This window comes from Oreochromis aureus, linkage group 3 (genome assembly GCF_013358895.1).
Source record: "Oreochromis aureus strain Israel breed Guangdong linkage group 3, ZZ_aureus, whole genome shotgun sequence".
NCBI classification, from domain to species: Eukaryota; Metazoa; Chordata; class Actinopteri; order Cichliformes; family Cichlidae; genus Oreochromis; species Oreochromis aureus.
The window spans coordinates 130,273,624-130,345,712 of NC_052944.1; the positions used below are offsets into that span (position 1 = coordinate 130,273,624).

Consider the following 72,089-nt stretch of genomic DNA (forward strand, 5'->3'; position numbering starts at 1 on the left):
ACGGTGTGCCAGATCACCCCCCAGGCAGCGACGGCCATTTGGGACTGTCTAGTGGGCGACTTCATGGCTGTGCCTTCACCTGGAGACTGGCGGTCCATCACAGAGGGATTCCAGGAGCGCTGGAACTTCCCTCTCTGCTGTGGAGCTCTGGATGGGAAGCACGTCCAGACAAAGGCACCCCATATATCATATAGGAGACACACACATTGATATACACGAAATATTTATTCCATTTCTTTTTTGTGGTGCCCAAATTTATGCACCTGCTTGATTTATCACATTTAACACAAATATCACTGTGTGTGTCTCCTGTATGATATATTTAACTGACATTTTTATTGTAACAACCAACGATTTATACAGGAAAATAATGGCTATTAACAAGGTTGCCCAAACTTTTGCATCCCACTGTATTAGTATATTCTGTCATTAGTATAATATGAAATAAATTCTACATGTGTCAAGTCGTGTGCCAACATTTGCTGTGTAGTAGAACTGAGACATTAGTCATTATAAAAATTTATTTGAAATAATATTAAAATTCTCAAACAGAAAAACATTAAACATAAATATATAAAATATAAGTATTTAAAGAGAGACAGGAATAAAAAGGACCCAGCAGCTCTCCAGAGCAGGAACAAGGCTGAGGAGGAAATGCTCCATTGGAGACTGGCATGGCCTCTTCAGGGACACCAGGATGGCCAGCTCCACCGCCGATGGACCGTCCTGGGACCAGTCCCTCATCTGCCTCGGAGCTGTCCTCCTCTCTGGGCCTGTAAAACAGCACAAAACACAAAGAAATGAGAAGGCTGCTACTAGATTTTCATTTCAACATTGAGAAAAAAAACAAAACAACAGGATATAATCAGATTAGTTGTAGATATTTAGTAAAGGTGATCACAAGGGAATCCCACAGAGTAAAAAGCTATCAGTGCTGCTGTACATCTGATGCTACAATTGCATACCTGTGGGTGCAGCAGCAGGAGCTCAGGGACTGGGAAGCAAGGAGAAGCAACAGGGGATGCTCTGCTGCAGAGTCAGTTGGTTCTATCAAGACAATATTAAATGTTAACAGGTTGAATACAATAATCATAGAGAAAGTATATACAGTGGTCCCTCATTTATTGCAGCAGGGGTTCTCAGAATAACTAGCCCCTCGCCATGCACTTTATACACTTTTTCCCCACACACATGAACATTAGTCACAGTTCTCACAAGTTGATTCTTAAAGTGCAAACCTTTGTAGATTGCAAAACGTAAAAGTATTATGCCGTGTTTTGTCTTCATCTGCCTGCCACTTTCGTGCGCCTTTTTCCCTCGCGGTGCAGGTGTCTATTTCCGAATGAGGGTCATAGTTATGGGTGTTTTTGTGCTGTTTTATCTATTGGATGTGATGGTTATCAAAACACAACATGATAAATTTGACAAGCGCAGGAGACACCACACGGAGGAGATTTGTCAATCAGGCTGCAGAATGCAATGCTGTACTGTGCAAAAAAAAAAAAAAAAAGAAATCAAGAAATCAGAAAAGCGAGGCAGTGACGGATGAGCGGGACCACTGTGTGCTGTTTATTAATAAACAAAATATATTCCTATATGACAACATGCATAAAAGCAGAACGGTATTTGTACATCAGTGGGAAAATAGCGGTGGCTTGCTAGCTTTTGTGCGGCTTCCTCGGGTCAGTGAAAAATGTAAAAAGAGAAATTAATGAACTTACCAGGTTGCCCGAGCTCTTCACATATCTTCCTCCAAGCTCGGTCCTTTATATTCCTGTCTCGGTACAGAACGCAGCTGGTGTCGTACAGCTCCGGGTTGTTTGCTACGGCGTTGATTAGCCTTCCCTCCATTGAAGAATGAAGGGCTTTGGCTGGATCTGCCCCTTTGACCTAGGTCACAGCCACGTCACCAGGCTCCTGATTGGTTGTCGCGGCGCGATTTGACACTGGAGTTCAGATTTTCCAACTCGAGCGGCAGAGGCGAAACACGCGTATGCACAAAATGCAACACAAAAATTCACGCGCGTGGTTTTTTTCGCGAGTCAAACGCGCCCCACGCGCTACACTGACGCGCGTTTCAGGCGTTTTCGCGTTTTCGCGACGCAAATCTGCCTCCGAATTTTCGCTTGACGCGCAATCGCGTGTCATCGCGCTCTTTCCATTGACTTTACATGTAAACCTGACGCTCTGGCCGCCTCTATCGCGTTCGGTGTGAACACACCGTTAGTCTTATTGACACACTCCCTCAGACTCTTCACACACACTGATTTGTTGACATAAACACACTCCTGTGTGCTTTCTTGGCTTCTTTCACACACTGAGGAGCATCTGCAGACTGTGTGCTCAGCCTTCTTTGTCTTTGGAGCAGAACTCTGACAAAGTTAGGAACAAAACTTTCTCCAGCGTGTGAACCTTCGTCTTAGACTCAGTCTGAGCAGTCAGACCACATAATTCTAAAGCTCTCTCTCTCTCTCACACACACGCACACACACAGACACACACACACACACACGGGTGAAGGAAACAGCTGCAGTACTAAAAACCGCTTCACTGTCTACAAATATATGAACTGAATGTTTCTTTCAGGCTGTAAAAACTCTATTTATACTCCATTACAGTCCTGCATTCAGAGTATTACTTCTGTTATATTAGTACACGTATTTTATTCTGATGAACACAGGAAACTCTGAGCTGGATTGAATCCATTGAATCAGAGTCCAGGACTCAGACTAAACACACTGAATGTGTCCTGAGCTCGGCCGCTGTTCCACAGTAACTGCTGTCAGAGTCACTGTTACGGAGTTAGCTTAGCTAGCAGAGCAGCTAGCAGTTAGCTAGCAGTTAACTGTCTGTAAGCATTCAGCTTGGTCCTGGACATTGTTGCTGACATAAAGCTGCTCTCTGCAGCCATGTTTGACCTGCTCCTTTGTAGGACTACAGTAATGGAGGATTTGGAGGCTGAACTCGGCTCTGTGACACTTTTTGTAGTGAACTGATGAAAGCTGTGTCTCAGATGAATGTTAGTCCAATGCATCAGACACGACCTCTGCAGCTCTCAGTTGATGTGCACATGAATGATTTGTGTTTCCTCTGCAGGTGAAGGTAGAAAGTGTGTGTGAGCTGAATTGAGCAGCATGGATCAGTGTGAGGACAGAGAGGAGGGAGTCCCTCCCTCTAAAAGCACTCTGTGTGGGGAACATGAGAGCCAGACCAAAGCTCAGAGGTGAGATGACCATCTCTAACTGTCCATGACTCTTCTCCATGTCACAGCTCAGCACTCATATCACTATTCCATCATTATTCACAGGAATCCACCTGGACCTCCACCCAGGTGGGTGTTTGCAAACAGTCACTGGCCTACTGGATGCTTCCCATTATTTAAGGGAAACATGATCTATTGGAGACCTACTGGACCTGAACCTGAACCCAGCTGTGTGTCCTTAAAGAGTGGCCAGTCTAAAGATGTCCACATTGATTTTAAAGTCTCTGCTGCAGAGAGGTGAGCTGTTAGTAAGATGGACTCTGATTTAAATGATTTTGATGTTTCCTGGTTTCTAAAATGCATCTCTGTAGCAGAGCAGTGTCTCAAAGGACACACAGGCTCAGGTGTAACTGTCGGTTTATTTGGACAGAATTGGCTGTTTTTAACTATTTATTTTAATCACAGGTGGAAATTTAGACCTCACACATCTGGATCCTAAACTATCATAGAAACAGCTGCTAGCAGTGGGTAGTTTGACTTTAGCCTGGTGGCTAAGCTAACAGAAACAAGCGTGCCAGCTGTGCTCTGTGAGGATGATACGCTGCTCTAAAAAGCAAACAAAGGTTTGTGCAGCTCCTCTTCAGAAAAGTGTTCAGAAAGCAGCTGCTTTATTAGACAAAGGCTCATCGTGTGAGCCCAGATGTGTGTGTAACAGCTGGATGAAGGAGAACCATCACAGTCAGGTCTCCATCCCGCCTTTATTCATGAACTTCCTGTTGCTTGCAGATAACAGGAACACAAAGTGTTTGTGCCACATGATGCTTCAAGATTTTTTAACGTTTCCATGAAGGTAACATCTCCTTGTCTAACTGCAAACTCATGAATGCTCCTAACAGCAGCTATCACAGCCACACAGGCAGACTGTTTCTCACTGTTGCATTCAGGGACATTTGTTTTCCTGTAAAAAGCTGAACTGTAATCTAAGAGGACTGTTACTGATAGGAAACAGCTGCATTATCTGCAGTCTGTGTGATCACAGCTGCTTCAATCACTTTATCAGAAAATTTATCATTGAATAACACATGTTTTTGTCTGCAGAGGTCAGAGGTCACAGTCTGCAGGATCCAGCTGTCCGTCTGTGAGGAGTGACCAGTCCAAAGGTCTACCTCCACTCTTCAGTGCTGAACCTGGACCAACGAGGTCAGAGACCTGTGATGACTCCTTTACAAGTTTGTGTTTTCCTGGATAAATCTGACCTGAAAAACCCTCAGATTTTTACAAAGACTCATTAAAAAGAAAACAATGAAAGAGAAAAGATCAAAATGTTAGACTTGGTCATTTGCTGTTTGAGGACAGTGATGCTCATATCTGCGGGGAAAGTGTGTACTACAGGGGTGTCCAAACTTTTTTTTTCACTGAGGGCCACATACATAAAAATATGTATGTGGCCCTTAGCTTTCCATAAATGGATCTTTATTGATTTATTCAGAAAAAGCTTTGGTAGCTCATTCTCAGAACAGCAGCCTCGGATTTACAGTACAGAGAAAAAACAATAAAGGGGAAAATAGGACGGGTAAATTTCAAGTTTGTTATTTAAGTTATTAGGCTTAGCAACACACCTATTAATGTTCGTTTGAAACCGTTATCAACATTAACAGACTGAACTGGACTTAATAACATGAGTCCATATAATTTTAGTAATTTATTCTGGTGAGTATCAGCTGCGCTGTGTATGTAAATCGGGCCATCCAGCTGCGGTGCTGATCCGATGCCACTCGTGCCAAAAATCCAGACAAATGTCACTTGATCAAGGAGCAGGTCTGCATCAGATGAGATCAGCTGACTTTGTGTGTGCGTGCGGGCGCTGTGCACAGCGGTGTGTACTCTGTGTGTTAACAAGAAAAATGCATGTAAGAAAGTGGTGCGCAAAAGCAGGGCAGTGCAGTAGATGCGCATTATTGATATTTGAAGCATGTGTACCTGCACATGCATGCTTATTAACACACGGGTACTGTGGAATATATTTTTTACTCACCTAAAGTGCTCGTGCTCTCGTCTACTCCCCGCAAAAAAATTAGCAGCTGTGCGGTGTCTGTGGCATCGGTGCTCTCATCGCATGGAGTAAAAATCAAAAGCACAGCTTTATCAGACAGTTGCAGTTATATGTTGGCTGACAAGTCCTCAATGCGTTGCACAACTGTATTTCTGGACATGCTGACGTTGTTGAAGTCCTGCACTTTTTCCAGGCACATTATTTCGGTGACTTTAACGAGGCCGTGCTTTATGAGGTCTCCATCTGAAAAAGGCTTGCCATGTCTTGCGATGAGTTGGGCGACCTCATAGCTGCTATTGGAGCCTTTTCCTGGAACTTTTGAGCACGAAAAAAATACTGTTGCTGACCCCGCAGGAGAGCTACCATTTGCTTTAATTTCTGCTCTCGCTCAGCACCAGTGTAGGATGCACAGGCCTGATGTTTGGTTTCATAATGATGTTGTACGTTATACTCTTTCATAACTGCCACAGTTTCAGCGCAGATCAAACAGACACTTCCCCTTGAATTCTTTGAAGAAATATTCACTCTCCCACCTTGTCTGAAATTTTCTGCATTCACTTTCTGCCTTTCGCTTCTTTGGTTCTGCCATGTGTAGTAACTTCTGTGATTGTCCTTTTTGGTGGAGCAACTGCCTTGATCAACAGTAGCTCCCCCTGGTGTTAAAACTGAGAAGTGCAATACACTCCAGCAAAAGTTGAAGTGCGGGCCATATTCTGTTCTATTTATAAAATTACTGGCGGGCAAATTAAAAATGGACCGCGGGGCGGAGTTTGGACACCCCCGGTGTACTGAGTGGGTTCATGTTTGTATTTAAAGAACAGAGCTGCTCTGTCTCTGATTCTCATGTCTTTGTGTCTGATCTGTTAAAGAGTCTGAGAGGTCACAAAGAGACCTAGCAGCTAAAGCCTGGATCATACTGGCTGCTGTTAACGAGACCTCCATCAGGACAACACTGAATCACAGTGGCTTTCATGCTGGCTCAGCTCCAGGCTGCCTATCATAGGGTTGTGTCAAGATGGCACCTGTGTTTGTGGCTGCTGTCAGCTGTTACCTGTTCTGTTCATGGTCGCTTTGTTTCTTCTACTCTTCTGGTTTATGACTTCCAATCACTCCTAAATATCTGAGCCACTGTTGAGCAGTCCTGACTGGCCTCAGGATGTAATGATGTTAAACGATCAGAAGGCTGTAAGAGCAGCTGAAACAAAGTTTTTCTCCATGATCATGTCTAGTAACTGTCACAGACCTCATATTTTATTTAGCGTTATTAACTGAGCTCTAAATCCTCCTACTGCTGCTACTCTTGTAGCATCACTGAGTCTCAGGAGAAAGTCAGACTGTGACACAAAGCAAACAAGTCGTTCTTCGAAAGGACGGCCCGAGAATAATATTAATAGTTTTAGAAGCACCAAACAAACTCAAACTCTGGATCCTAATCCAGCAGAAACATAGTAGAAGTGCCTGAAGTGAAAATCCACCAAATCCAAAGACAGAGTAACTTAAATTTACCATATAACTCCCACAAGTGCATACGATTCGACACAACTATGCAAGCATTGTTTTAACCTTTTAAACCGAACTTCAACGTTACTCTGTCAACAGCCTGTTGTCTAAATGACTGAGCTAAAAGAGCTACGTAAACAGAGCGAACATGAGAGACCCGACTGCAGAAATCAATAAAGCAGCGTAATGAAATCTCCCGATCTTTGCGAAAGTTAAAAACTGCCTCTGGAACCCAGTTAAGGTACAAAACAATCTATTCAACAAAAATAGTGATGCTGTTCATTCTTTTATTGCTCTGCTGAGCCTTCTCTGTTGCTGTGGAAAGCACCCTGTGTCAATCACCTTTCACACATCACTCATTCATCCGGTCATGCACTGCGGTCTCATAAGGAAAGTTGTTCTTGTTCCCGAATACAAATATTTTTTAAAGTGTTTGTTCAAAATAAGTATTCGTAAAAAACACATTATTTGTGCCTTTCCGAATACCGTATTTGGGTTCAGCTCCACCCCTACTCTGCACACACATAGCTACACTGACTGTGAGCATATGAATGTGTAGACTATCACCATTACAACGTGTTGTTTGAGGTCAGTCCCAAAGTTGGATCTGTGAGCGTTTAAACTCCAGAAACATCTCCTGCTGTTGTTGTAGATTCACTGCAGCTGACAAACCTTTACAGGACAGAAGCTGCTAGAAAGAGTGAAGAGCAGGAACAGCACACATCTAAAAGTCCAACACTAATGCACACACTTGGGATTATTGTTCATGTGCTTCAAAGATTTTTTTCCCAGATTAATGAAATCTCAACTTTGTTTTGAGCTTCTGCAACATCATCCATCACCACTGAAAGGGAGTCCATAAAAAATGACTGAAAATGCCCAATATTTTCACAATTTGAGAGTTTAAAACTTGAAAACGTTGATTCAGATAAAGTTATTTGAGCAGAAATCTACTGGATCTTTATCCCGTGCTTGAACTAATTCTTCATGATTCCTCCACAGAGTGGACCAGCAGAGCTCAGAGGTTCCCAGTGTTCAGTCTGCCCAGCAGCATCAAACACACCTGGACTCCTTATTTATGGTCTGTACATGTACAACAACTACTTTTACACCTATTCTCTTCACAATCATCCCCATGCTGCTCTTTGTAGACAAGTGAATTGTCAATGTGTCCAACATGGATCTGATGTTTGGCTCCATGATTTCAGTCTGATTGGCTCATTCATAAATATTCTGTTCCAGCTGCTGGAGGACAACATCATCACGTTTGTGAAGAACGAGCTGAAGAAGATCCAGAAGGTTCTGAGTCCAGATTACCCAGAATGCTTAGAGAGTCAGAGGGAGGATGATGAGCAGAGGAGCAGCAGGGAGGCATTTATGAAGATCACAGTGGACTTCTTGAAGAGAATGAAGCAGGAGGAGTTGGCTGACCATCTGCAGAGCAGTAAGAGGATTTATCTAAAGATTTAAGTTGCTGGATACATGAACAGTTACTAATGTCTCAAGAGATGGAGCAACATGTGTCAAGAGATGGAGCGCCTCTTGTGGACTCTGTTGTCCTACTGGGAGACTTCAATGCTCACGTGGACAATGACAACGAGACCCGGAGAGGCATGATTGGGAGGAATGGCCTCCCGGATCTGAACCTAAGTAGTGTTTTGTTATTAGACTTCTGTGCAAACCACAGTTTGGCCATTATGAACACTATGTTCGAAAATAAGAGTGTCCATAAGGGCACGTGGCACCAGAACACTGTAGGCTGCAAGTCAATGATCGATTTTGTAATCGTATCATCAGACCTAAGGCCATATGTTTTGGACACCCTGGTAAAGAGAGGGGCTGAGGTATCAACTGATCACCACCTGGTGGTGAGTTGGATCAGGTGGTGGGGGAGGACACTGGACAGACCTGGCAGGCCTAAACGTACAGTGAGGGTGTGCTGGAAATGCCTAGCAGAGGCCCCGGTCCGCAAGATCTCCAACTCACACCTCTAGCAGAGCTTCAACAGCATTCCGAAGGAGACTGGGGACATTGAGTCCAAATGGACCATGTTCAGCATCTCCATTGCCGAACCTGCTGCTCTGAGCTGTGGTTGCAAGGTAGTTGGTGACTGTCGTGGGGGTAATCCCCGAACTAAATGGTGGACACCAGAGGTGAGCGGAGCCCCCACTGAAGGAGTACTACCGGGCTTGGTTGGCAGGAGGCAGCTGATAGGTACCAACAGGCCAAACGGAACGTGGCTTGGGCAGTGGCTGAACCAAAAACCCGGATGTGGGAGGAGTTTGTATAGGCCATGGAAAAAGACTTTCAGACTGCCTTGAAGAGACTCTGGCAAACCGTCAGGCAACTCAGGAGAGGAAAGCCGTGTTCTACCTGCACTGTGTATAAGGCGGGTGGAGTGCTGCTGACTTGGACTGAGAAAATTGTCGGGCGGTGCAAGGAATACTTCGAGGACCTCCTTAATCCCACTGGCATGTCTTCTGTGGAGGAAGCACAGTCTGGGGACGAAGGGGATGACCCGCCAGTCTCTGCGGGTGAGGTCACTGAGGCAGCTAAACAACTGCTTGGTGGCAGAGCGCCTGGGGTGGATGAGGTCCTGGATGTTGTAGGGCTGTCTTGGTTGACACAACCAACTTGGCAGACCGCGGTGGTGGTTCCCATCTTTAAGAAAGGGGAGCGGAGGGTGTGTTCCAACTACAGGGGAACCACACTCCTCATAGAGGAGAGTCTGTGCGTTAGTCGAACCTCGGATACAGGAGGAACAATGCGGTTTTCGTCCTGGGTGTGGAACACTGGATCAGCTCTTCATCCACTCAAGGATAGTTAAGGGTGCATGGGAGTTTGCCCAACCAGTCTACATGTGTTTTGTGGACTTGGAGAAGTGCATTCAACCGTTTCCCTTGGGGGGTCCTGTGGGGGGTGCTCCGGGAGTATGGGGTGGCTGGCCCATTGCTACGGCCCATTCAGTCCTTATACAACCGTTGCAAGAGCTTGGTCTGCATAGTCGGCAATAAGTCAGACTGGTTCCTGGTGGGTGATGGGCTCCACCAGGGCTGCCCTTTGTCACCGATTCTGTTTATAATTTTCATGGACAGAATTTCTAGGCATAGCCAAGTCACAGAAGGTTTTCACTTGGGTGGTCTCAGGATCTCATCTCTGCTTTTTGCGGATGATGTGGTTCCGTGGGCTTCATCGGGTGATGGCCTCCAGCTCGCCTTGGAACGGTTTGCAGCCGAGTGTGAAGTGGTGGGAATGAGGATCAGCACCTCCAAATCTGAGGCCATGGTCCTCAGCCGGAAAAGGGTGGAGTGCCCACTTCGGGTTAGAGACGATTTCTTGCCCCAAGTGAAGGAGTTTAAGTATCTCGGAATCTTGTATCTTGTTTACGACTGATGGGAGAAGGGAGCAGGAGATCGACAGACAGATTGGTGTATTGGCTGCAGTTATGCGGACGCTATACAGGTCTGTTGTGGTGAAGAGAGAGCTGAGTCTAAAAGCGAAGCTCTCAATTTACCGGTCGATCTACGTCTTTGTCCCTACGGGGGTGATCGTGGCTCAAGAGTTGGCAGTTCATCTTGTAATCGGAAGGTTGCCACTCCGATAGTCTTGGTCGTTGTGTCTTTGGCCAAGACACCTCACCCGTTGCCTACTGGAGGTGGTCAGAGGGCCCGGTGGCGCCAGTGTCCGGCAGCCTTGCTTCTGTCAGAGCGCCCCAGGGCGGCTGTGGCTACAATGTAGCTTGCCATCACCAGTGCGTGAATGTGCATTTGAATGGGTGGATGACTGAATGTACTGTAAAGCACTTTGGGGTCCGAAAGGGACTAAATAAAGCGCTATACAAATACAGGCCATTTACCATTTTACCATTTATCCTCACCTATGGTCAGGAGCTGTGGATAGTGACCGAAAGAATGAGATGGCAGATACAAGCGGTGGAAATGGGCTTCCTCCGAAGGGTGGCTGGCCTCTCCCTTACAGATACGGTGAGAATTTTGGCCATCCGGGAGGGGCTCCGAGTAGAGTCGCTGCTCCTTCACATCGAAAAGAGCCAGTTGAGGTGGTTCGGGCATCTGACAAGGATGCCTCCTGGGCACCTCCTGGGTGAGGTGAGGTGCTTGGGCTGCTGCCCCCGTGACCCAGCCACAGAAAAGCAGAAGAAGATGGATGGATGGGTGGATGAATTATTAATGTCTCAAGAGATGGAACAACATGTTTTAAAGATTGATTCTTTTTCGAATTAAGTGTTTCCACATAATATGATGCATATTTCTTCTCATTCAGAACTTCAAGTTGCAGGTGGTCAACGTAACCTTAAATCTGCACTAAAGAAGAAGTTCCAGTGTGTGTTTGAGGGGATCGCTAAAGCAGGAAACCCAACCCTTCTGAATCAGATTTACACAGAGCTCTACATTACAGAGGGAGGGACTGCAGAGGTAAATGATGAACATGAGGTCAGACAGATTGAAACAGCATCCAGGAAACCAGACAGACCAGAAACAACAATCAGACAAGAAGACATCTTTAAAGCCTCACCTGGAAGAGATGAACCAATCAGAACAGTGCTGACAAAGGGAGTGGCGGGCATTGGGAAAACAGTCTTAACACAGAAATACACCCTGGACTGGGCTGAAGACAAAGCCAACCAGGACATCCAGTTTATATTTCCATTCACTTTCAGAGAGCTGAATGTGCTGAAAGAGGAAAAGTTCAGCTTGGTGGGACTTGTTCATCACTTCTTTACTGAAAACAAAGAAGCAGGAATCTGCAGCTTTGAAGACTTCCAGGTTGTGTTCATCTTTGATGGTCTGGATGAGTGTCGACTTCCTCTGGACTTCCACAAAACTACAATCCTAACTGACCCTAGAAAGTCCACCTCAGTGGATGTGCTGCTGACAAACCTCATCAGAGGAGAACTGCTTCCCTCTGCTCGCCTCTGGATAACCACACGACCTGCAGCAGCCAATCAGATCCCTCCTGACTGTGTTGGCATGGTGACAGAGGTAAGAGGGTTCACTGACCCACAGAAGGAGGAGTACTTCAGGAAGAGATTCAGAGATGAGGAGCAGGCCAGCAGGATAATCTCCCACATCAAGACATCACGAAGCCTCCACATCATGTGCCACATCCCAGTCTTCTGCTGGATCACTGCTACAGTTCTGAAGGATGTGCTGGAAACCAGAGAGGGAGGACAGCTGCCCAAGACCCTGACTGAGATGTACATCCACTTTCTGGTGGTTCAGGCCAAAGTGAAGAAGGTCAAGTATGATGGAGGAGCTGAGACAGATCCACACTGGAGTCCAGAGAGCAGGAAGATGATGGAGTCTCTGGGAAAACTGGCTTTTGATCAGCTGCAGAAAGGAAACCTGATCTTCTATGAATCAGACCTGACAGAGTGTGGCATCGATATCAGAGCAGCCTCAGTGTACTCAGGAGTGTTCACACAGATCTTTAAAGAGGAGGAGAGAGGACTGTACCAGGACAAGGTGTTCTGCTTCATCCATCTGAGTGTTCAGGAGTTTCTGGCTGCTCTTTATGTCCATTTGACCTTCATCAACTCCTCCATGTGGTCTAAATTATTTTACAAACCAAACCTACAAACTGTCCACCAGAGTGCTGTGGACAAGGCCTTACAGAGTCCAAATGGACACCTGGACTTGTTCCTCCGCTTCCTTCTAGGTCTTTCACTGCAGACCAATCAGACTCTCTTACGAGGTCTGCTGACACAGACAGGAAGTAGCTCACAGACCAATCAAGAAACAGTCCAGTACATCAAGAAGAAGCTCAGTGAGAATCTGTCTGCAGAGAAAAGCATCAATCTGTTCCACTGTCTAAATGAACTGAATGATTGCTCTCTAGTGGAAGAGATCCAACAGTCCCTGAGATCAGGAAGTCTCTCCACAGATAAACTGTCTCCTGCTCAGTGGTCAGCTCTGGTCTTCATCTTACTGTCATCAGAAAAAGATCTGGATGTGTTTGACCTGCAGAAATACTCTGCTTCAGAGGAGGCTCTTCTGAGGCTGCTGCCAGTGGTCAAAGCCTCCAACAAAGCTCTGTAAGTACATTTGTACTCATGTCTTTACTTTTAACATCCAACTCTGTCAGTAATTTATTTCACCAGGCTTTCTGTCTTTGTATGAATTTGTATCCTAAAGTTATTTCTCCGCATAGCGAGAGTATCACTTCCTGTTCCTGCTCAAACACAGTGATGCTCAAACACAGTCTGAGTAGCTTATCTGCTTAGCAATTTAATTAAAAACTTTTAAATACATTCTTTTTTCATAGTATAATCTTCACATGCTTCATCGTGTACTCACTACTTAATTTATAGCCAAAGTATTCACTCACTGTGTCTGTACTGTTTCAGTAGCTTAGCTTAGCTCGTAGCCAACTCGTTAGCACCATGGCTACTTCACCTGTCCCTCCTGCACTTTCCTGCACATTGTGTCAGATGTTTAGTTACTCCTCGGCCTCCTTTAGCAGTAATGATATTTGTAACAAATGTAACATATTTGCAGCTCTGGAGGCCAGGATTACTGAATTGGAGACTCGGCTTTGCACCCTTCATTCACCCGTAGCTAGCCAGGCCCCTATAGCTGGTGCAGCCGAAGATAGCGTAGGCCCCGCTAGCTGTTCCCCGGCAGGCCCCAAGCAGCTGGGGAAAGAGGGTGGCTGGGTGACGGTGAGGAGGAAGCATAGTCTTAAATAGAATCCCCAGGTACACCACCAACCTGTTCATGTGTCTAACCGTTTTTCCCCACTCGGCGACACACCCGCCGGGGGTCAAACTCTGGTAATTGGTGATTCTGTTCTCAGACATGTGAAGCTAGAGACACCGGCAACCATAGTCAATTGTCTTCCAGGGGCCAGAGCAGGCGACATTGAGGGAAATTTAAAACTGCTGGCTAAGGGTAAACGTAAATACAGTAAGATCATAATTCACGTTGGCAGTAATGACACCCGGTTACGCCAATCGGAGGTCACTAAAATCAATATTGAATTGGTGTGTAACTTTGCCAAAACAATGTCAGACTCTGTAGTTTTCTCTGGTCCCCTCCCCAATCAGACCAGGAGTGACATGTTTAGCCGCATGTTCTCCTTAAATTGCTGGCTGTCTGAGTGGTGTCCAAGAAATGATGTGGGCTTCATAGATAATTGGCAAACCTTCTGGAGGAAACCTGGTCTTGTTAGGAGAGACGGCATCCATCCCACTTTGGATGGAGCAGCTCTCATTTCTAGGAATATGGACAAATTTATTAAACCCCCAAAATATGACTATCCAGAGTTGGGACCAGGAAGCAGAGTTGCAGTCTTACCGCCCCCCTCCCCCCCCTCCCCCCCCCCCCCCACACACACACAAAAAAAACCCATCTCCATTGAGACTGTGTCAGCTCCCAAAAAGACAAAAAAACTAACTAAAAACCAGCAATAAACAATTTAAACATAAAAATCACAAAGAAAGAACAATACAGTATCCACATCTGAACCAAAGAGTAAAACAGTGAAATGTGGATTATTAAATATTAGGTCTCTCTCCTCCAAGTCTCTGTTAGTACATGACATAATAACTGATCAACAAATCGATTTACTCTGCCTTACAGAAACCTGGTTGCAGCAGGATGATTATGTTAGTTTAAATGAATCAACACCCCCGAATCATTCTAACTACCAGAAATCTCGAAGCACAGGCCGAGGGGGCGGTGTGGCAGCAATTTTTCACACCAGTCTATTAATTAACGAAAGACTAAGACAGATTTTTAATTCATTTGAAAGCCTGATGCTTAGCCTTGTCCAGCCCAGCTGTAAAACCCAGAAACCAGTCTTACTTGTTATCATATATCGTCCACCTGGGCCTTACACAGAGTTTCTGTCTGATCTCTCAGACTTTTTATCTGATTTAGTGCTCAGCTCAGATAAAATAATTATTGTGGGTGATTTTAACATCCTTGTAGATGCTAAAAACGACAGCCTCAACATGGCATTTAATCTGTTATTAGACTCAATTGGCTTATCTCAAAATGTAAAAGAGCCCACCCACCACTTTAATCACACTCTAGATCTATCACAGTAGATGTCTTTCTGAAAGTGCTGTAACTAAGTTTAAGAATATAATCCACCCACTGTTATCATCTTCAATGCCCTGTACCAACATAGAGCAGAGCAGCTACCTGAACGCTACTCCAACAGAGGTCGATTATCTTGTTAATAATTTTACCTCCTCACTACGTACGACTCTGGATACTGTAGCTCCTGTGAAAACTAAGGCCTCAAATCAGAAGTCCCTGACTCCGTGGTATAATTCTCAAACACGTAGCCTAAAGCAGATAACTCGTAAGCTGGAGAGGAAATGGCGTGTCACAAATTTAGAGGATCATCATTTAGCCTGGAGAAATAGTTTGCTGCTTTATAAGAAAGCCCTCCGCAAAGCCAGAACATCTTACTATTCCTCACTGATTGAAGAAAATAAGAACAACCCCAGGTTTCTCTTCAGCACTGTAGCCAGGCTGGCAAAAAGTCAGAGCTCTATTGAGCCAACAATCCCTTTAACGTTAACTAGTAATGACTTCATGAACTTCTTCACAAATAAAATTTTTATCATTAGAGAAAAAATTACCAATTAATTAATGCTTCAATCTTAAATATGATCAACCTATCTCTAATAATCGACTATGTACCACAGGCCTTCAAGGTGGCTGTAGTTAAACCTTTACTCAAAAAGCCATCTCTAGACCCAGCTGTCTTAGCTAATTATAGGCCAATCTCCAACCTTCCTTTCATATCAAACATCCTTGAAAGAGTAGTTGTCAAACAGCTAACAGATCATCTGCAGATGAATGGCTTATTTGAAGAGTTTCAGTCAGGTTTCAGAGCTCACCACAGCACAGAAACAGCTTTAGTGAAGGTTACAAATGATCATCTTATGACCTCTGACAGAGGACTCATCTTTGTGCTTGTCCTTTTAGACCTCAGTGCAACGTTAGATACTGTTGACCATAATATCCTATTAGAGCGATTAGAACATGCTGTAGGTATTACAGGTACTGCGCTGCAGTGGTTTGTATCATATCTATCTAATAGACTCCAATTTGTACATGTAAATGGAGAGTCCTCTTCACAGACTAAAGTCAATCATGGTGTTCCACAGGGTTCGGTGTTAGGACCAGTTCTGTTTACATTATACATGCTTCCCCTAGGCAGTATCATTAGAAGACATAGCATACATTTTTACTGCTATGCAGATGACACCCAGCTCTATCTGTCGATGAAGCCAGATAACACACACCAATTAGTTAAACTGCAGGAATGTCTTAAAGACATAAAGACCTGGATGGCCGCTAACTTTCTGCTTCTTAATTCAGATAAAACTGAGGTTATTTTACTCGGCCCTGAAAATATTAGAAATATGGTATCTAACCAGATTCTTACTCTGGGTGGCATTACCTTGGCCTCCAGTAATGCTGTGAGGAACGTTGGAGTCATTTTTGACCAGGATATGTCCTTCAACGCACATATTAACCCTTGGATGCACAACCTACCAATACCCACACTCTTCCACGAGTGGGGTCAAAAATGACCCCAAATAGAAACAATACATTTTGCTATAAACTCGGTTGTTATTCTTCAAAATCTTTAAAACGAAGAGTTGTAACATTCTCATATTTGAGGTATTCCTCATAAAACATGTTTGTGACATGAGGCCCTTTGCATTTTTATTTATTTTTTCATTAATTTTAAGAAATTGCAGTTTTTGTATCACTTGTATCATTTTTGTATGCTTGCTCTGTATATACTGCAGAAGCTGGGCTTTCCCACTGAAAGGCACAAGTTGTTCATCTACTGTAACACAATCACTGAGGATGAATTTCTGCCTGCAGTTGACCAGGAACAGGCCCCACATGTAGCAGAAAGCTGCCATATGGTTTGTTTTCAGTCCATAGGCTCTGGTCCTGTCATCAAAGTGCAAGAAACGGCGAATATCTTTAAATCTTTGAATTGACATAGTGGCCTTGTACAATGGGTTATGCAGAGGACTCCCAAAAAACTGGTACATCCCAGTTCTTCTCACTTCCTGCAAAAATGGTCAATGAAATGAAGGCCAGGAGCTTATGTTTGATTACATTTTTCCACTCTTTTCCCCTGTCTGTGGCTACTCTTCGTGCCTCCATGTTTGTGCATGTCAGCACCTCTTCTATTATATTATCAGACATGAACATCTTCCATGCATTTACTGGGGAAACAGTACTAAACCCAGGTGCAAGTCCTGGCTGACTAATTCAGAATATTGTGGCTAGAGCAGTAAGAGGGGCTCATTCTGTTAGACTCAATATCCATTTCCTCTTCAGAGGACTCATCAGAGGACTCCTCTGTATCTGACTGGCCTTGTCCAGTGGGGGGGACAATAGTCTGGGTCCTCTATATCTTAGATGTCAGATTCTGAGTCAATACCTCCGATGGGCTCTTCATCCCATCCGTCCTGGATCATTTGTAGGTCCACAGGGATCCTTGCTGGCCTCATAGCAGCCATGCTACTTTAAATATTAAAAAAAAACATCAGAATGGACAATGTTTGAAATGCACAGGAAACTATAAACAGGGCTGCACATAAATAGTCTGCAGGTGCGCATTTGCCGTCAAAATAACAGACGCATACCAGATAAGAAGTTGGAACGCTCATTTGCGTACCTTAGATGTTCTGGAGGAGGACAGACATTTGTTCAGAACTCTTAAAGATGTCGAAGCTCAGTAAGCAATTACTTTGGTGTTCCTCCACCGCAAAAGAATTCTCTGAATTTCCGGGAATACTTTTATTTTGACAGCGAATGCACACCTGCGGACCACTTATGTGCAGCCCTGACTATAAATCATGTATGTTACTGTGTAAAAATGAATTCCTGATCCATCAGAAGTGTAAGTGGGTCAGTCAGAGTTGCTAAGAATGAAAGTTTCATAGAAGATTCCATAGGAACTGCTTGGGGTCATTATTGACCCCACTTGTGGAAGAGTGGGGTAGTGATACAAAAACTGCATTTTTTTAAATTAATGAAAAAATAAATAAAAATGCAAATGGCCTCATGTTACAAACATATTTTATGAGGAATACCTGGAATATGAATATATTACAACTTTGCATTTTAAAGATTCTGAAGAAAAACAACCTGTGGGGTCATTTTTGACCCCACGTGTGCATCTAAGGGTTAAACAAATATGTAAGACTGCTTTCTTCCATTTGCGCAACATCTCTAAAGTTAGAAATATCCTGTCTCAGAGTGACGCTGAAAAACTAGTTCATGCATTTATTACTTCCAGGCTGGACTACTGTAATTCATTATTATCAGGATGTCCTGAAAACTCCCTGAAAACCTTCAGTTAATCGAAAATGCTGCAGCAAGAGTCCTGACAGGGACTAGAAAGAGAAACTGGCTTCCCTTCATTGGCTTCCTGTTAAATCCAGAATTGAATTCAAAATCCTGCTCGTCACATACAAGGTCTTAAATAATCAGGCCACATCTTATCCTAATGACCTTGTAGTACCATATCACCCTATTAGAGCACTTTACTCTCACACTGCAGGCCTACTTGTTGTTCCTAGAGTATTTAAAAGTAGAATGGGAGGGAGAGCCTTCAGTTTTCAGGCCCCTCTTCTGATGAACCAGCTTCGATTGGGGAGACAAACACCATCTCTACTTTCAAGAGTAGGCTTCAAAGTTTTCTTTTTGCTAAAGCATATAGTTAGGTTAGGGCTGGACCAGGTGACCCTGAATCCTCCCTTAGTTATGCTGCAATACACGTAGGCTGCCGGCGGATTCCCATGATGCATTGAGTTTTTCCTTTCCAGTCACCTTTCTCACTCAGTATGTGTTAATAGACCTCTCTGCATTGAATAATATCTGTTATTATTCTCTGTCTCTCTTCCTCAGCATGTCTTTCATCCCGTTTTCCTTCTCTCGCCCCAACCGGTCGCAGCAGATGGCCCCGCCCCTCCCTGAGCCTGGTTCTGCCAGAGGTTTCTTCCTGTTAAAAGGGAGTTTTTCCTTCCCACTGTCACCAAAGTGCTTGCTCATAGTGGGTCATATGACTGTTAGGTTTTTCTCTGTATCTATTATTATAGGATATACTGTACAGTATAAAGCACCTTGAGGCGCGACTGCTGTTGTGATTTGGCGCTATATATAAAATTGAATTGAATTCAATAGAATTGTAACCTCTATAATGCCTCAAGAACTCGGTGTACTCAAGATATCGCATCCACCATAAACTATTATCATCATTGTTTCTGTTGTGTTATCAGTCTTTGTTTAAAAACTGGGGAATGCATGTGCCTAATTTTGTAATACTTCATATTCACATGCATGCTCCTAGATACTTTTCTAATGCTGCCCGATTTTTGGTCACAAACGTTGGTGAAGCACTCACTTTTACATGTGTGGTGGCTCATGCATTAAACAAAGCATTTGCATTGAGAATGTTTGATAATCAAGTTCTCTGAATTACTCAGGGAATCATTGCAGCCATCGAAACATCCTTAGTTACACTTGTTAAGCTTAGATTGCACAGTGCTTCCCAGGATGTACTGAGCATTTCCCATGTGTTCATGCACCACTGTTGAATTGAATTGATTACTAAACTCTGCCTCGGTCGACCCCAGTGTCTTTTTTGTTTCTTTGTTGTTTGAGAAAAACCCACCAATCATATGACCCCCCTATGAGCAAGCACTTTGGCGACAGTGGGAAGGAAAAACTCCCTTTTAATAGGAAGAACCCTCCAGCAGAACCAGGCTCAGGGAGGGGCGGGGCCATCTGCTGCGACCGGTTGGGGCGAGAGAAGGAAAACAGGATAAAGACATGGAAGAGAGACAGAGATTTATAGCAGGTACACTGTAAAATCTAATATAGTGTTTAATAAAAAATATTAAATAGGCTGAACTGAATTTTTATCAGTTTGTTATTAGAACTCAATTTAAGCAAGTTACCAGTACTTTTTTTTTTACAAAAACACTGATCAACTCAAGTTATTTGCGTTGTCTTAAACTTAAAAAAACTAAGTTGGAAGTTTTGCTTCTCAGTGCGGAAGGACGAAAGATGTGTTTTGAAAATGCCACGTCACTACCGTTCTCCTCCCTCGCACGGATCAGTCCGGATGTTCATGGTGCCAGCATTTTTTTTTTTTTTTTCTGGAATATGTTGAGCAACCCTGGAGAAGCTACTGCTCAAGGTATATTTTGGTTTGTCATTGCTGTGGATCTTTACCTGATACACTGACTTGGTGAGTAAATGTTTACTCTTATTCAAACTGATTTTGTGGCTTCTTAGTTTAGCACCAGGTTTATAATCTTGCTAGCTAGTTAGTGTTAGCCTAGCGTTACTGCTGCTGCTGGGCTCATGTTACTTAAAAATTAACACCACAGCTGTAAAAACCTTACATAAAAATATGTCTGTTAAATTTTCTGTTGATTGTTTGAAATAAAAAAGTGAGATAAGAGCCCAGACAAAATTCTTCGGGAGGTGGGGTGTGGGGGGATATTTTCAATCCATATCCATAACTAACTGTATATATATAGATAGAGAGATCATGTTTAACCTGAATAGCAAAAGACTGCAGGGGGGTTGAAAACGATACGCCAAGAGTTAGCTGTGCTCGCTGGCTCTATCGAGCCTTGACCTCCCGGTCAGCTATTGCGCTGGTGGCTAACAGAGCTCTCCTAAAACATCGAAGCACTTTTACAAATATGTGATATTTTGATAAATTAAGTAGATATTTGAGCATTACACAGCTACATTCTCGCCTGAAAATATCTTAAAAGTTTATTTTGTGACCCGGAAAGGGTAGTCTGGGGAAAAGGAGGATCGCCTTTGTTGCAGCAGTTGTCGGATCCTGTGTATGCGTACTTGTGGTCTCGTGGACGTGTGATACGTTGGAGACCAAGTACTGTTCCAATTCAAAGTACGCATGAAGCTGAGAACGCAAAAAATTCCTGGATATGTTTTTTGCTCCTCCCATTTTATTGAGCATGTATCGGTGGTGACTTGTGTGGACTTGGAGCGAATTGGTACAGCTAAATATCCCAGAATGCATTTCGTCCAAAACTCAAATGCGGAGGAACGCGGCTAAAAAACTTTTAAATATTATTTTTTCTGGGTCACAAAATAAACTTTTAAGATATTTTCAGGTGAGAATGTAGCCGTGTAAAGTTCAAATATCTGCTCGATTTACCAGGACATCACATATTTGCAAAAATGCTCTGATGTTTTGGGAGACGTCTATTTTTTTTTTTTTTTTTTTAAATTCTTTGTGGCACCTTTTGAACATCTGTGGCATCTATTAATGTCAAATCTAGCCTTTCTCTAACAACACAAGCAATCTGCTTTTATATTTAACCACTTTTCTATGCTGTTGCTGGTGACTCCAGTTAATTCTACAAGACATGCTGTGTAAGTAAACAAACAACAACAGTTTGGTCTGCATTTCTTGAAAGATCACATCCCCCAAACTTAGTTTAGAGGGCATATCACTTTATATAGTGAAGTCTGCAAGTTTTCAAACAGCAAAATTTGTTTTGTGCTCAAATCATTTTGCAGGTCATTAGAATGAAAGTTATTGGCCATGTTTGCATAGCTCTTTTTACAATGATGCTTTCATGACATTATTGTATGTTGGGTGGTGGTCAGGGCTATCCAGACTGACAAGTGGGACATTGAATGTCACCTCTTTGGTGGGGAGGGAGCCTGAGATTGTCTAAATTGGAGTCTGTTTTATACCAAATGCAGAAAAAAATGTTTTAAGAAAGCAATTAAGTTCATGTTCCAAAAAATATGATTGTTTGCTTGCAGGACAGCGGGAGAGATGAGTCCTCCATCACAGATGGTGTGGTCAGTGAAGACGGTCGCCTGCAGGTTCAAGCTCATTGCATCTCCAATCATCCACTGCCACTGTACTTAAGGGAAGTTAAAGACTTTCTTCTGCACTTACATTTGGATCACCTCGATCCATGACAGTCATTCAGGCAGTAATACCTGGACTGGAAACAAGCCATCCTTAAAATAATACAACATTCCAGCTCATGTGTTGGAATGGAAAACAAATGTGTTGTTTAAAGTAGAGACTGCACTTGTGACAGAATAATAAATATTTTATTTTGATTATATAAGTAATGTAAGTACAAAACAAACTTGTGGTAGGCCTAAACTTATTTTCAGAATAATTAAATCTGAGACTTTGTTTCATTGTAAGATTATAACAGTGATGGCAATATAATTGTTTGCTGTTCAAGAGAACAGTGTCCAGTATGTTGGCTGTTATACTTTTTTGCATTTGAAAATAAAAGTTTGGCTGATTTTAATATCATTACAAAAAGTGTTGATAATTATTTTTAATCATATTCAGGTTACCACAAGTTTTTTTTTTTTCATTTAGTTGAACTTGAAATGTTTGTCAGTAGGTAAACAATTAGTATTGTACAGTCAGAAATACCAAGTTATTCTTAATACTGCATACTTGTAATGAATATTGTCCTAACAGTCATCTTAAGTAAGCTTTACTTCGTTTTTTTTGAGGCAAAGAGTTTGCATTTTTTTTTTTAATTTCTAGAAACTAAATAGGTTTTTACTCTGTACTCAAAGTGAATAAGTTGCCTTAACTTAGTCATCTTAAGTAAACTTCACTCAATTGTTTTGAGGCAACGAGTTTGCATAGTTTTTTTTTTTGAGTTTTGTGAACGAATTTGATTTTACAGTGTACGATTCAATGCAGGGAGGTCTATTAACACATAGTGAGTGAGAAAGGTGACTGGAAAGGAAAAACTCAATGCATCATGGGAATCCGCCGGCAGCCTACGTGTATTGCAGCATAACTAAGGGAGGATTCAGGGTCACCTGGTCCAGCCCTAACTATATGCTTTAGCAAAAAGGAAAGTTTGAAGCCTAATCTTGAAAGTAGAGATAGTGTCTGTCTCCCGAATCCAAACTGGAAGCTGGTTCATCAGAAGAGGGGCCTGGAAACTGAAGGCTCTCCCTCCCATTCTACTTTTAAATACTCTAGGAACAACAAGTGCGCCTGCAGTGTGAGAGCGAAGTGCTCTAATAGGGCAATATGGTACTACAAGGTCATTAAGAGAAGATGTGGCCTGATTATTTAAGACCTTGTATGTGAGGAGCAGGATTTTGAATTCAATTCTGGATTTAACAGGAAGCCAATGAAGGGAAGCCGAAACAGGAGAAATATGCTCTCTCTTTCTAGTCCCTGTCAGGACTCTTGCTGCAGCATTTTGGATCAGCTGAAGGCTTTTCAGCGAGTTTTTTGGACATCCTGTTAATAATGATTTACAGTAGTCCAGCCTGGAAGTAATAAATGCATGAACTAGTTTTTCAGCATCACTCTGAGAAGGGATATTTCTAACTTTAGAGATGTTGCGCAAATGGAAGAAAGCAGTCTTACATATTTTTTTAATATGTGCATTGAAGGACATATCCTGGTCAAAAACAGCATTACTGGAGGCCAAGGTAATGCCAGCCAGAGTAAGAATCTGGTTAGATACCATATTTCTAATATTTTCAGGGCCGAGTAAAATAACCTCAGTTTTATCTGAATTAAGAAGCAGAAAGTTAGCGGCCATCCAGCTCTTTATGTCTTTAAGACATTTCTGCAGTTTAACTAATTGGTGTGTGTTACCTGGCTTCATCGATAGATAGAGCTGGGTGCAAGGACCAATTCTGTTTATATTTGTTGTGGAAGTTTTCCATTTAAATAAAGCCTGCAGATGATCGGTGAGCGGTAGCTAACATTCTTTAATCAAAGCACACAAAGAACAGACAACCAAGCTTGATGGAGCCCCTGCATGCCCGCGGCACAGAAGGTCAGCAGAGTCTCACTGAGCCTAACATGGCTCTCAGTTAAATACCTTCTCCAGGAACAAAAGGCAGTACACAGCTGTTTCACACCTTAAGGTTCACACTCCCTTGCGACCTCCCAGAGTTCTCGAAGAGACAAAAGACGTAAAGAAGTAAATAACTCATGAAAGAATAAAGTTACATTAAAACCAAGCACACCATTGTTTTTCTTGTGACATTACCAATAGGTTTGATGTGTCACATGGCCCTCTTCCTATTGAAAAAACAAAAGTTGTATCCAAGATGGCCGACTTCTAAATGGCCACCATGGTCACCACCCATCTTCAGGAGTTTGCCCCCTCACATATACTAATGTGCCACAAACAGGACTTTAATATCACCAACCATTCCCATGTTATTACAGTGTATCCATATAAATGGGCCACCCTGTATTCCTCCAGGCTAAATGATGATCCTCTAAATTTGTGACACGCCATTTCCTCTCCAGCTTACAAGTTATCGGCTTTAGGCTACGTGTTTGAGAATTATACCACAGAGTCAAGTACTTCTGATTTGATGCCTTAGTTTTCACAGGAGCTACAGTATCCAGAGTCGTACATAGTGAGGTGGTAAAATTATTAACAAGATAATCGACCTCTGTTGGAGTAGGGTTCAGATAGCTGCTCTGCTCTATGTTGGTACAGGGCATTGCCGATGATAACAGTGGGTGGATTATATTCTTAAACTTAGTTACAGCGCTTCAGAAAGATATCTACTGTGATAAAGTCTACTCTCCACTGCTGTGTAATCAATTATTGTAAATGTAAATGTTATCAGGAAATGATCAGACAGCAGAGGGTTTTCAGGAAACACTGTTAAATGTTCAGTTTCTATGCCATATGTTAAAACAAGATCTAGAGTGTGATTAAAGTGGTGGGTGGGCTATTTTACACTTTGAGAGAAGCCAATTGAGTCTAATAACAGATTAAATGCCATGTTGAGGCTGTCGTTTTTAGCATCTACATGGATGTTAAAATCACCCACAATAATTATTTTATCTGAGCTGAGCACTAAATCAGATAAAAAGTCTGAGAGATCAGACAGAAAAACCCTTCCCCTTCATCATCTTCCAAATCATCTCTCTCATCTAAAATCGCCAGTATTCTCTAAGTACAGAATATTTTCACAATCTTAAATGTTTAGGATCCAAGTAGTTAAAGTTATGTATTTGTTGTGTTCTGATTTGTAGCTGGGAGTGTGAGAAGTGTGAGAGTGTGAAAAACTCTCAGCTGCCATGATTACACCCAGTTTACAAGAAAAACATGGACTGAAGTTCTCATTGCATCATACTTTACAACTCATCCAGCAGTTGTTTTGGAGGTCTTACTGGATAGCTGCAAAAGCCAGAGTTTTACCCACCTTTGGTATTTTTTTGACAGCATGAGTGTAATATTTACTGAACAGAGTCGTCTTCTGTAATCTTTGCTGAAGATTGGGAGGCGATCGTGGGTCAAGAGTTGGGAGTTCGCCCAGTAATCGGAAGGTTGCCGGTTCGAGCCCTGGCTTGAACAGTCTCGGCCGTTGTATCCTTGGGCAAGACACCTCACCCGTTGCCTACTGGTGGTAGTCAGAGGGCCCGGTGGCGCCAGTGTCCGGCAGCCTCACCTCTGTCAGTGCGCCCCAGGGCGGCTGTGGCTACAATGTAGTTTACCATCACCAGTGCGTGAATGGATGGATGACTGGATGTGTAAAGCACTTTGGGGTCCTTAGGGTACTTGTAAAGCGCTATAAAAATACAGGCCATTTACCATTTACCATTTGCTGCTTTGATGTCTGTGCTGCTACATTTCAGCATCAGGCTCTAAATGTTCAAATGGATCTGAGAAGATTACATTTCCAATCATGAATCAGAAATTATGTTTCTACTAGATTTACAGTTTGTTTTCATGTCTTCGCAATCAGAAGGTGGATCAGGTGGAGCTTACAAGCCATAAGTCCTGATACAGAAGGATAGTTATGTTTTAATCAAGCTATTTAGTTAACCATTAACTCTGATTTGATGATTTGACTGATTTTATTAATTTGTTTGTTTGTTTGTTTTTTCAGACTGAGTTGCTGTAAGCTCTCAGAGAGAAGCTGTGATGCTCTGTCCTCAGTTCTCAACTCCCAGTCCTCTTGTTTGAAAGAACTGGACCTGAGTAACAATAACCTGCAGGATTCTGGAGTGAAGTTTCTGTCTGCTGCACTACAGAGTCCACATTGTACACTGGAAACTCTCAGGTCAGGATCCAAACATCCCCACTGCTGATCATTTAAAGTCTGAATGATTTAATTCTATAAACAACTGAGCTTTTTAGAATTGGTAAGTCACCTTTTTTATCTTGGGATGGCTTAGGAGATTCTTCATTAGTGTCTGAAGATTTTTTACAGTCGCATATTTTCTTTAACTGGTAAAAGAGAAGTATTTTTGATTCTTGTTTTCTGTGACATGTTTCATTTAACACAGCGATGAGCAGGCTGTTTGTTCCACAGCAGTCAACAAGACTGCAGTCAACAAGAGGCCTGCTCCTCTCAGTTGTTCTGCTCACGGTGTAAGTGATTTTTCACTGATGGGTGTGAAGAAGTATGTGAAAAGCGAAAGACCATCTCTGAATCGAGAAAGGTTCCTAATTGCTGCAATCACACCATCTTATAATGCTGTGATTGCAGCCATTCCCCAACTCTCTGTGAGTGGTACTCATGACCATTGATCAGTGGTCTTTGATCAGTGGTCATGACAATTTGCATGTTAATGATCAAGGAACTGACCTCACAGCCCATTGTTATTTCAGTGTGCTGGTTTCAGTTATTTTGCTAATGTACTGTTTATAAGATTGGAAACCTGCAGTCAGCTGAGACTGAAGTAGTCACTTGATGATGATAAAATGTTTCTCCCACTGAAAACGGATGAACAGAATCAACACATTTTTTCCCGCCTCCACAGGCTCATGTTGTGCTCCATCAGTCAGTGAAGATGGAGTCAGTACTGATGAGGCTGTAGAGTGTGTGAGGGATGTGAATGAGGCTGATGAAGATCTGATGATAGCAGATAAAAACAGGCTGCAGAGACTTTTGAGCTTGTGTGGAAACAGAGAGAGAGAAAAGAAAGACATGAATGTCAAAGCTAATAAAGGTTAAGTTAGGAGCTGTGATGATGTTCATGTATCAGAAGCTGATATGGCTGCTGCAGAGACAAGCCACACAGCTGCTGTGGTGAGGTGTGTGTTAAAGCAGAGGAACACAGAGCAGCCGAACACAGGCCCAAACATGACAACAAAGCAGGATTCAGGCTCTGTGAGAGGATTTCAAACAGAAGCTGGAGAAGAGAAAGGACTCTGTTGGAATGACTACAGAAAGAAGGCAGCTGAGATCAGTCCCAGTGTTTCCATGGAGCCCAGTCTAACATTCATTTATACACTAATGTACAGAAGTGAATGGGAAAATGAATCCAATGAGAATGATCCAATGAATCCAATGAAATGAGAAATGAAGCAGCCAGAGCGTTTTCATGAGTGGAAATCCACTTTGACTGTGAGCTGCTGCTACAGCCTCGAAATTAGCCAGCAGCTCATCCTGCTCAACATTTTCTCACCAACTTTAATGGAAGTGTGATGTTTTCAGCTGCAGTGATGGTCAGGGTGGCCTCCCTCTCCTGTTCTTCTCCTCTTCCTCTTTTATTTGTAAAGTCAGTTCTGTTGCTTTCATTCATTTGGAAGTCCTGTAGCTGAGTTTGGGAGAGACTAACAGCCTCGGCTGCAGAGGGGAGAAAGGCCGGCTGTAACACCACCACTTTACTCTGTTCTACCTATCACATCATTTTATCAGGGAACATAGATACGCTCATGTTTTTACTATGTTTGGCTTGAAGAGCTAAAATGTAAGAAAATCAAATGGTGCTCTTTATTATTGTGTTGGTTTAGTTTCCTGTCTCTTGGATGTAGCCCAGCTGTGCGTGGCCCCTGGGCCTGTGGTCAGAGTGTGTGTTGGACAATCCGGCCCAGGATGAGGTCAATCTGAAATGGGATTAAATGTCTGTCACATATTAAAGCCTAAATTAGAACATCATCCATAAATACTGAGTAATAACTGGACTCTCATACAGCGAGACTAAAATGCCTTTAAACATCAGGGTTAATCCTGCTGATCAAAGTCCAACACTGAGTTTGTAAAAACATGTTTGTGAATCATTTTGTTTGGTTTCTGAGGAAAATGATTCAATAACTTGCTGCTAATAAACAACATTTCATCATATTTCCTCATAACCCTCTTTTGTCTGACCATTTGAATCACGTTTCAATTTCCAATAAAGGATCCACAGAGTTTGGTGAAAATAATGACAATAGATGTTTGTGTGAAAGTGCTGGACAAATTAGTGTGTGATGTTCCTTTAGTGTTGCACTTTGTAGATGCTCCCTGAGCACTGGTCTCACAGCCAGCTGCACATAGAGACCAGTGTTGTTAGTCCAGGTCAGAAGATGACTTGTTGGAATGCAAATGAGCTTGTAGTTTGTCTGCTTTAATCATGTGACTGGAAAAAGGTGTTGGACTTCAAATATGTCCATTTCTTTCACACTTCACCTTTAAAAGTGAAGCCATGTGGTTCCTGGAAGGAAAACCATGACTTTTTCAAGTCTTTGTCCTGTTTTTATGATAAATGTACGACTTTAATGTAAAAAATTCAGAATTTTTTCTCTTATGTTTGTTTGAAGCAGCTTCCTGTTGGCTTCAGCTGTTTGGAGTTTCCATTTTCTAAACTTCTACATTCTGAACCTTCTTCAGCTCTAAACAGATTATGAAACACTGAATGATTTCAAGCTCACACTTTGTCTAATAAACTTACATCTTTCATTTTTTATTCAGATTGAAGGACTGTGGTTTGTCAGAGATCAGCTGTGATTATCTGGCAGCAGCACTGAAGTCCAACCCCTCGTATCCCAGAGTACTGGACCTGAGTGGAGACTACAGCAACCTGCTGGATTCAGGAGTGAAGCAGCTGTGTGTTCTTCTGGAGAATCCACGATGTCGATTTGAAACTCTAAGGTCAGTCAACATGTTTTGGTTGTGCTGAGATGAATATGATGTGAGAGTTGTGCTGACACTGTGGATCGGTAGGCCCAAAGACCTTTACCCAGGAAGTCTTGTTCGGCTCTTTCTAGAACTTCTGATCCCTGATCCTCTCAGTCAGGGGTGTTGAACTCCAGGCCTCGATGGCCTGTTTCCTGCAGGTTTTACATATCACCCTGCGTCAGCACACCTGAATCAAATCATTAGTTCAATACTAAGCCTCTGGAGATCTTCAAGACGTGATGAAGAGTTCATTTAGCCAATCAAATCAGCTGTGTTGGATCAAGGACATCTAAAACTGCAGGACACCAGCCCCCGAGGCCTGAAGTTTGACACCTGTGCTCTGAGTCTTACTCAATAGATAATGCAGAGTTCTGGAGCCAATGTGGATGAGGGGACTTGGGTAGACTAACAGACATGATGTCCCGGTCTTCCCTGCTTGTCCTAATACAAATGAACATGAGTAGCCTTGTGTCATAAACTGCAGACTCCAGGAGGCGAAAAGTAAACTCAAAACAGCTTTATTGCCAGACACGAGGAAAAACTAACTAAACTGAGGATACAAAATAAACTAAGCAGGCTGGCAGGGAATGACAGAGATCGCGACACAGGACCAAGGGAGACATAAATACACAGGAGGATAACGAAGGAAGTGAGAACACACGGGGAACACAGCTGACACAAATTAACATGACGCCAAAGGGGAAGCAAAACTAGACACACCAATCATGGAAACACAAGACCTTCACAATAAAACAGAGAAACATGACACAGGAGTGGAGGTAAGGTCGAAGAGAGGGAGTGAGGGAACACAAAGAAGCATGAGGGAAAGAGAGAGTAGATGAGAGAGACATGACAGACTTGGGGACATGGATAAACATGACAAGCAGGGAGGAACAGAATGAAACATGAGGAGGGAAACAAGTCATAAGAACTCGCACAACATACAAAAACACAGAGGGCAAAGACACAAGGGGAAAATACTAAATAATCAAGGAACTAAGCAGGAAATATGAGAAACTCAAAACAGACCAACTTAGATTGCTACTGAATCTGAACATGAACTATAACACAAAACATCACCAAAACACTAAAACACCATAATTTGACAAACACTGGGTCAAAAGGACACAGGACCATGACACCTTCCTAGTCAGATCTTATCAGTCACACCTGTTAGTGCAGCTCTCCTCTAGATTGTAGTGCTTGTTAAACTAGGATGGTTTTAGAAGCCTGGACCACAGACTCCAAGGGAAGTTATAACTTTGAAAGGCTAAAGCAGCCCATTAGAGGTATTTGCACTAACATAGATTAATATTTAAATTTACACCTTTATTGTTTCACAAAGGTTTAAAAAGTGAATGTACGCAGAGAGGTTGGTGGGGAGATAGGGACTTCCAGCACTGTAGATGTGTTCCAGCTCAATGTTCATAGAAATAATCCGGAGAGCAGGATTCCTTGATAAATGTCACATCTTCTTAAAGTTATAATCCACAGGGAAAACTTTGAAACTGTAGGTCTGATATCTAGTCAATCAATCGGGTGTTTACATGACATTCACTGATCTTCAGCTACACCTTATTGTCAGTCTCTCTCTCTCTCTCTCTCTCTCTCTCTCTCCCCCATTACATTTAAGCATCGAGTTACATCTGAATAATCTCCACTTCAGATTTCATTAGCAGGTTGACTTTAGCATAATCCCTTTTAATGCAAATACAGTCTATCCATCCATCTTCTTCTGCTTATCCGTGGCTGGGTTTTGGGGGCAGCAGCCCAAGCAGAGAAGCTCAGACCTCCTCCTCCTCAGCCACCTCCTCCAGCTTGTCCAGGGGGAACACCACGGCATTCCCAGGGAAGCCCAGAGGTATAATCTCTCTAGTCCTGGGTCTGCTGCGGAGGCCTTCTCCGGGGGGGACATGCCCGGAACACCTCGCTCAGGAGGCATCCTTGTCAGATGCCCGAACCACCTCAAATGGCTCCTTTCGGATCGCTGAACTTTTCACCTTATCTCTAAGGGAGAGGCCAGCCACCCTTTGGAGGAAGCCCATTTTCACTGCTTGTATACGCGATCTCCTTCTTTCTGTCACTAACCACAGCTTGTTACTATAGGTGAGGGTAGGGACATAGATTGACGAGTAAATTGTGTCAGAAGAGTGTGAGAATCTCTGGCATGTTCGTCACAAATGCAATGAGGAGGAGGGGGGGGTAGAGGTGAGGAAAGTTGTTATGTGTCTTAAAGCATATAATCGAATAAAAAGAGTTATGTATGCATTGCATTGCTAAAAGATTTATAATAAATCATAATGTGTGTGCATGAGTTATACAGGCCTTAAAATGAGAAAAAGAGAAGTGATTTTTGTTTGTATGAAACTTAGAAGTTTTAGAGAAGTTGAGCTGCAACTCGTTGGGAGGATTGGAAGAAAGGAAATGCACTAAAACTGCAAGTCATGCCATGAGGAGGAACATGACATGTCCATAGATGGTGTTTCCGCCCGGTAGATGTTCAGACATATGACTTGACATGTCTGTATAGGTGTATAAAAGTGAGAGACGGAGGCAGAAAAGCGCTTTTTCCTCTAGTTCCGAGCCGGTAAGTAGGACGCGAAGAGACTGAAGAGCTGCGGTGAGAAAGCTTTGAGCAAGGGACGACAGAGGAGAAGTCATAACCCTTCACCATGGATCGAGTGATTAGATTATGAACTTGAGACTGCCTACTCATCGTATGCTGAGTTGGGATCGGAGTTAAGAAGGAGACGTCGGAGAGCCTTGTACTGGGCTAAGCCTTATCTTTCTTTTGGATTCCTTCCAACACAGCAGGGAGCTGGATTCTATTGGTGCGCATGATGATCCTTCTTCCCTCCTAAAAGAAGACCCACCTCAACAACGGTTGTAGTCATTTAGCAACAGAATAGTTGGGGTTTATAGTGTGATAAATTGATTATTTTAATTTGATTAAATTGCAATTAAGCTGTTTGCTAAACCCCGCTGAAATCTTGCTTTAATAAAAAAATATCCATCTGCATTTAAAGTCAGAATTGTGGACCTTCGTTTTATTACTTCCTTAAAACAGTAAATGGTAAGACTCGATGTGTGTTAACTCATAACATCAGATTTAGGGTTCTTATAGGTTATTCTAGTAAATCATTATAACACGTCCTTGGGACCTACTGTCTAGGTCACTAAATTTTACTCAGCACAATAACAAGTGCCATAGATCATTAGAGGAGAACTGCCGTTAATAAGTGTGGCTGACAAATATGTTTCATTAAGGTTGCCGATGAGAGCATAAAGTCAGAGGTAGTGCAGGGCGGGCGCTTAGATGAAGGCAGTTAGAGGCTGAGCAAGTCTCCTCGCCACCGGCTTAAACTAGTCTCAACTTCACCTAACAGGGGAATACCCGTAGGGATTAAGGGATTCTGACCCGAAGCATGGAGAGACCGTCCAGACCACCTGTACAGGGGTAACTGGGATCTAACGATTGAGAGCTTTGCTGTTACACTTAGCTCTCTCTTCACCACAACAGACGAGTGTAGTGTCTGCATTACTGCAGCTGCAGCACCAATCCGTCTGTCGATCTCCTGCTCCCTTCTCCCATCAATTGTGAACAAGACTTCGAGATACTTAAACTCCTCCTCTTGGGGCAAGGACTCATCCCTGACCCGGAGTGGGCACTCTACTGTTTTCCGGCTGAGGACCATAGCCTCAGATTTGGATGTGCTGATTCTCATTCCCACCACTTCACACTCGGCTGTGAACCGTTCCAGTGACAGCTGGAGGCCATCACCCGATGAAGCCAACAGAACCACATCATCTGTGATAAGCAGAGATGAGATTCTGAGACCACCCAAGTAAAATCCCTCTGCCACTTGGCTATGCCTAGAAATTCTGTCCATAAAAATTATGAACAGAATTGGTGACAAAGGGCAGCCCTGGTGGAGCCCATCACCCACCAGGAACAAGTCAGATTTATTGCTCGCAATGTCGACCAAGCTCTTGAAACAGTTGTAAAAGGATTGAATGGCCCGTAGCAATGGGCCAGACACCCCATACTCCCGGAGCACTCCCCACGGGACACCCCAAGGAACACGGTCGAGTGCCTTCTTCAAGTCCACAAAATACATGTAGACTGGTTGGGCAAACTCCCATGCACCCTCAAGTAGCCTTGAGAGAGTAAAGAGCTGATCCAGTGTTCCACGCCCAGGACAAAAACCGCATTGTTCCTCCTGTATCCGAGGTTCGACTAACAGAAAAACCCTTTTTTCCAGACAGACGGACAGACTCTCCTCTCTAGCACCCTGGCATAGACTTTCCCAGGGAGGCCCAGGAGGGTGATCCCACTCTAGTTGGAAAACACCCTCAGTCCCCTTTCTTAAAGATGGGAACCACCACCCAGGTCTGCCAGTCCAGAGGTACCGTCCCTGTGCTTCACGCAATATTGTAGAGGCCTGTCAGACAGGACAGCCCTACAACATCCAGGGCCTTCAGGAACTTAGGGCGGACCTCATCCAACCCAGGGGCTCTACCACCAAAGAGTTGTTTAACTGCCTCAGTGACCTCGTCCCCAGAGATCAGCGGGTCATCCTGCCATGACCAAGTCTTTTTCCATGGCCTCTCTGAACTCCTGCCACACTGAAGTTTTGCTTCAGCCACTGCCCAAGCCACATTCCACTAGGCGTCTCGGTACCTATCAGCTGCTTCCAAAGTTTCACAGGTTAACCAACCCCAAAAGGACCCCTTCTTCAGCTTGGTGGATCCCTTCATCTCTGGGTTCCACCATTTGGGTTCAGGGGGTTACCACCACAATAGGAACCAACCACTTTGCAGCCGCAGCTCAGTGCAGTGGCTTCGACAATCAAGGTGCTGAACATGGTCCATTCGGACTCAATGTCTCCAGTCTCCCTCAGAATGCTGTTGAAGCTCTGCTGGAGGTGTGGGTTAAAGATCTCACGGACTGGGGCCTCTGCTAGTCGTTGCCAGCACAACCTCACTATTTGTTTAGGTGCGCCAGGACTTTCCAGCATCCTACCTTGCCACCTCATCCACGTCACCACCAGGTGGTGATCAGTTGACAGCTCAGCCCCTCTCTTCACCCGAATGTCCAGAACATATGGCCGCAGTTCTTGGGAAACGATTACAAAATGGATCATTGACCTATGGCCTAGAGTGTCCTGGTGCCACGTGCACTTATGGACACTCCTATGTTCCAACATGGTGTTCATTATGGCCAAACTGTGGTTTGCAAAGAAGTCCAACAACAAAACACTGCTCGGGTTCAGATCCAGAAGACCCTTCCTTCCAATCATGCCCCTCCATGTCTCGCTGTCATTGCCCACATGACCAGTGAACTCTCCCAGTAGGACATCAGTCCTCAGGCAGACCATCCTCCAGCACCCAGGCTGGGTACTCTGAACCGCCACTCTGCGCATAAGCACAGATGATGGTCATAACCTGTTCCCCAACCCGAAAGCACAAGGAGCAAACCCTCTTGTCCACTGGGAGAAACCCCAAAGTACAGGCAGCAAGTTGAGAGGATACCCAGAAGCCCACAGAAAACATAGCCCCTGGGATCCCTGGGACACACAAACCCCTCCAAACTCTGTTTGTCAATCACAGTATATTCAATGCTATCCACTTTTACACTAAGTCACAAACTGTAAAAGATATTCAGAGATCAGAGTGTCCTGTCTGTGCTGTCATTTACTCACACACTCTCAATTGGCTGAAGTGTGTTTCTACACAGGCTGTTCGCTGGCCTGAGTTTGGCCTGTCTTTAAAATCATTATTTTCTGACTTTTATTATGAATAATAATTTTAGCAAAACTCAAACATGTTTATATTTACTGATTATCTTCTGATCATTAATTGACATTCTGTACATTCACATATGAATCATAATTCAGTGTTTAACATATTATCACATATGGACTACCCAGGCAATGTCCTTTACGAAGAAATTTTTAATATATTGACTATAGCAGAACAATGTTCACATTTTAAACAGTAATACTCAACTTATGGCTCATGGCCCACACGTGGCCTGCCGACCTTTCCTAATTCAGAGAGAAGGGACCCTGATTAACTGCATAGCGTTCTTCCTCACGGTTCTAAGTATCAGAAACAACAATGAATAATCCACAGCTGACTCTCTTTAGCAGATCAAAGGTCACGCCACACACCAATCTCTGAAACAGAAACATTTTGGAGCAGAAATTATTGCACATTTACAAATTGGCACTGCTGCACGGCATGCAGGGTAATGCTAGCTGGTCAGGTATGGTTGTGTTAACGGCTGTGACAAAACCACAGAAGGTAAAAATAGTTGTTGAAAGAAAATGAGGTGGGAGCTGCTGATTCCTGAGCTTTGATACTGGATTAGCTTCAGTAGTTATTGCCATCACTGCTGTAGCAGCTACATTTAGTCACAGCTGATTGTCTTCTGTGAACAATCAGAATGACTACTGTTGTAAAAACAAGCAGACAAACAACCAACAAGAGTGATGAACAGGATAAAGAGCTCCTGTGATGGTGGCAAAGAAATGAGCAGCAGATGGCCATCTACATATTGTAGCGATTTACAGTCACCAGGGGGCGTCGTCACAGCGATGTAGTCAGTGGGCTGCTCTGCTTGTGCTGTTGTTGGTGAAGCTTAAGTGAAAGCGAGTGTTAAAACCATTGACTGTAGAAAACATGGACGACGCCACAGCTCCCCAAAAATGAAGCCAAAACGTCTCTATCGCCCCCTGGTGTCTGGCTGCAGTATAGGTCATAAACCCCGCCTCCTCCATGTTAGCGGATGGGACTGGGGTCAGACTAAAATAAATTTATTCTCCTTAGATAATTTTTTTCCAAAGATTCTTTCTTTTGTTATCAATAGTTCTCATCATGCTGATTGATGTCCAAGGGGTCTCCTCTCCCATAAGTTTGATTCTAATTCCTACCGCGGTGATGTTAAATTGGGGTGAAACGTCATCATAGCAGCTATGACTGGCAGCTGCAGTCACGGAGAAACTTGCGTATCTCTGTTCGGGAATAGCAGATAGAGCGTAGGCTCTGAGAGGAGGGCCAGCGTTTACGCTACGAAAACACGACCGAGTGTTTTCACCTGACAGCCTGAGGTGTTCTTCGGTAAACTGGACTACCCGACAGAAGGACCCGAGGCCCCGCTGCTCTTTTTCGGTAAGTTAAACGTGTTTGTAAGCTAATCCGTAACTACTGTCCTTAGCTAGCTCCTGAGACCTAGCTAGCTAAGATGAGCACTCGGCTGTCAGGGTTCATTTAGCTAATCTGTGCAGGTGAATGAATTTACTAAAGAAATCAAGAGAAACGCCCCAGGCTACTCAGTCACTAATTACTGTCACTGTACTTTTATTACAAGTATTATACTGTAAAAGCAACAGGCTGCACGCTGCTTCAGCTCCTGTGCAGAGGTGAATATTAAATATATGAAAACAACAGCATGTTTTCAGTCTCTTGCCACATCTGTAAAGACAGTAACATTTTTTTTAAAAGCTTGTACTTCAGTAACTCCTCATTAATCAGGAACTATGGATTAAAGTACTGTAGTGTACTGTAATACTGAAAAAATGTAAGAGAAGAACTTCAGATCCTGAGTGTGTGAGGACAGAAGAATCAGCTTTATTTGAATTTTGAGGGATAAAATTTATATCTGAGTTTGATGGTTCTGTTCTCTTTGTGATTACAGGAGCTGCCCTCAGATTCAGACCTCAGCCCCATCGAGTGACAGCAGACAGATCATCCAACATGTTAACTGCAAAATGAACTGATGAAAACAGTACAAAGGTTAAAGTACCACATGTGCTGTAGTGAAAGCTGTAGCTTTATTGATAAAGTTAAAGACAAAAAAACAAAAGGATTAATCACTCATGTAACTGTGTCACTATATATGTATGTATGTATGTTGAACTACAATCTTGTCATCTGGAATTCTTTCAGTTTTTTGCAGATAATGTGTTATTTACCATAAAGTAATTCAGAGTTATTCATACCAGAGTAACCAGAGAGGATCATATATTTTAAATATATAACTTTCTACAGGACTGAATATAATATCTTTATGTAAAAGTCTGCAGCCTCTGGGGAGTATCCGAGTATTTATAACATTACACAAAGCAAAGGTCTCCATCACAGTGTTCATGAAATACTGGATTTATCCATCTCCTGGGGCGGGCCTACGGAGGAGTGCTGAAGATTTCCCTGTGAGGGAGCTGCTGGTGAAGATCATAAGTCCTGCTTGATCAATGCGATGAGCTTCAGTCTTCCTGGTGTTTCTTAAATGAAATCTCTCTCAATCGGTCAACAGAACATCTGGCACAGGACAGCTGTGATGAAAGAAAAGGAAGACGTTTCTCCAAACCTCTGGACCCAGGAAACCCAGCTTGGTCCTGGTGGTCTCCCTCACTAGTTTCTCTCCAGGGTGAATGTAGCTGTGGATATAATATGGACTCTATTATTAAATGAAAAGAACAAATTAGACTACACTACTGAAACGTTCTGCTGATGTTTTTTAAGTCTCCATGTTACCAGGCTGTAGAGGGCTCTGAAGATTTAAACAGTTTTAGATCCATTACACTCACAGTCTTATGTTAAAATCTCAAAGGACAGAATTATATTTTTGATATTAACAGTAACTCTGGGCTTCTGTAGAGTGTGCAGATGATCTCATCGCTGTCTAAAAATGGATAAAAACAAACATAAGAAGTGCTGAATCCTTCAATAACACAGACTATTAGAGTAGCAGGTGTGTAGCATCGCTAACTAGCTAGCAACAAGCCTCCAACACAGTGCGTATGCTAGCGGCTAATCTAGCTAACGAATTTACAACAGAGTGATTTTAGAACTATAAGATGATAAGCCGTGTGTCTTTTTTTTATAACAGTGACGTGGTTGTTTTTACTTAATTAAAGGAGTCGTCAGTCGCGGTAAACCAGCAAAAAAACTCGAGCAGCCGGGCTACGTAAAAAGTGTAGGGGAGCGTGTTTGCGGTCATGTCCAGCAGGCGTGTGGGCCGAGCGTTACACAGTCGCTCCACCTCAAGTCACTACTGCGCAGACTCTGGCTCCAAATTTGCAAGATGGCAGCCTCCACAAGCGGGGTATTTTGGCTTCATTTTTGCACAATGGTAGGAGGCGGAGTCGCGTCGTCCATGTTTTCTACAGTCAATGGTTAAAACAATGAAAAGTGTCCACTGCAGCCTCCATCTGAGCTTGTCATGCTCTTCTTCTTTGATCCTCCATGTTTGTGCTGAACGCTGTTGTCACTTTCTTCCCTGTTCCCACCCACTTTCTGATAAATCAGCATTGGAGTGAGCACAGCGTGGTTCGCATTTAGCTTTGTTGTGAGCGCATGGACTCGTCTGCAGAACAATAACCAGCTGTGCATGTGCCCCAAGCAGCAGCTTCAAGATCACCTCAAAGAAGTTTAACAGGAAGGACGACTCGGCCATCAGGCGTCCAGCTGTCCGTGACCGTGTCCACAGCAGAGTGTGACCGAGGCTTAATGCTAACACGCACACATGAAGCTAATATCACCATGAGCAGCTGCTCAGTGGATTTAGAGGAGAAAGGTCTCCAGCTTCTCACAGGCAGTATGCAGAATGTGGATCTCCACAAAGACTCTGGAGAGCTTGTCCCAGACTTTAAATCGACACAAAACTTCTCACACGTTCCCGTCACAAGTGTCTTCTAAGTGAAGCTACCAGGTTAAGGTCCAGCTTTTTTATCTGGAGCTGCAGTAGATGAGTGATCCATCCTCACGTGCACATTTTCCAAAGCAACACAGACACCAGATATGCAAACACAGCATCATACAACACAACAAGGAGATTCAAAAGGATTCTCTCTGCATTTCTGTGGCTGATGCTGCTGGAACGAAGCTGTTTTTCTGCACTTTGTGACCAGAAGAGGAAACTGAAACTCTGTGCAGAGGGTTCAATGGAAGCAGCCAAGTGCTGTAACGGTGTGTTCACACCGAAAGCGATAGACGCGACCAAAACGTGCCAGATGCCCCTAGCTTGACGCGTGCCCAACGCGAATTATTCGGAAATGTGGGAGGAAGTTGTGCTAGATGGTATGTTTGCAAGATGGCAGCTGTGGAGCTAGCATTTGAAGAGAGAGTCTTCCTTCTCTATTTACTGTGGAGAGCAGCGGCGTAAAGGACGTCCTCGCCGTACCTGGGTGCATCAGGTCCTCCAGAAGCGTGAGCAGTTTGGTGAGTTTCACCACTTGCTCCTGGAGCTGCGCCTGGATGACAGCCGCTTTCAGTGGTACCACCGTCTTTCCCTCGCCCAGTTTGAGGAGCTGCTGTCCCGCGTCGGTCCAAGCATTGCCCGCCTAGACACCAACTACAGGCGGTCAATCCCACTTGCAGAGCACCTGTCCATCTGCCTGAGATTAGTAAAAGTGTTTAATACGGTAGTCTTTTATTGATACCTGTGCTAATATATGCTAAACTCTCCGTTTATACACTGCTAACATGGATGTTAGCAACTCTCAGATTTAGCCATTCTTATATTTTGTTTGTTCTTATGGTATTGTATTTTTGCACACCTCTGCTGTTTGTGAAGCTCGCACACAAGAATTTCACTCGCATGTACTGTACCAGTGTACCTTCACATGTGATGCGACAATAAAAGTGATTTGATTTTGATTTGATTTGGATGTGGCATGCTATCAGTGAATGTCGTCGGTGTTTACTGATAGCAAACTGTGGTATGGAGACGACTGTTTGTAATATTTCTAGTGATACTCAAAAGGTCCCGATTTAATTCGATGTTTGCTATGTTATCAGTGTTTGTAATGATAGCATGGCTGTGGTGTCATATCAATGTATGCTCTCGATGTTTGCTGATATCAATCTGTGCTATGAGGACCACTGTTGGTAATCTTTGTAGTGATACTCACTCCATTTTTTTTTTTTTTTTTTTTATTTAGACCTGGTTTAATTCTGGTATAGAACCAGTTGAATACTATATAATCCCTGCAGCTGTCAGACTCCATAACAGCGGTCACCAGCCTTTTTTAAAACTGAGAGCTAGATAAAATTGTGAACAGTTCATCTTTAGTTATATTATAATAACAATTCTATCTTGATATGCTGTCTTATCACAGGTTAATTTTTCCAAAAAAAAAAAAAAAAAAAAAAGCCTGGGTCATGTAGCAGCCAACAACTCCTCCAGAGAGGCTGTCCTGTTGAGGGAGAAGTTCATGGCCCACTTCTCGGCAGAGGTAGCAGTGTCTTGGCAGCCAAAAGACTAGCCTGTTTTAACACCCATTGACTTCCCCACAACCCTGCCTTTTTAAAATTTTCTTAATAAATGGAGCTCTACTCCAAAATAAACTAACCTCTCTTTATTCTCTTAAATAATTGATCTTCACTATGTTTCTATACAGTAGTATATTTTTTCATTAGTATAATATGAAATTAATTCTACATGTGTCAAGCTGTGTGCCAATATTTGCTATGTAGTAGAACTGAGACATTAGTCATTACAAAAATTTATTTTAAATAATATTAAAATTCTCAAACAGAAAAACATTAAACATATATATATAAAATATAACTATTTACAGAGAGACAGGAATAAAAGGGACCCAGCTTAAAGTGGAAGAGCCTCAGGGAGAAGGAGGAGAAAAATAAGAACATTGTTTCTGCCCTGGAGAGCCTGCTGCCTCATCAGAAAACTACTGATTTCTAGGGTCCAATGTTTCCAAATTTAACACAGCTGTGCTGTTTTCAAAAACTACTTTATAAATTTGAAATTTTACAAATTCTCTCGTGTGAGGCGGCATGCTCTCCAGAGCAGGAACAAGGCTGAGGAGGAAATGCTTCGTTGGAGACTGGCGTGGCCTCTTCAGGGACTGCAGGATGGCCAGCTCCACCGCCGATGGACCGTCCTGGGACCCGTCCCTCATCCGCCTCTGAGCTGTCCTCCTCTGTGTGCCTGTAAAACACACGCAAAACAACACAAAGAAATGAGAAGGCTGCTACTAGATTTTCTTTTTCAACATTGAAAAAACAGAATATAAACAGATTGGTTGTAGATATTTAGTAAAGGTAATCACAAGGGATTCCAACCGAGTAAAAAGTTATCAGTGCTTGCTGTACATACCTGTTGCTACAATTACATACCTGTGGTTGCAGCAGCAGGAGCAGAGGGACCAGGGACTGGGGAGGCAGGAGAAGCAACAGGTGATGGCTCTGCTGCAGAACCAGTTGGCTCTGTCAAGACAATATTAAGTGTTAACAGGTTGAAAACAATAGTCATAGAGAAAGTATTTACAGTGGTCCCTCATTTATTGCAGCAGGGGTTCTCAGAATAACTAGCCCCTCGCCATGCACTTTATACACTTTTTTTTCACACACACATAAATATTACTCACAGTTCTCACAAATTGATTCTCAAAGTGCAAATCTTTGTAGATTTCAATACGTAAAACTATTATAATGCCGAGTTTTTTCTTCATCTGCCTGCCACTTTTGTGCGCCTTTTTCCCTCCCGGTGCAGGTGTCTATTTCCGAATGAGGGTCATAGTTATGGGTGTTTTTGTGCTGTTTTTTTTTTATTTTTTTTTTATTGGACATGATGGTTATCAAAAGCCTTTCCTCCATATTGAATGAAGCATGAAGGGCTTTGGCTGGACCTGCCCCTTTGACCTAGGTCAGAGCCACATCACCAGGCTCCTGATTGGTTGTCGCGGCGCGAATTGACGCTGGAGTTCAGATTTTTCCAACTCGAGTGGTAGACGTGATACGCGTGAATGCACAAAATGCAACACAAAAACTGACTCGCATATTTTTATTCGCGCATCAAACGCACCAGACGCTCTACTTTGACGCGTGTTTGACACCTTTTCATGACGCAAATCTGCTTCTGAATTTTCACGGGATCAGCAATCGCGTGTTATCGCGCTTTTCCATCGACTTTACATGTAAACCTGATGCTCTGGTCGCGTCTATCGCGTTCGGTGTGAGAACACCGTAAGTGTCTGCTGTACAGCGATGCTGGTTCAGCTGTGGCTCAGCACAGTTTCACAGTGTGACTCAATAAAAGCAGGATGAAATAAAAGCATGATGCTTTCATCTGTTTGTAAATCAGAAAGTTTCCTGTAAAGTGACAGACGCTGGAGCTCTTTCACTCACAGCTTTACAGTTTCCGCTTCAAACTTCAGCTTTTTTGTGCAATTTTAGTGTAAAGCCATGACCACAATCCCACTGTGGCCTCCTGATCTGGGACTGTTTTTGTTTTGGACTCTGTTTCTTGTTCATTTTTTTTTATTATTTCACACAGTAAAACCAACAATTTTCATGTTTTTATGATAAATGTACGACCTTAATGTGAAACATTCAGAGTTTTTTTCTCTTGTGTTTGTTTGAAGCTCCTTCCTGTTGGCTTCAGCTGTTTGGAGTTTCCATTTTCTAAACTTCTACATTCTGAACCTTCTTCAGCTCTGAACAGATGATGAAACACTGAATGATTTCAAGCACACACTTTGTCTAATAAACTTACATCTTTCATTTTTATACAGATTGGAGAGCTGTGGTTTGTCAGAGATCAGCTGTGATTATCTGGCAGCAGCTCTGAAGTCCAACCCCTCCCATCTGAGAGAGCTGGACCTGAGCCTGAACGACCTGCAGGATTCAGGAGTGAAGCAGCTGCGTGGTTTTCTGGAGAGTCCAGGATGTGGACTTGAAACTCTGAGGTCAGTCCCTATGTTTTAGATGTGCTGAGATGAATATGATGTGAAAGTTGTGCTGACATAAGGCGTATATTATACTGATTCACAATGAGGATCTTCATGGTAAAGTCTGCTTTATTCTTCTCTGGTTTAGTCCATTGACTGTAGCAGAACAAAGTTCACATTTCAAACAGTGATACTCAACGTATGGCTCATGGCCCACATGTGGCCTGCTGATCTTTCCTAATTCAGAGAGAGGGGACCCTGATTAACTGTGTAGCGTTCATTATCTGTTTTTGTTACTGTTTGTACTGGAGCACTGAGACCAACATAATTTCCCCTAGGGATCAATAAAGTATTTTGATTCTGATTAACTGTGTAGCGTTCTTCCTCACAGGGAACTTTGTTCTTTTATTATATAGTTCCTATGTACAGCACTTTGTGTCAGCTATGGTTGTGTTAAAGTGCTTTATAAATAAAGGTGATGACGATGATGATGATGACAGTTCTAAGTATCAGACACAACAATGAATAATCTGCAGCTGACTCTCTTAGCAGGTCAACGGTCACGGCACACAGCAATCTGTGAAACAGTTTGAAGCAGGAATTATTGCACATTTACAAACTGACACTGCTGCATGGCATGCTGGGTAATGCCAGCTGGTCACGTAGTCAGATGCTTTCATGTGAGCTGGAGGCGGAGACATTTACTGATGACATCACATTGAGTGTTGCTGAATATAAGGTTTACTTGTGAATGATTTCCAGCTTTGACTATAACAGTGTGGAGGCAGTCATTACAGCAATAACTGTAAGAAGTATTTGGACTGACAGAAACATGTGGACAGCTTTTGTTCTTAGGGTTTAGACAGAGTGTGCCTCTGTGTGTGCTAACTGTGTTCAAAGTGTCAGCCAATCACAGCTTCATGTTGTCATTTGGTGACACCATGAAGACACAGTTGGAAATGTTCAGCTGACAGAACTGTCTTATAATCCACACTTTGAATTTGGCTCTGATTATTTCCTCCTCTGTTACAGTGAGCTCACCCCAACAGTTAAACACACAAGTATTTATTTTCAAAGCTTGTTATTAGAAACACACTTAAACTTCTACTTTTTAATATCTCAAGAAGCACAAGTAAGCCTGCAGTCTGAGAGCGCAGTGCTCTGTGAGGAGAATAAGGTATTAATAATAATAATCAGCTCATATTAGATAATAAGGTTTATTCCAGGAAGAAGCTTCCTGTTCCAGATCAGCTTTAAGAGTCAGGTCAATCAGCTCTGAGCATGCTGACCAGTCATTAATTCTAATCAAACAGTGATTGATCACTGATCAGTGTGCAACACAGTAATTTTTTGCAGTGCATAAAACTTCCAATCTGACAGCAACACTGTCCACAGAGTCTCAGGGTTACAAAGATGGAGATCATAGATTTTATTCTGAGCTGATGGTAAATCTGTAATGTCATTGACATCCCCATCATGATATATTGATGACGGACTGGCTTTAAAAACTTCATGTTTTAGCAAACTAGTGTTTAACTGGGATTTCTGCTTTTGTAACAAGGTAAACTTGTGAAGATGAATTCCCTGAGCTTTGACTTTATGAAAGAGGAAATGACTCAAAGTGTCAGTTAACTGTAGATCAATGTTCAAGCTTAACCATGAAAGGAAGAACAGCTAACAGATGTGTGCTCTTCACATCTGTATGAATCATGAACATGTATTTCAGTCAATCTGTGACTGAACTGTAATAGTGTTAATAAGTAAATGTGATGAGGACATGAATGAAAACAAAGTGTGAGTAATGATGAAGAATGAGAAGAAGAAGCTGACACTCAGCTGTCATGCTGCTAATGTTTCTCAGGACCTGCTGTGCATGTTGTATTTGCAGTAAACAAACTGGAAATCATTGTGGAGCTGAGCCCGAGGATTTCTGATGATCTGATGCACTTTGATCACAACCATGTTTAAATATGTGTTGATGTAGAAGTGAGTAGTTCATATTCTGACTTGAGACTCTAATCATTAGAAAATGCTGCAGTTCTACAAGTTCCAATGATCCCAGAGGAACCCTGGGACAATTTGAACAATAATATGATGGAGTTTCTTCATAACCACTTGGTTTGATTATTGTGGGAAATATCCAGATATGGCTGACTTTAAACATCAGGGTTAATCCTGCTGATCAAAGTCCAACACTGAGTTTGTAAAAACATGTTTATGAATCATTTTGTTTGGTTTATGAGGAAAATGATTCAATTACTTCCTGCTAATACACAACATTTCATCATATTTCCTCATAACCCTCTTTTGTCTGACCATTTGATCCCATTTGAATTTCCAATAAAGGATCCACAGAGTTTGGTAAAAATAATAACAGTAGATATTTGTGTGAAAGCGCTGGAAGCAAATTTGTATGTGATGTTCTTTCAGTGTTGCACTTTGTAGACGGTCCCTGAGCACTGGTCTCACAGCCAGCTGCACATAGAGACCAGTGTTGTTAGTCCAGGTCAGAAGATGACTTGTTGGAATGAAAATGAGCTTGTAGTTTGTCTGCTTTAATCATGTGACTGGAACAAGGTGTTGCTGGACTTCAAATATGTCCATTACTTTCACACTTCACCTTTAAAAGTGAAGCCATGTGGTTCCTGGAATGAAAAACACGACTTTTCCAAATCGTTTTACTGTTTTTATGATAAATGTACGACTTTAATGTAAAAAATTCATAGATTTTTCTCTTGCTGTGTTTGTTTGAAGCTGCTTCCTGTTGGCTTCAGCTGTTTGGAGTTTCCATTTTCTAAACTTTTACATTCTGAACCTTCTTCAGCTCCGAACAGAGTATGAAACACTGAAAGATTTCAAGCACACACTTTGTCTAATAAACTTACATCTCTCATTCTTTATATAGATTGGAGTGCTGTGGTTTGTCAGAGATCAGCTGTGATTATCTGGCAGCAGCTCTGAAGTCCAACCCCTCCCATCTGAGAGAGCTGGACCTGAGCCTGAATGACCTGCAGGATTCAGGAGTGAAGCAGCTGTGTGGTTTTCTGGAGAGTCCAGGATGTGGACTTGAAACTCTGAGGTCAGTCACCAGGTTTTAGTTGTGCTGAGATGAATATGATGTGAAAGTTGTGCTGACACTAAACTGCAGACATCAGGCTGATCCACACTGCGGATCTTCATGGTAAAGTCTGCTTTCTTCTTCTCTGGTTTAGTCCATTGACTGTAGCACAACAAAGTTCACATTTCAAACAGTGATACTCAATGTATGGCCCGCGGCCCACGCACAGCCCTCCACAGGGTGCTGAGCAGCCTGCCGACCTTTCCTAATTCAGAGAGAGGGTACCCTGATACCCTTACACTAGGATGCACCAGGATATTCCCGAAGACAACGCATCTGTGGAAGGCTTCCACACTGTTCGGGCATCCCTACCGTTAAGCGGAAAGGAGGTGGGCTTGCTGTTTTTGTTAACAACCGGTGGTGTAGCCCTGCCCATGTAACCCATATCAACTACGCACTGTCACATGACCCACGTCAGCTGATTTGTTGCCCTTCTCCTGATTTGCTCCTTCCACGTCGCGGCAAGTATGAAAACCGGCTGTGGAGGGATACTTCTGGGTTAGACTCCTGCTGTGGTTGTAAGCTTATGGCGTTTAGAACGGCGTTGGAAAACAAAGCATTTTCTCCCCTCAATTCATCTATAAAATTGTATCATCTCAGTGGTAAGTGTCTTTAACATCTACCAATAACAACCTTTTAGTTGTCAGTAGGGTTGCCACAAACGATTATTTTGATAGTCGACTAGTCACCGATTATTTTTGCGATTAGTCGACTAATCAGGTCATGCATCCATTGAATGTAAAAACGTACAGCTTATTGCACCAGCATGCATCTGCTCTTATATAACTATCATTAGCTTACAACTTTAAGTGTTTAAGGTATGTGCTAACTAAAAATAAAGACAAGATGATATTTTATTAAATTTAAATGAAATTTGCAGATTGTTTCGGTGGAGTTTAATAAACGCAGCCGTCTGCTCCTTGCTATCTAAAATATAACAGGACACCGGAGTATATTCTCAGCATCTCACACTTCTGATAATCAGGTGTCTGCTTGACATTTATTCAGCTGTGTAAAAACTATAACTTTAATCTCAGCCAAACCGATTTACTCATGAACAAATAAAATACTGAAAAAAGCCAAACAATAACATTTTTAAGTTATCTAAGTGACTTATATATCATGTTTAACCTGAGTAGCGAAAGATTTGCCGGGAGTCCGGTGTTCTCACGGCTCTAGTGAGCCTTGCCCCAGGCTAGCTATCGAGCTGGTGGGTAACAGACGTCTCCGAAAACGTCGTAGCGCTTTTGAAAATATGTGGTGTCTTGATAAACTGAGCAGATATTTGAAGTTTACACAGCTACATTCTAGCCTGAAAATATGTTAAACCTTTATTTTGTGACCTAGAAAGAATAATAAGAGTGATATTAAAACTAAGTAGCTGCCGCCATTGTTGCAAACTGAGCTGGGCTGCGCTATGAATTCTGGGACACAGTTTCTTCTTCTTCGGGGTTTAACAGCAGCTGGCATCCTTGTACATGCAGTGCTGCCATCTTCTGTTTCAGTCCGTTATTACACTCTTAAATCCTACTACTTATTCCTGCGTCTTACAAAGCTTCAAACGACGCGTCGACTATTTAATTGGTCGTCGACGATTTTGATAGTCGACGTAATCGTGACTAGTCGACTAATCGTGGCAGCCCTAGTTGTCAGTAACGAGTCGATCGTTTCCACGATTAAAAAATGACTTTGATCGGCGGCGTTCCCACTGCGAGCAGAACTCCAGTTCAAAAACTGCTGTTTTTGAACACTTTTATTTACTTGAGCACTTAAGTGGGCTTACTTTGAAACAAAGTGCAATTGAATGATTATCGTTATGTGTTGCCTTGAATTCGCCTATGCTGTCTGTTAGACAGTTGTTTTTCTTTATTGTTTTTGTATTTGTTTGTAGTGAACGCTACTGGAATGTATGGATTAAGCTACGTAGCCAAGATGATTAATAATTTAACTGTTGTACATTTGTGACTGATGATGATTCATGATTTTAAATTGTGTTGATAGGCCACGTAAAACCAGAGTTATGATAAAAATATATGCAATGTTTTTTTTTTCTTTTTTTCCTGAATACTATCGTTGTTTATATTTACTGCAGGAAGATACAGTAAAAACTGTGTTTTATAAGGAAAGTGTTAGAAAGGACTCTCCACCTGTGAGCAAAAACAAAACCAAAAAAAACCCCACCCTTTCCTCTTGGTGGAAAAATGTACCATGTCGACCAATCAAAAGATGATATGGCAATATTGCATTTAGATGTTTAGGAAGGCGGAAGTTTTAGGAGTGATGGCGGTGTTTTGAGATGTTAGAGATTTGCGACATTTAGCATGTTTGGAGTCTAAAGTTAGTGTTGTCATCTTGTGTAGTTAGTGTGTAGTGTAGTCGATAGTTTTGTTGTATGTGTCAGAACAATGAGGCAATTGCTGAATGTTACAGGCGTTACAGGAGTGATACTGATAGGTTTGTAGCTTAACCCTATTCGCTGGAACGTTAAAGACAATGTAATTACACAGCAAGCAAGACACGAGTAGGCAACATTCTTTATGTTTCACGTGCACGGGAGAGAACTGGACAGGCGCCGTTCCTTCGCTTGACCCCAGTTGCTCTCGTCCGCTCTCCCGTAACACTGCTCTTTTATTGTGGTTTCATGAATATGCATAGGTTCATTAACATATAACATCTTACATACCTTGTGTGTGTGTGTGTGTGTGTGTGTGTGGGGTTAAAGCATGACCCCATAAATGACTTCCCTAAACCTGCTGGCCTGGAAGTCCAGCAGTTCATCTAAACAAAAGGCACGTAGCCTAAAACAGATATAGATACGTTTATCCTACCATAAAACAATAAGACAAGGTATGACCTCTCCCATGCTCCAAGAATGCCAGAGTGCTCTGGAATGCACACAAAGTTTGCAGACTATTAAGAATCAAACCTCTATTAATCTACAACTAATTATAAAACTCTAAGCATATATAAGTAGATATTTCTAAGCATAAATGACAATCAACAATACAAAACCTAACAGATACATCTCCTGTTGTCAGGCCTGCAGGTATCAGGCAGTTGTTCTCCTTTATCTCATAGTGGACAGAAATTATTTTTTGTAGTGGCACAAATAATTTGTGTGGCATCAGATTTGATGCAGAACACCTGATTGTTCTGTAAATAGTTTGAAATGTTTATTTAAAAAACTACCTTGGCTGCATTTTTAGGTAAATAATTGCAAAAAACTTTGTTTGCAAAACTCAGTTACTTCTTCAAAAAGCAACTATATAATTAATTGCCCAACATTGGTCATTATATACTGAATTTTGCAGACAGAGAGTTACAGGACTCTCTCCCAGACCACAGACTCATACTCATAATACAAGTCAGAGCTTTATTTATTTATTTATGTTTTTTAAAAAAAGAGAAAGTTGTGTTTTCAAAATTGGAGTTCAAGTTATTTTTACTTCCAGTAGTGTTAACATACTACACAGGTCATGAACAAGACTTTTTTAAATTTTCATTGTAAGTGGGCTAAAGCAGTTTAAAAGTAGTCTAACATAAATGTAAATGCTGTAACTTGATTATTTTAATAAACCATGTAACTTGGATGGATTCGATGCTGCCGTGACCACAGTGCACACGTCTGATGTTGCTCACAGTGGTCCAAGGGACCGCTCAGGGAGTTTGTGTGTTTGCTCAGACACGTGAAAAATTACAGGGAACATTGCCTGACACCCCTCCCCCACCCATTGCTTTCACTCAAGACCAGGTTCAGAGGCAAATGGAGAGGCTCCACTCAGGCAGGTCTCCTGGACCAGACGGAGTGAGTCCCGATGTTCTCAAGGCCTGTGCCCCCCAGCTGTGTGGTTTGTCTAGTGGTTTCAACACTATCAGGCCAACCATCCTGGATGATAAGCTAACTGCGATGCAGGTGGATGCTTCTCTGGTGTCATGGATAGACCCTGTGCACGAGAAAATGCTAACTTCCTGTTTTAAGCCCAGAAGTAAGTTTGTACATTTCCGGTAGCTTTATTTTGCAGTCAATTGCTACTGCAAAGGTGAACTCAAAAATCATGTTCAAAATACGGAAACGGAAAGATTATGTTAAGTTACAAAGAGCAGAGGGTGGGAACACTCACCATTGCTGTGTCATAAAAAAATCAAATGATCAGTTTTGATGTTTGAAGAGCGTAGATCGATTGTTTGTTTACATCACTCAACACAAGCAGAACTGCATTACTGCATGCAGAAGACACATCTCTGTATAGTGACAGTTCTTATGATTTAAACAGGCAAATGTCCAGCATTCAAACTACAGGTGAACAATAGTCAAAGCCAGATGGTTCCCCGTTATGTCGATATCAGTACACATTGCTGGTAAGGGTCACTATATGTTAGTATTTACGAAGGGTATGTTGTGACTTATCTTCACAATTACAGTAGTCTCTCGCTATAACCCACGCTGTTTTGCGGATTCTTTAAGTGCAATTTTTCATGTTTTATTTTGGTTTTTTGGGGGGGGGTTTTAAGCGCATTGTGTTCTGCGTCCTGAGTGGCTGTAGATCATTGTCGATCTCCTCCTTGCCGTGCCGTGCTCTCCTGTACAGTACAGAATCACTACATCGATCACTAGCAGTGTGACTCTGAAGTGCTGTACCGTATGTTTGTAAGTTTTCTCCCCAACAAACACAACAATGTCAACGAAACGTTTCGCACCGTCAAAGGCACCCGCGGTAGCACCCAAAAAGCAGAGGAAGTTGCTAACCATCACACAAAAAGTTGGACTTCTGGACACGCTAAAGGAAGGTAGAAGTTGCCGTATTTTTTCTTTTTTTTAACCATACCGCGCACTGGATTATAAGGTGCATTAAACTTAAATTAAGCAATTAAGCTTAAAGTTAAATTCATTAGTTCTAAAAGCTGTCATCATTATTTATAGAAAAACAAATATACTGTATGTTTATTTCTCAAATAAATGTTTGGGACTGAAAACAGGTTTTAATCTTTGATTTCATTCTATAATGGATTTTTTTTTTTTTTTTTTAAGAAGGTTTGAACTTTCAGAGTGTTTAAACAAGAGAGAAAAGTGTGAAACTGTTCTGTTCATGCCTCTCTGAGAAAAGTGTATAAAGTGTGTAGTGACGGGTTTTACAACATTAAAACATCGAAAATAATTGTAAAAAATAAAGCTTGCTATTTTTAGCTGGTTATTTTTAGAACAAAATACCCGCGATAAACGAGGGAACTCTATATACAAATACTGAGAAATTTCAATCCTTTCTCTCTTTTGCTCTGAGGCGCAAAAGAGAGAAAAATATTGACAACTCGATGAACATCATCTACAGATATATTCGGTAAATGCCCAGGACATGTTGAGAAATGTAAATCGCCGCTTGATTCATTCATTTGGTTGATTTTTTTTATGGAAAACCCCACCATAAACAAGACGCGAATATCACACCGGACACAAAGTGACCTACAGGAGTTTCCCCACCGGAAGTAGCACATGCTATGGTGCACATAGTCTCTTGTTGATTACCTGACAGGAAGACCACAATATGTGCGTCTTCCACGGTGTGTGTCTGACAAGGTAATTAGCAACACAGGGGCACCACAAGGCACTGTCCTCTCCCCCTTCCTCTTCACCCTCTACACCACAGACTTCAGCCACCGCACAGAGACCTGCCATCTTCAGAAGTTTTCTGATGACTCCGCAGTGGTTGGATGCATCAGCAGGGATGATGAGAAAGAGTACCGGGCTGAGGACGACTCCTTTGTCACGTGGTGTGAGCAGAATCATCTGCAGCTCAATGTGGCAAAGACCAAGGAACTGAAAGTGGACTTCAGGAAGACCAGGAAACACTTGACCCCTGTTTCAATCCAGGGGGTCAGTGTTGACATTGTGGATTACTATAAATACCTCAGAGTATATATTGACAATAAACTGGACTGGGCTAAAAACACCACAGCACTTTACAGGAAGGGCCAGAGTCGTCTCATTTTCTGAGGCGACTGAGGTCCTTCAACATCTGTCGCACAATGCTCAGAAATTTCTATGAGTCTTTTGTGGCCAGTGCAATCCTCTATGCTGTTGCATGCTGGGGGAGCAGATTGAGGGTTGCTGACACTAACAGACTCAATAAACTGATCCACAAAGCCAGCAATGTTGTGAGTATGGAGCTGGACTCTCTTAGGGTGGTGATGGAGAGGTGAATGTTGTCCAAGTGTTACGACCCCCTCTGCTAGGAGTCAGGGGAGGAGTAACATAAACAAGCCCCCCACACAAACTGAGTAAAGTAAAAGGTTTTAATTTCAAACTTTAAACAGAAAGCCGACAGGGCTAACAGACCACTGGGCATATAATTATTACATAAAAGAAAACAAAAAAAAACAACAACAGTCAGGCGTAAAGGCGAAGGGTTAACTGAAGCAGGCTGGCAGCACACAAAATAAAAGCTCAGGGTAACTAAGGCAAGCCAGCATCACAAAAACTCTAATGAAACTAAGTTCAACTGTATATCAGGTTTAAACAAAGAGCAACACAGCAAACAGGGTTAACAAAGAAGCTTCCCAAGCAAAGCAGACGAGGAGGACACTGCATGTTCACTTCAGAGCAGCAGTTCCCCATAGTGTGAAGGATCTTCAGCCTTTTATACTCCCAGGTGCAGACAATCAGCCAGTCAATTGGTCTTGGAATGGTCATGGGATTTCCAGGCAGGCAATCGTCCGCGAGGTCTGGCACACTGCGATCTGCATAAAAGAAGGCTGGCACGGGTCTCCCAGTAACCAATCACCCGCAAGTCATGGCTCACTCCCTCCAAGGCCCAGGGCCGTAACACCCCTCCCCTTAAAATACAGACTACGTTTTGTATACACAGATGTCAATATTTGTGACAGACAACAAAACAAGTCATACTCACAACCGGGAGAGGCCATCAGCTAGTACATTTTCTGACCCTTTGATGTGCCGAATCTCCAAATCGTACTCTTGTAGCAGCAAGGTCCATCGCATGAGTCTTTGATTGTGGTTAAACATTCGGGCAAGAAATACAAGTGGATTATGATCAGTGTACACTACAATGGGTAATGTGCCAGACCCCAAGTACACATGGAAGTGCTGAAGAGCTAGCAACAGGGCCAATGTCTCCTTTTCAATGATGGAGTAATTTACCTGATGCTTGTTAAACTTGCGGGAGAAGTAACAAATGGAGTGGTCCAATCCCTGCAAGTCTTCTTGCAACAGTACTGCCCCAGCCCCAACAGCACTGGCATCAACCTCTAATTTGAATGGACGCGTCAAGTCAGGTGCAGTTAGCATGGGAGTGTGGCATAGGAGGGCTTTCACACTTTCAAAGGCATCCTGACACTCATCAGACCATAGGAAATCAACCTTAGGGCTTAGCAGGTTGGTCAATGGTTGGACTATGGAGGAGAAGTTTTTGCAGAAGTTCCTGTAACAACCCGCCATTCCCAGGAATCATCGCAACTCCCGCCGGGTGGTAGGCGTGGGATACTCCATAATCACTGCAACCTTGGCGTTAAGAGGTCGCACCTGCCCGCATCCCACCTCTCTACCCAAGTATGTTACTGTGGCCTTAGCAAATTCACACTTAGCTAGATTGAGGGTTAAAGAAGCCTGAGCTAAACGGTGGAATACTTGGCGCAGAGTGTACAAATGGTCCAACCATGTTTTAGTGTATTTTACCAGATCATCTAGGTAAGCACTACAGTTGGGAAGGCTATAGAAGACCTTATTCACTAATCTCTGGAAGGTCGCGGGTGCATTGCACATCCCAAATGCCATGACAGTGTACTGCAAAAAGGTGTCAGGCGTTACAAAAGCTGAAATGGTAGAAGCACGCTTGGTTAAGGGGACTTGCCAATAGCCTTTGAGAAGGTCTAATTAGTCACATATTGGGCCGTTCCAATACTGTCCACGCAATCCTCAATTCTAGGTAGTGGGTGAGAGTCAGGGACAGTAACGGCGTTTACTTTGCGGAAGTCAGTGATAAAACGAGGTGAACCATCTGGCTTCGCTTCTAGCAAGCATGGTGAGCTCCAGGGGCTCTGACTGGGCTCTGCCAGACCGTGTTGTACCAGGTACTCAGTTTCTTGCTTCATCAACAAACGTTTGGTGGGATTTACGCAATAAGGGTGTTGTTTGATGGGCTTTGCATTTTGAACATCAATATCATGTTTTAGCACTGTAGTCTGTGTTGGCACATCGCCAAATAAACAGGGGTACTCATGGACCAAACTAGCTACGTCTTCTTGTTGCTCGGAAGACAGGTGATCAAGCTGACTCCGGAATGATTTTAACACTTCAGAGTTAGGCAAGCGGGGCTTAGAACAACTAGAGTAGTTTAGTTTTAAACCATCAGCCTCGTCTGTGCTTTCTACCTCTGAGTGACTGAAGACGGCCACAGGAGCACAGCTCCCAGTGGGTTTTGGTTGGGGTCGGGAGTGGTATAACTTTAACAAGGCCCAGGGCCGTAACACAAGATAAAGACAATGTTGGATAATTCCTCCCACCCACTCCATGACATGCTGGCTAGCCACAGGAGCACATTCAGTAAAAGACTGAGATTGCCAAAATGCACCACTGAACGGCACAGGAAATCATTCCTGCCTGTGGCCATCTCTCTGTACAACTCAGCCACTTAACACACTGAATACTGCTATAGCCACACCCTTTTTGCACATACTTCTTTTTCTTATCCAGATATTTATTAGTAAGTGACTTATATGTATGTATATATTGTGCTATTTCTTACTACTTGTATTATCTGTTTTTGTTACTGTTTGTACTAGAGCACTGAGACCAACATAATTTCCCCTAGGGATCAATAAAGTATTTTGATTCTGATTCTGATTAACTGTGTAGCGTTCTTCCTCACAGGGAACTTTGTTCTTTTATTATATATTTCCTCTGTACAGCACTTCGCGTCAGCTAGGGTTGTTTTAAAGTGCTTTATAAGTAAAGGTGATTGTAGTGGCAATTCCTTTTGTTTGACAAACCAAACATCCCACAATTAAAAGTCCACAAGCCACTGCTGAACTGAGATAATATTTCGTATGCAGGCAAAAGAAGTCCACTGTCCAAACTTGAAAGTTCAATCAATCAATCAATCAAGGCTTTATTCGCCACGTGCAGGGGATACAGGTCGGAGATCGGTAGCGTTACAGAAAAAACACTGAAATATACACTACAATGGGAAAGTACAAGAGGGAAAAAAAGGGACCTCTACTCATGCTGGGCTCCTATGGGAGGACAGCATAAAAACAGGAAACAAAAAAACTCCTCTGCACAAAAAAGCAGATAAATGTCCACAGCACAACATTATGGAACACGTGACCAGCAACAGGGTTGGGTAGGGGTGAGGAGTAATCCAAAGCAAACACAGCAGCCGTCCTGCCCAGCGCTACCATTCCAGCGTGGGCTCAGATCCGCCGTGTTCCCCAGGAGGGAACAAGCATCGAAGGCGTTTGGAAGGGAGGGGGGATGAGTGTGTGCATATCAGTGTATTTGTATGGTAAATGGTAAATGGACTGATTCTTATACAGCACTTTTCTACTCTCACGGAGTACTCAAAGCGCTCTATACAACATGCCTCATTCACCCAATCACACCCATTCTCACAAGCACTTTATCTACACTTAGTGCTTTCTAACGACATTCGTACACATTCATACTCCGATGGATGCATCGGAGAGTAAGTTGGAGTAGTATCTTGCCCAAGGATACTTGACATGCAGACTGGAGGAGCCAGGGATCGAACCACCGACCTTCCGATCAGTAGGTGACCTGCTCTACCTCCTGAGCTACAGCCACCCCATTTGTATGTGTGTGCGTGTCCAGAGTTCAGCTGAGACAGTGTCCTTCACCCTGCTCTTCCAGCCAACCTAGGTGCCCTTGCATGGAATGGGAAGGAAGAGTCTAAACACAGTCGTTATCAGGGTGTTTTTGTTCAGCTCCAGCCTTGAGCCCACAGCTGGCGCCGAAGGGATAGCCGCATTATGATGGTGGTTTTTCTTTTATACGAACAACTCATGAGAATTCCAAAGCTGTTCTTTAACACTCCGACACTGGTCTCTCAATCTCCCGTTGGAGAGCTGCAAGCTTCTCCATGATGTTATCAAACTTGCGCTCCGTGGTGTTGTCATTCTTGTGCTCAAAGAGCAGATTGTGAGACCTCACGACCGTTTTTGGACCGAGTTGCGTTTTTATGGTTTATTCATCCAGTTTGGCAAGCAATAACAAGATCCATTTTTTTTGTTACGTCCTGCTGCTTCTCCTGCTCTGGTAAAAAACCATAGGCCCACCCCAGTGCATGCTGGTCCTATACCAGTCTCTTTATTTATAGAAACAAAATGGCCCTACAGCTCTTATTGACTAATTTAACAAGGTAAACACCAAACAAACAAAACATTGAAACAAATATTAACCCTACAAATAAACTTGTAAATAAACCCCAAAATATAAGTAAACTAACAACAAACTTTAACAAATTTCAAAGTAATAGAAACAAAGAACAAATAGCTCCAACACTCCGGCCCCTAATTGTGCATACAATCACAATTACTTTAAAGTCCCAAAAGGAGGAGCTATTCCCTTAAGCAGGTCCTTAATCTTCGTTGATAATTTTCTTCAAGATGAGGCTTCCAGTAGCAAAATAAGTTTTGCCACTGGCCTTTCCAAAACACTGGTCTTTGTTTGTAGTCTCACAGAACGCACCAAGCCTTTTGCATCCTGGTTTACACTTAAGACTTTCGCCATCATCCATGATCCTCTTGGAGCTGTAGCGCCCGCAATCAAAACAACATCTCCAGGTATAAGACATCTTTTAGTCCTCATCCAGTTTTTGTCTTTCTTTCATCAGAGGTACTCAGAAAGCCATCTCTTCCAGAACAACTCTGCCATGTACTGTACCTGTTTCTACCTTTTCCTGACATGAAGATCACTTGGATCAAACAGTCCTGGTAGTAAAGCCGGTTTATTTTTCAGCAACAACAAGTGATTGGGTGTCAGTGCTTCAAGATCATTTTAGTCATCTGAAACTCTGGTAATGGGTCTGTCGTTCAATATAGCTTCAATCTCACGCAAGACTGTTTGGTGTCCTTCATCATCCAAAACTTGTTCTCTGAGAACTGAGGCTGAAATACTCTTTATTGAACGAATGAGGCGCTCCCACACATCGCCTTGGTGAGAGGCTGCTGGGATGTTAAAGTTCCATTTCATGCCATCCTGAACAAAAGCCTTTTGAATTTTAGCATGGTTCAGCTCAGTCAAACTTTCTTTCAACTCTCGATTCGCCCCAACAAAATTTGTAGCATTATCAGATCTGATGGTCAAAACTGGGCCTCGTCTACAGATGAACCTCCGCACAGCATTTATACAGGAGTCTGTATCAAGTGTACATGCGATGTCCAGATGTACTGCACGACTGGTCAAGCAAGTAAAAAGAACTCCATACCTTTTAAGGAGACTTCGTCCTCTTTTAACACTTATAGGTCCAAAATATTCCACTCCAGCGTTTGTGAATGGAGCTGTGTCTGGCAGGACTCTCTCTTCAGGGAGATCTGCCATCTTTTCTTCAACAAACTTTCCTGTGTTGCGTCTACACATGATACAACGAGAGATGATTTTCCTGGCAGCAATGTTCACTCTAATTTTTCATGTGTCTGAGCGAACACACAAACTCCCTGAGTGATCCCTTGGACCACTGTGAGCGACATCAGACGTGTGCACTGTGGTCGCACCGGCATCTAATCCATCCAAGTTACATGGTTTATTAAAATAATCAAATTACAGCATTTACATTTATGTTAGACTACTTTTAATTAACTGCTTTAGCCCACTTACAATGAAAATGTAAAAAAAATCTAGTCATTGACCTGTGTAGTATGTTAACACTATTGGAAGTAAAAATAACTTGAACTCCAATTTTGAAAACACAACTTTCTTTCTTTTCTTTTTTTTAAAAAAAGCTCTGACTTGTATTATGAGTCTGTGGTCTGTGAGAGAGTCCTGTAACTCCCTGTCTGCAAAATACAGTATATAATGACCAATGCTGGGCAATTAATTATATAGTTACTACTTCAAAAAAGTAACTCAGTTTGGCAAACAAAGATTTTTGCAGCTATTTTTTTTTAAATGCAGCCAAGGCATTTTTAAATAAACATTTCAAACTATTTACAGAACAATCAGCTGTTCGGCATCAAATCTGATGCCACAAAAATTATTTGTGCCACTCCAAAAAATAATTTCTGTCCCCTATGAGATAAAGGAGAACAACAGCCTGATACCTGCAGGCCTGACAACAGGATATGTATCACTCCTGTAACACCTGTAACATTCAGTACTCGCCTCATTGTTCTGACACACACAGCAAAACTACACTACACACTAACTACACAAGATTTGTGCTAAACGTCTCAAATCTCTCACATCTCAGAACACCGCCGTCACTCCTAAAACTTCCTCCCATTTCTTAACAACTAAATGCCACGTTGCCATATCATTTTTTGATTGGTCGACATGGTACTTTTTTGGACGAATAGGAAAGGGAGAGGGGGGTGGAGTTTGTTTTTGCTCACAGGCGGAGAGTGCTTTCGAGCCTTTTTTCTTATAAAACGCCGTTTTTACCGTTTCTTCCCGCAGTAAATATAAACAACGACAGTATTCAGGAAGAAAACCAAACATTGCAGATATTTTTATCATAACTCTGGTTTTACGTGGCCTATCAACACAATTTAAAAACTGGTATAAAGTCCACACTTTTCCGTCAGTTGTTCCGTCTGTCCTGCTCACATCTCCAATGCTTGTACACGTTGTCATTAACGTGGCTTCACTCCACGTCAGCCACGCCGCTTTGCTAGCTAAAACACCGGTGTCGGCACATAAGGACGCTGTCATAGCCTGTCAACCACGCTGATTAGCTGCGTATATACGAATGTAAATCGCATTATTGGCTGACTATGGGATAAGATGGCATCATTCTAATACAATATGGGAGCAGCCAGTCACTCACTGACTAACACTGCAAAACAGAATTGTTAAAGTATTAATTTTAATTTAAATTCAGGTTAGATTTTTTTTGTGCACAACGCAGATTTTCTGTGCGCAGAGACCGTGCCAGCAGTGCGCAATTGCGCACGTGCGCAGCTGTAACAACCAGTTAGGCTAAAGACTGCATCTTTAGACAGTTGGACGGTGTTCTAACTTTCTCACAGGAGACACCTACTAAAGACAGTCAAAGACATTAATTTCAATCTTACCAAAGTAGGACAGTAGTTGACGTTAGTTATGGAAAGGCTAATCCACAAAAACGGAGAAACGTCCATAATTCTATTATTCATAATCATGTCAAGGTTTTAGGTTTTTCTGCAGTTCCATCTCTAAAAGTGTGATGTCTTCCGTCACTGACTTCAGTTTGAAAACTTTGTATTTATTCACAGATTTCGTGAGATCATCCTAAAATTTGTAACGAAAAATGGGCTCAAAGAGCCCTCTGCCTAACGGCATGTAGCCTATAGCATAACGTGATATTTTCAATAGTGTATGCAAAAAGGTCGGAATTGATGGAGAGTGGGGTTGCCTAAATGGTTTAGGTTACATTTTAAATGTGTCGTTTTTTTGTTTATCCATATGGATGGATGGAGGGGCAAGCTGGCAAAGTTTGTCATGTGCAGTTTCTGACAGGCTACTTCACAACAAAACAATTGCAGGTTGGTCTTAGAGGGCAAACAGAATAATTTCACTCGATTCATGGGTTACCTGACTGGTTGGGAAGGGAAAGAGCTGCCGTGTTGTCCGCCGTGGCTCCCAGTCGCTATAGTTAGCCTACTATGCCTACTCCAAGTAGTCCTATGTCATGCCGCTGCTACACGCCTCACAACAAATGAACTGCAAGCGTGTTCACGTGACACGGTGACAGTGAAAAGCGACAGGGTTCGGGTGTCTTTGAAGAAGGGCACAAATCAAGCCATTATTTTCACACCTTTTAAATTGCGCAGCTTAAAAAAAAAAAAAAAAAAATCACGTCTTTCAAAAGGGCACTTTTTTGGACTGAGGGCAAAAGGGCAAGTGCTTCAGCACCACCTCGTCTCTATCTGTGCACGCCAGTGTATGTGTGGCAGGATGAATATTAAATGTTCTGGTTGATCCCACTCTTAGTCAGGCGCATTAGGGGGCGCTAGTATAAATAGTGGTCATCTTAGCATCCCCGCATCACGTACCTGTTTTCTCCTTTCGGTCACCTAAGTTCCCTCGGTGTTGCAGAGATCACCCGTGGATTACCTTCCTGAAGCCTTCACCGTGGCTTGTCATAGCTGCAGAAGCCTCCTATGAGCCACTCTGTTCATAAATCGAGTGACGCCGTTTAGTTGGAAGTGTGGGCCTTAATGGGCAGCCAGTAGCTATACAGCAGGGTCACGATGGCTTTTCTAAGCTACTGCCAGTCTCTTAGGAGTGGATGTCGGTGTGGACAGCAGCTATATACATGCCGCTACGGGAGTCGGCTGGCATGCATGTTGATCGACTTAATTGTTAAATTAAAGTAGTCAAGCAGAGGGCAATTTGGAGTAATATGGTGACTCCGCCTGCTCCAGATTTAAGGTTTTTTGTATGTCTGGCAGCTCTCTATTGTTTTCATTTGTAATTGGATTTTTTGTTACTCCACTGGTAGGAGGCCCTTTTTCTAGCTGCGGATCACCGGTGTGTTCCTGCAGTTGGGCTGACCCCAGCATGTGCATATTAGTTTTTTTGGAATATATAAAAATTTTCTTTTATTCAGATGCGGAGGGCCTGACGTGGAGGAGACTGGGGTGCCTTGGTGGTGGGATCCTTTGAGCATTACACACCTGCATTTTAATTCATTAGTGTGAGCGTGTGACAGTGTGCTGCACTTTTTGTGTATTGGTGAGTTTTCTTTTCTTTTTGAATTGGTTTTGTGTGTGGCATCCCTGTCCCCCCACTGGTAAGCCTCGGCTCTGAATACTTACAATATTTGTATATTGATATTTATGCTTGTGCTTATATGCTGTTTTAAATAATTATTAATGAAACATCAACCTGTTTTATCATTGAACTATGTCTCTGTACTGAGTAATACGAACCTGCCTTCTTGGTGATTAGTGTTTCTAGTGTCTGTTAAATTGTGAAGAGTATTTATTCCATCCCCACCTCCTGCTGCCACATATGGATGGTGTTAAAATCTCCCAATTCTTTTAATCTTTGGGCTGAAGGAAGGACAATACTCGGTGTATAAATGCTCAATCAACCATTATTTATTTCCATACAATTCAACACTTATGAGCACAAAACCATCCGGATGGGGAGAGATGCCTGAAGAGGGTCACAGCAAATCTCAAACTGGTGGAGGGTTACTCTAGCTCTTATAGCCTCTAGTGGCCCCCACCTAGTCATAAAAATCTAAACATTCACATTCTTTCTCTCACACGGCGCCCAAGTTATGACCTTGGCTCCTGGTTTTATCTCCTCCTGATGAGATGGGGCAGAAAACCTCTCCGGTATGTTCTGTTCTCTTCTAATCAGACAAATAAGGCCATGACTCTCTGAAAACGGTATTTCTTATAACTCAGCCGTATAATGCATCATAAAACAATATCATTCATTCACAATAAATCAGCAGTCTAATCTAATACAAATCAGTTTAATAAATCTAATAGTTATCACCTCTTCAGGAGAATAAAGCAAACTACTACTACATAATAATTTCACAATCATTAATCAGGGGTATAACATAGCATAAGATAATATAATAATCTCACAATGGATAGATCAGACTTCATGTGTGTTTGCTTTATCAACATCTTCTCAGACAAGCCTATGAATTCTTACCTTCTGGTGAAAGCGATGAAGCTGCCTGGGCTGAGGAACTTCCTGTTGGAGGGAAGTGCACCTTGAATCATAAAACTGTTTCAAAAAATTGAAACTATAAAATTTGTATGCAGACATAATTTGAGGAGAAAAGACACAAAATTAAAAAGTCTGATTAAAACATCCTCGATTTTATATATATTATATTAAAAAAAAGCTGTGGGGTACCATACTGAGTGTGGCGTCCTGACTCCTCCTTGCCGTAGCATTTATGTTGTACCTCGTCAATCTCTAGCTGTGAGAGCAGTCCCTTCTTTCGAATGTTGGAACACTGAGCTACTAGTTGTTTCGCCGTCATTGTGGATGTTGGGTATCGAAGAATCCATAGGTCCCTCATCCTATTCATGTAACCCCTTCCGCCAGGGTTACTTGCGTAGTAGCATTCCAACAACGCCCTGTTTTCATCTCTTGCCCACCGATGCCTTCTTGTTCCAGTAGCCCACTTGTCGTCAGGGTGCCCTGGTTCCTCAACACCTGACGCGGACCTTGTTGATCCGGGCGACGTCCGAGCCGGCATGCCTTCATATTTATCTGTCTCGCTCATGTCTGCGGTAGGCTCACTTTAGCATAGGGGGTCTAGCCTTAGGACCCTTACTGGATACAGACGCCCCAGGCAGGAATCGAACTTGCGATCTTCTGCTCCAAAGGCGTGTAGTTTAACCACTACGCTATCCAGCCACACATATATATATATATATATATATATATATATATATATATACACACATACACATATATATATATACACACACACATACACACATATATATATATACACACACACATACACACATATATATATATATATATATATAAATCATACCATGTCATAACTGCTTTAAGTCATACAGAATAGATATCAGAGCCTTAAACAGGCTGACTTCTGCTAAATGGGTCAAACTGGGCAGAAAGTATTAAAACACATAACATCCTTATAGAATATGATGCAACACTATAGATCAACTTACCTCAGAATATAAAAAGCATATAAACAATTACAGCAATATGATGCAACAAACACAGCAGTGCTACTAATCCAAAATACTCAAAGCTTCATAGAACTGAAACAAACATTTATTGTTAGCTCCATTCTGCTGCTGATACATACTTTAGGTTTCTGAACATTAAACTTGTTTCTGCCTTCCATAGTGTTTAACTTGAAGACCCTGAGTACTTTCTCCCACACTGAAAACACTGGAATGATACTATTATTATTTGAACATTACCTAATAAGACTGATTCAGGACAGACAATTAGTTATGTTAAACTTTTCTAGCAGTCCTTCACAAACAGGGAACAGTCTGTCTATTCTCTCCATCTGTCAGCTCGTGCTGGCTCTTTCTCCTCCCCTTTTTGTGACGTGATATTCAGGACTGCAAACCGAGCAGCATTTGTCGGGCGGATTTGGAGGCCTCCTCAAATTTGGGACACTCTTTGTTGCGTCGCTGTGATGTAATCGGTCTACAAATGTGCACTACAAAGCATGCAGCCCCTAAATTGGGACACAGCTTCAGACTGGAGAAATGCTAAATTGCTAACCTGAAGCTAACCTGAGAAACAGTCAAAGTACTGATGATTCCTACAAAGTGTGTGTGTTCAGTATGAGATGAGTTTGATAGTACTGTGTGTGCACAGATGAATTCCACAGGAGATCTCCTTTATGAAGAAACTGTGAAAGTTTGTCTAACGGTGGGAAGCATTTCAGAGAATATCTCAGAGAACATCTGTGAAGCAGAAGCTAAACATAATAATAGCAGAAAAGCAAAATAATGATCCAAATCCATCGTTTAAAAACCACTATCAGACAGTAAAGGCTTCCAAAGACTGCTCATCTCTCTCACTTAGTTAAAGATGCTGGTGCTGTCCACAGATCAGCTGGCGGAGTGAGTCTCCGTGATCAGCTTTGTTTCTTGGAGATAAAGGCTGAGCCCTTTAGAGCTTCAGTTCTCCAGAGCAGCAGGATGTCTGAGGTCTGCAGAAACACAAAAACACAGCAGCTAAAAATAGTTGTTGAAAGAAAACAAGATGGGAGCTGCTGATTCCTGAGCTTTGATACTGGATTAGCTTCAGTAGTTATTACCATCACTGCTGTAGGAGCTACATTTAGTCACAGCTGATAGTCTTCTTTGAACAATCAGAATGACTACTGCTGTAAAAACAAGCAGACAAAGGACCAATGAGAGTGAAGGACAGTATAAAGAGCTCCTGTGATGGAGGCACAGAAATGAGCAGCAGACGGCCATCTACATGTTGTAGTGGTTTACAGTCACCAGGGGACGCTGTCACAGCCATGCAGGCAGTGGGCTGCTCTGCTTGTGCCATTGTTGGTTAAGCTGAAATGAAAGCGAGTGTTAAAACAATGAAAACTGTCCACTGCAGCCTCCATCTGAGCTTCTCATGCTCTTCTTCTTTGATACTCCACGTTTGTGCTGAACGCTGCTGCCGCTCTCTTCCGTGTTCCCACCCACTTTCCAACCAATCAGTATTGGAGCGAGCACAGCGTGGTCCACACTTAGCTTTGTTGTGAGCGCGTGGACTCATCTGCAGAACATTTCCAGTACAATGACCAGCTGTGCATGTGCCCCAAGCAGCAGCTTCATGCTCACCTCGAAGAAGTTTAACAGGAAGGACGACTCGTCCATCAGGCATCCAGCTGTCCGTGACCGTGTCCACAGCAGAGTGTGACTGAGGCTTAATGCTAACATGCCCACATGAAGCTAATACCACCACGAGCAGCAGCTCAGTGGATTTGGAGAAGAAAGGTCTCCAGCTTCTCACAGGCAGTATGCAGAATGTGGATCTCCACAAAGACTCTGGAGAGCTTGTCCCAGACTTTAAATCGACACTTGTCTACACAAAACTTCTCACAAGTTCCCATCACAATTGTCTTCCAAGTGAAGCTACCAGGTTAAGGTCCAGCTTGTTTTTTCTGGAGCTGCAGTAGATGAGTGTTCCATCCTCACGTGCACATTTTCCAAAGCAACACAGACACCAGATATGCAAACACAGCATCATACAACACAAGCAAGAGATCCAAAAAATTCTCTCTGCATTTCTGTGCCTGATTTTCAGTTCTTCGAACTGAAGAAGCTTCTTGGATGAGAGGCCACAGTGGAACTGTGGTGAAGGCTCTACACTACTTCGCGGATGAGAGGTGAAACATCTTCAAGGAACTCCAGAAGTCCAGACGCTTTTCTTTGCAAGCTCCTTTGAATAAGACATGAATTTTTTTTAAGTTTTACTGTGTGAAATAAAAAAAAGAACTGAACAAGAAACATCAGAGTTCAAAAAAAAAAAAACACTCCCAGTTCAGGAGGCCACAGTGGAACTGTGGTGAAGGCTCTACACTAAAGCTGTCCGGGGCTGGGCGCTCAGGTATGCACCAGCTCACTCCCGGTGGCTACTTGGCGGGGCCTGGTGCCTGTCGCTCGGTCAGGCCTCTTCCGGGGCAAAGGGGGCCCTCGAACCTCTGGCCTCGGGGCCTGCAGCTCGGTTCACTCTGGCACAGCTGGCTGCCGGCAGAGCCGGCGGGCGCGCCAGTACAGCCCCCTCTGGCTTCTGCTCCGTGGCTACTGGGTGACCCCTCGTCTGGGGATCTCCTCAGCCCTTCCCAGGAGGGTGGCACGGATGCCCCTCCGGTGGTACTCCTTGGGCTCTCGCACTCTGGGGTCCCTGGATGTCTGGAGCCTGGATCTCCTCCATGTCTGCTTCATGCCCTGGGGGACGGGGCTATGGCCCTCCACACCCTCTAGCACACCGTTACATGGGGAAACCTTCTGTATACAAGCGCGCTGATCCACACAGGTGTGCACACGGGTGTTCACTGCTCGTAGACATAAACTACACCTTTCTTAGCTGCTACTTCAAAGCACATTGTGCGCTGTCTGTGCTGCACAACAACATTCAATATTTAATATTTATTGCTGTTCACACTTAGCTAGATTAACGTGATGGTGTTGTCTTTAGTATGTTGCTTTGTTTTTTTTGCTTGTTTTCTATTCTTTTTCTCTCAACAGGTGATCCAGGCGATTATTATTATTATAATTTTTTTTTTTTTTTTGTCTTTGTAAGTGCCCTTTCTCACTGTCCCTTTTCCCCTCTGTTTTTCTTTTCCTTCCTCTCTTTCTTTCTCCCTTTCCTATCCCCCAATCATGTCTGTCTCATCTGTAACAACTGAAAATAAAATAAATAATAACAATAAAAGTTGATCAAATGGACCAATTCGGCAATGCCATGATGATCCATTTGGCAAAATAAATCCATTTGGTATCCTTGTTGGTCTTCAGACAACAATTGTGACGGCTAAAGAACCAAATGGGACAGACAAAAAAAAAAAAAAAAAAAAGGAACTCTAAGAAGTCCAGACGCTTTTCTTTGCAAGCTCCTTTGACTACGATGACCTGGATTACTGAGAACCTTCACAGACATTTCATGTCTTATGATAAATGTACGATTTTAATGTGAAAATTTCAACAAAAAAAAATATGTCTTGTTGTGTTTGTTTGAAGCTGCTTCCTGTTGGCTTCAGCTGTTTGGAGTTTCCATTTCCTAAACTTCTACATTCTGAACCTTCTTCAGCTCTGAACAGATTATGAAACACTGAATAATTTCAAGCTCACACTTTGTCTGATACAGTTACATCTTTCATTCTTTATACAGATTAGAGAGCTGTGGTTTGTCAGAGATCTGCTGTGATTATGTGGCAGCAGCGCTGAAGTCGAACCCCTCCCATCTGAGAGAGCTGGACCTGAGTTCCAATGACCTGCAGGATTCAGGAGTGAAGCAGCTGTGTGGTTTTCTGGAGAGTCCAGGATGTGGACTTGAAACTCTGAGGTCAGTCACCATGTTTTAGTTGTGCTGAGATGAATATGATGTGAAAGTTGTGCTGACACTAAACTGCAGACATAAGGATGATATTATACTGATCCACACTGAGAATCTTCATGGTCTGTTTTCTTCTTCTCATGTTTAGTCCATTGACTGTAGCAGAACAATGTCAACATTTTTACATCTTCCCCCAATGGATAATTCACTGTGAAACTCTAAAACTCTTCCTTCCACCTTAAAGTCTATCTGACACTGAAATCCAAACCAAAATGGCAGTTTGCTTTACAGACAGCAGTCCAACACAAACATACACACATCATGCAAAACACAGACCAGCATCCAAATCCCCTCTACTGCCAGCATGAATGATGGGAAAAGAAAAGGAGAAACATCTGACATCCAGAGTTAGAATAAGTTTCATAAAGCAGACTGTGAAGATCAAAGCTGCATTAGATAGCTTACATGAATGAATGAGTGGACAGAAGTGGACAGAGATCATCTGAAGCACTTCAAAGGCTTTAAATCATCACATTTCTTTTTATTCTTTATGAACTGTGTTAGTTTCTATCAGTTTTCTGTGTAATGACGCTAGCAGCAGGCTAATAAGATGCTGACCAACAGGTTTCTATTAAAGGTTGTAATTTGTATATTAAAAACTGGCGTTGCTTTTGCTCAGCAGGGATCAGCTTACAGGTAGAATACAGCTGCTGGATGTGATTAGCATGTCATAGCTATCTACCAAACTTCTAACTGGGGAATTTCAGGCCATCTATGAATCATTTTTGCTAACTGTTTATTCAGCTTAGGCTCACAGGGCTGGAGCCTGTGCCCTAGCTGTCATAGGGCAAGAGGTGTGGTCCACCTGCACAGGTGAGCAGTCCATCACAGGGTCAACAGAGAGAGACAGAGAAGCACTCTCTCACATCCACACCTACAGCCAATTTAGAATCACCAGTGAACCTAAGCAGCATTTCATTGGACTGTGGGAGAACATCCAAACTCCACAGAAAGGCCCAGCTGACCAATAAGCTTCAACCTACAACCTTCTTGCTTTAAGGCACTAGTGCTAACCACTTTTCCCAATTTCAGCCCAAATCCTGCATTTTCCTGTTTCTGACTATAGGCCAGCTAACACTAACACTTTCTCATCAGACACTGCCACCTAGTGGATGAAGTCTTAGATCCATTTGAAGCTTCAGATTACAGTTAGTTCCTTTAAAAAGAGGTGGAGGGGGTGGGGCCACAGGACCATCATCACTGAGTGCCATAGGACACTTAACCTTTATTTCCATATGCTGGGAACTTCCTGTTTTTCCAAGGAGGACTGGAAAATGTGTGAAAATCTCCCAGTCAGTTCCTCACAGTACAATCATTTCCCTCCCACAGCATCATGACCAGGGCTTTTTCTCTCTTTGATCCCACTAAGAGATTTACACGGGAACACCTCATCAGTGTGACTCTCAGAGCTACCAGCCCTTTCCTAAAATCACAATGCTCTTCATTGAAATCAATGATATCAAAGCTGGAATCAAATGAGTCCAACTCTTCTGCTGATTCAGCATCACATTCATCTTTGGTCCTTGTTCCGCATCCCCACCATGGACTTCATTCCTTTCCAAGTCAGCCTTGAGTGTCCTTTATTCAGCTCATCCTCTGCTTTACTTTTACACCTGATTTTAGCGGCTTTACCTCTCTTTGAACAATATCATGTGCCTCAATCTTTTTCTTCTCTCCCTCGTAACAAGACAGCTTCTTCTGCCTGACAACATGTTAGAGTGATTTACTAATCCAGGGCTGCTTATTAGGGACAATAGAACCCAGAAAGAAATGTAAGTAGAAATAGATGATCTAAGTGAGAACATGAGCCTTTAAAAAGTCCCAGTGGGTGCAGTCAAAGCAGTCCCCCAGTTCCAGTATTTAGTCTTTGGTCCAGACTGGAACAACTGTGTGCTCAGTTTGAGCTCTCTACAGTGCTGTGATCTGACAGACCCAGAGGGGCCATCACATCACATTTGGAAGCTTCACTAATGGAGCCACAACACATGTCCAATGCTTAGTCTGTCTTGTTGGACAAACTGGAAGAAATGATTCAAGGACTTAGTCACAGAACAGATAAGATAAGATAAGAATAACTTTATTTATCCCGAGGGAAATTCTTTTGTCATATACATGCTCAATGCAGCAAGAGAGACAGAGGAACAGATGAATAAGATACACAATATATACAATAAGAATAGTAGTATACAGTAATATACAGTTGGATAGTGCAAAATATAGTATCAAATGACTCTATCGAAGTAAACAATATAACTATATCCTGGAGAATGAATAACTTAACTACCAGTGCAGGTGATTCTAAAGTGGCATAGTAATGTGCAATTGAATAAAAGGGAGTAGCAGCGTATGATGGGGAGATAAAACAATTATCCAATAAGGTACTGTTGGGTGATATTGCACGGTCTGAATGGGAACAGAATAACACTGGTAATAGTCTCAGTAAAATCACCTACAGAGTTAGGAAGAGTTATACAGTCTTATTGCCACCAGTACAAAGGATTTACCGTGGCGGTCAGTTCTGCATTTCGGGGCAATGAGTCTTTTGCTGCGTTTGCTCCGATGGGCCATCATGGGGGCGTGCATGGGGTGAAAGGGTTTGTCCATGATACAAAGAAGCTTTTTTAGCATTCCCCTCTCAGACACCTCCTCCAGGTTCTCCAGTCTGACGACCAGGACAAAACCAGCCTTTTTACTCAGCTTGTTCAGCCTGTTGGCATGAGCTGTCTTCACCCCACTGCCCCAGCATACTGCTGCAAAGAACACTGCGCTCTCCACCACCGAGTGATAGAACATGGTCAGCATTTTCCTACCAATATTCAAAGACCTGAGTCGCCTTCATAGGAAAAGCCATGTTTGTGGTCCAGTCCAGAGAAGGACGGAATCTTTTCCTCCTCAGTCTCCGTGCTTTCCCGGCTCTGCAGCCGCAGCAGTTTCTCTTGATCACCGCAGGGATCTCATGCTGAACACTGACATGGCTGTGCTGACTGAGTCCCAGCAGCTAGTCCCGGCATTAAACAAAGGGGCAGCGTGGCGTCGTGGTCATCTGAGTAGTTTTGCACGGAGTTTCGCGTCCAAACACGGATAAAAATTTCTTGACTACACAAGAAGTGTAAGCTGAAAAACTAACTAAGTAGACAAAAAGAAATGTCACAGTCTGGCTGAGGCAGAATGTATGTGTTTGCAAAAGATCACTCAAACGCAGACCAAAAATAGAACGTGACGTGGATTAACAAAAAGCAAGCCGTTTATTAAGGCTAGCAAAAAAGGTACAAACAAAGGGTGTGGCTGAAAACTAAATAATAACCTAAACTGTGTGAACTAAAATTAAGAGATGAAAAAAACTTAAACATGGTGAACTGACATGGATACCTGAAAACATGACGTGAAATAACAGATGACCTGACATGGAATGACTGAAAACACACAGACTAAATACACACAGGAGGCTAATGAGGGAAGTGGGAACACATGGGGAAACAGCTGACACACATGGACACAAGGATGTCACAAGGGGAGAGTAAAACTAAAAACATTGAACATAGGAACACAGGACCCATACAAAATAAAACAGGAAACATAATGAGACGCAGACATGACAACATGAACTTGACAACATAAGACACAGACATGAAACACATGAAGGTCAAGCGAGACTTCACAGAGATTGAAAACACAAGGGGAATCTAATAAACAAATGAACATAGATAACTTAAACAAACCATAAGCATCAGAATAAACCAAAACTCCAAAATGCTGGGTCAAAAGACCCAGGATCGTGAAAATAAATAAATAAGAGGAAAAGAAAGAAAGGGGAAAGCAATTTTCAATTGTAGAGAGCATGCTAGACAGGCTGCCATCCGAGACGGTGCCGGAAGTAGATGAGATGAGAACAGAGATTCAAATCTCCAAAACCAAACTGGCTGCATCGGGCCATATAGTCTGAAAACTCTGCAGTTTCCTGTTTAAAGCTGCTTCCTGTTGGCTTCAGCTGTTTGGAGTTTCCATTTCCTAAACTTCTACATTCTGAACCTTCTTCAGCTCTGAACAGATTATGAAACACTGAATGATTTCAAGCTCACACTTTGTCTAATAAACTTACATCTTTCATTTTTATACAGATTGGAGAGCTGTGGTTTGTCAGAGATCTGCTGTGATTATCTGGCGGTAGCACTGACGTCGAACCCCTCCCATCTGAGACAGCTGGACCTGAGTGGAAACAATAGGCTGCAGGATTCAGGAGTGAAGCAGCTGTGTGGTTTTCTGGAGAGTCCAGGATGTGGACTTGAAACTCTGAGGTCAGTCACCAGGTTTTAGTTGTGCTGAGATGAATATAATGTGAAAGTTGTGCTGACACTAAACTGCAGACATAAGGCGTATATTATACTGATCCACACTGAGGATCTTCATGGTAAAGTCGGTTTTCTTCTTCTCTGGTTTAGTCCATTGACTGTAGCAGAACAGTGATCACATTTCAAAAATCCTCCACTCGATAATTCCCTATGAAACTCAAAAACTCTTCATTCCAACTTAAAGTCTGTCTGACACTGAAATCCAAACCAAAATGGCGGTTTGCTTTACAGACAGCAGTCTGTAGAAGAAGGACGAACACTCTGACATTCAGGGTTAGAATGAGTTTCATAAAGCAGACTGTGAAGATCAAAGCTGCATTAGATAGCTTACATGAATGAATGAGTAGACATAAGTGGACAGAGATCATCTGAAGCACTTCAAAGGCTTTAAATCATCACATTTACCTTTATTCTTTATGCACTGTGTTAGTTTCTATCAGTTTTCTGTGTAATGACGCTAGCAGCAGGCTAATAAGATGCTGACCAATAGGTTTCTATTAAAGGTTGCAATTTGTATAGTAAAAAGTGCCAGTGCTTTTGCTCAGCACGGATCAGCTTACAGTTAGAATACAGCTGCTGGATGTGATTAGCATGTCATAGCTATCTACCAAACTGCTAACTGGGGAATTTCAGGCCATCTATGAATCATTTTTGCTAACTGTTTATTCAGCTTAGGCTCACAGGGCTGGAGCCTGTGCCCTAGCTGTCATAAGGCAAGAGGTGTGGTCCACCTGCACAGGTGAGCAGTCCATCACAGGGCCAACAGAAAGAGACAGAGAAGCACTCTCTCACATCCACACCTACAGCCAATTTAGAATCACCAGTGAACCTAAGCAGCATTTCATTGGACTGTGGGAGAACATCCAACCTCCACAGAAAGGCCCAGCTGACAAGCTTCAACCTACAACCTTCTTGCTTTAAGGCACTAGTGCCTTCAGATTACAGTTAGTTCCTTTAAAAAGAGGTGGAGGGGGTGGGGCCACAGGACCATCATCACTGAATGCCATAGGACACTTAACCTTTATTTCCATATGCTGGGAACATCCTGTTCTTCCAAGGAGGACTGGAAAATGTGTGAAAATCTCCCAGTCAGTTCCTCACAGTACAATCATTTCCCTCCCACAGCATCAGGACCAGGGCTTTTTCTCTCTTTGATCCCACTAAGAGATTTACACAGGAACACCTCATCAGTGTGACTCTCAGAGCCTACCAGCCCTTTCCTAAAATCACAACGCTCTTCATTGAAATCAATGATATCAAAGCTGGAATCAAATGTGTCCAGGTCTTCTGCTGATTCAGCATCACATTAATCTTTGGTCCTTATGTCTTTCATTCTTTATACAGATTGGTGAGCTCTGGTTTGTCAGAGATCAGCTGTGATTATCTGTCAGCAGTGCTGAAGTCCAACCCCTCCCATCTGAGAGTGCTTGTCCTGTTGGGAAACAGCCTGAGTGATCCAGATGTGAAGCAGCTGTCT

At 42.7% G+C, this 72,089-nt stretch overlaps 2 long non-coding RNA genes across 2 annotated transcripts in view; both read left to right on the top strand.

The window, feature by feature from the left end:
* The first annotated feature begins 12,775 nt into the window (after positions 1–12,775).
* LOC120439287 lies at positions 12,776–42,274 on the top strand. The gene is made up of 4 exons (XR_005612522.1): positions 12,776–12,807; positions 25,682–25,855; positions 28,475–28,654; positions 42,223–42,274. It is a non-coding gene; the product is annotated as an uncharacterized LOC120439287 (long non-coding RNA).
* A 28,237-nt stretch (positions 42,275–70,511) lies between these two features.
* The window catches only part of LOC116309434, a 3,800-nt gene continuing 2,222 nt past the window's right edge, over positions 70,512–72,089 (top strand). The window contains exons 1-2 of the long non-coding RNA XR_004198625.2: positions 70,512–70,558; positions 71,957–72,089. The exon at positions 71,957–72,089 is cut by the window's right edge and continues 41 nt beyond it. This is a non-coding gene — a long non-coding RNA (uncharacterized LOC116309434). The remainder of the gene's footprint in view (positions 70,559–71,956) is intronic.